The following is a 72,089-nucleotide window of genomic DNA, read 5'->3' on the forward strand; positions in this document are numbered from 1 at the left end:
TCTTAGATTTTCCTCCAACTAGAACTTAAAAATAAATTAGGTTTTGAGGGAGCTTTTGGAGAGAACTTTTATGGCTGTCTATGGGAGTGAATTTGGTGAAATAAAGTGAGAGAAAAAAAAAAGGATAATCAGCCCCTTTAATGGGCCTCTTTGGCCGACCCTCTTGGCAAAACATTGTGGCCTTTCCTTTTAAGCAAGTAGGTGATGCACCAACTTGTCACCTACTTGCTTAATAGGTGATAAATGTTTGGTTCTTATTATACTTTTACACATGTGTCTCACCCTCTTTTAATAATTAAGACATGTGTCATGCAGCTCAAGCAAATAGGACAGATAATCAAGTAGCTCAAGCAAGTAGGACGGGTAAGCAAGTGGCTCATTTATTTGTCCAATTATTGCATTTTCTTTTCAAGTCTCGTTCACCTTAACTATTATTTAATGCATATCTATACCTGGACCATTAGGCTTCATCACGACTTATTTCTCTCACGTTCAACCACCTTCATCGACCTCAACTTAGTCATACTCATGTTGAAAGGTACAGTATTACATCATCCCCCATTTGGATCATCCGTCCTTGAATGAGAGTTGTAGCCTAAAAATAGCCTTAATTCTGAGAATTTCTAAAATATTTGGTAGAGTTTTTTTTGTGTATAGGACTATCCAAACCTGCCAATCAGCTAGAAAATACAACAATATGCCTCATAGGGAGACACAATGCATCTTACTATATTAAACTAGATAACAATAACACCAGTCCATGCGGGGCCATTCAACACCAATATACATATTACAAAAGGGCAACTCACCTCATTCACTCATAGTCCACACCCTGGCGGTACTGTAACATATTAATTTCGATCGCTACCTGATCACATAATGAAAGATAAGTCTACTAGCATATAACATAATCAAAGAGAATATGTAAAATAGTAGTTTTCGAGAACCTTCGGTTGAAAAAAGTAACGATATTTAAATCTCATTTCTTCCTCAGCTTCCTACGTCATCTCTTCGACTTTCTGATTCCTCCAAAGTACCTTTACCGAGGCTACTTCCTTGGGTCTTAGCTTCCGAAGCTAACGATCAAGAATGGCAATAGGAACTTCTTTGTAAGATAAATCTTTTGTGATCTGAACATCCTCAATTGGCACAACTCGAGAGAGGTCTCCCATACACTTTCGCAACATCGACACGTGGAAGACCGAATGAACTAATTCGAACTCTAGAGATAACCCAAGTTTGTATGCCACTTTCCATATCCACCGAATGATTCATACGATCTAATGTATCTTGGGCTAAGCTTTCCCTTCTTGATGAAGCGAATGACGCCTTTCATAGGCGACACCTTTAGGAAAACCCAATCATCAATATAAAATTCCAAGTCCCTGCGCCGAACATCAGAATACGATTTCTGGCGACTCTGAGCTATCAACAATCGATCTTGTATTAACTTCATCTTCTCTACAGTTTGATGGACCAAATCGGACCCAAGTAACTCTATCTCCTCAACCTTGTACTATCCTATCGGGTTTGTCATGTCCCAAACTTCGGGAAGCGAGACCGGCACCCTCTCGCTTGACCGAGCATACCAACCTAAAATAACATAACCAGAATGTATAGAACATTTGGGGCCGACAAGGCCACAACATCCAACAATATAAAGATAGGAAAGACATAACAATAATCAGTTTACAAGCCTCTAAACACACACACACACACACACACACACACACACACACACACATATATATATATATATATATATATATATATATATATATATATATATATATATATATATATATAAAATAATTGCCACTAAAAGCCTTATTTGTTTTAGTGTGGAGCTTACCAATCGACCGCTAAACACGAGCAACCGCTTACTGGAGAGGCCTGTCAGACTCTCTACTTGGACATGCAGTATGAAATGCAGCGCCTCAGTAAAAAGGGGCGTCGATACAAAAAGAATATACTATGTATGTAAGGCATGAATAACATACGAAAGCATCGGTAAGTACAGAAAAGTTCGAGGAACAAGGAAACTTATCACCATGTCTGAGTATATATATATATATATATATATATATATATATATATATATATATATATATATATATATATATATATATATATATATATATAAGAGAGAGAGAGAGAGAGAGAGAGAGAGAGAATTTTATGTTGCTTTTAGTGCACAAAAGATTTTGTTACTTACTGCAAAAACCCCATTAAAGAAGAAGACAATCAGATGTGTATTTTCAGAAATTATGGATATTACTTCTAATACATTTATGTAATGACTCAACTGGTCATTTTTAACTTTTAGAACCCCGTTCCCTAAAATAAAACTTCTTGTAGGTGCTTGTAATAATTTATGACTTGCGGAGATTGTTGGTTCGGGATTTGAAAGTGTTTGAGGTGAAACCAGAACACTTGATTCCTTAAGATTGGCCTTAAAATGCTAAGTTTGACTTCGGTCAACATTTTGTGAAAATGACCCCGGAATAGAATTTTGATGATAACAACAGTTCCGTATGGTGATTTTGAACTTAGGAGCGTGTTCGGAATTTTATTTGGAAGTCCGTAGTTAAATTAGGCATGAAATGGCTAAAAACAAGAATTTAAGTTTGGAAGTTTGACCGATGAGTTGACTTTTTGATACCGGAGCCGGAATCCAGTTCCGAAAATTTTCATAGCTCCGTTATGTAATTTATGACTTGTGTGTAAAATTTGAGGTGAATCGGAGTTGATTTGATAGGTTCCGACATTGAATGTAGAAGTTAAAAACTCTTAGTTTCATTAAGCTTGAATTGGGGTATGATTCATGGTTTTAGCATTATTTGATGTGATTTAGAGGTTCGACAAAGTTCGTATAATGTTTTAGGACTTGTTGGTATATTTGGTTGAGGTCCCGAGGGCCTCGGGTGAGTTTTGGATGGTTAACGGATCAAAAATTTGAGTTAAAAAGCTGTTGCAATTTTTCCTCTTCTGTTGGACATTCTGGGCTGTGATCGAGCCCAGATATCGAGCCCAAGTATCGAGCCCAGATATCGAGCCCAGGTATCGGGCTCAGATATCGAGCCCACGATCGAGCCCTGAGTCGAAGCCAAGGACGAGACTCAGTATCGAAGCCTCGATCGAAGGCAAGGCTCGAGGGCATGATCGAAGGCAAGGCTCAAGGGCATGATCAAAGGTAAGGCTCGAGGGCATGATCGAAGGCAAGGCTCGAGGGCATGATCGAAGGTAAGGCTCGAGGACTAGGATCGAGACCCAAGCTCGATGCCCTGAGCGAAGGCCCAACCTCGATGCCCTGATCGAAGGCACAACCTCGATGCCCTGATCGAAGGCACATGTTCGATGCCCTGATCGAGGCCATGACCGAGGTCCAGGCTCGAGGCCATGACCGAAGCCCAGGCTCGAGGGCCACGATCGAGGCCCAATTTTGAAGGCTGCCTGGGCAGTTTATAAAAGAAGGCATTCGTCTCATTTGCTATTTTTGACGAACTTGAGCTTGAGTAGAGGCGACTTTTGACAGATTTTCAAGGGAAAAATATTGGGGTAAGTGATTCTAACTCGGATTTGGTCTACATATACACGTGTATCATTGTTTTTTACAATTTAATTAGTGTTTTGAGATTTGAGATTTGGAAAAGTTTAGAAATCTCATAGAAACGAAATTTTGAGATTTCGGTATCGATTCGGAGTCGGATTTGAGTGAAACTGGTATGGTTGGATTCGTAATTGAATGGGTTATCGGATTTTATAACTTTTGCCGGATTTCGAGATGTGGGCCCCGCGGGCGAAGTTTTAATTAATTTCGGGATTTTTATTACAAATGTAGTATTTCCTTATAGAATTTATTTCCTATAATTTTTAGTGATTGTATCGAATTATTTTGGCTAGATTCGAGCCAGACAGAGTTGGATAATCGTGGAAATGGCAAAATTATGGATTAAATTGGAGCAAGACGAGGTAAGTCTCTTGTCTAACCTTGTGAGGGGGAAATTACCTCATAGGTGATTAAAAATTAAATAATTGTTGCTAATTGTGGTGGGAGCTACGTACGCACGTGGTGACGAGAGTCCGTGCGTAGCTACTATTAATGCTAAAGTCCGGGTAGTTTAGGACTCAAAGCATGCCTTACTTGTGTAAATTGTATTCTTTGATTTATTTATATTAATTGATATCTATATGAATATATTGTGAATTGTTAGATAAAGATATTAAAGGATGAAAATCTCATAGGCTTGATTGTCTGTTTTAATCAATTAATTGTTAAAAGAAATTGTTCTCCTCCCAAATTCATCTTATAATAAATACACTCTCCTTCCGGAGGCACATCAAAAAATGTCCTCCTTTCTTGTGGAGCGGGCCGAATGCCTCGGCAGGATAGATGCATCTATGGATCGCGTCGCATGTCCCTCGGCAGTGTACACGACACTCTGGATCGGGCCGTACGTCCTCGACAGAAATGGTGCTTAATAATAATAATTACACGATACTTTAATAATTTATTTCAGCTTGTGAAGCTAATTAATAAATTGAAAAATCCTTGAAATTTAATGAATTATTATTCTTGCTTGTTAAGGAATTAATTGTTACTCTTGTAAATGAGATTTAATTGATAAATTAGAAATTATTTGAATCGAAGGAATTTAATTAATATATTGAGAATTGTTACATTTGAAGGAATTTGATTATTTTCGCTGATTAAATAAATTATTGTAAATTCTATAAATCATGCTGATTTAAAAATCCTAGATTTATTTCAGTTATTATTATTGACCCATAGTGAGTGTCAAAGTCGGCCATCTCGTCTCTACCACTTCGAGATTAGGTTTGATACTTACTGGGTACACGTTGTTTACGTACTCATACTACACTTGCTGTACTTTTTGTGCAGGATCTGAGACAGGTACTAGTGGAGGACCTATCATCACATACCCACGTCATCTCGAGGCATAGTGGTGAGCTGCCTTTCTGAGCCGTTCTGCAGCTACCAGTGTCTCTTTTTATATTTACATTCTGTCTATTTCATTTCAGACAGTATTTGAAGTTATGTATAATCTACTAGATGCTCGTTCACTTGTGACACCAGGTCTTGGTACACACATTGGTAGAGTTTGGGTTTATATTTTCTTGGTTTTAAATTTTATCAATGTATGCTTAATTTATTAGTTGGCCTTCCTAGCTGTAGTGTTGGGCGCCATCACGACCTACATGTAAAATTGGGTCGTGACAATATGGTATCAGAGCACTAGGTTCACGTAGGTATCACAAGTTATGAGCAGACCTAATAGAGTCTTACGGATCGGTACGGAGACGTCTGTACTTATCTTCGAGAGGCTATATGGTGTTAGGAAACTACCTTTCTTCATATTCCATCGTGCAATTGATGTAGTACTAAATATCCTTCTCTTATTCTCTCACAGATGGTGAGAACACGCTCTAATGAGATTCCAGATCAGGGAAGAGCTACTCCCTCAGTTGCTAGAGGCCGAGGGAGGGCTCCAGCCCGTGGTAGAGGGTGAGGACGTCCCAGGACTATTCCGGTTATGCCGCCAGTGGATCCAACAGAGAATCCCATTATTGAGGAGCAGGGTGAGGTGCCTGTGGCAGAGCCAGCTCCGGTGGACTTCACATCTGCACCGGGATTTCAGGATGTCATGGGTCATATGCTGCGATTCATGGACAATATAACTCAGGCCGTTTTATTTCCGGCAGACCCAGCCACATCTCAGGCGGGTGGGGGAGCACAGACCCCTACCGCGCAGGCTCATGGACAGGCAGCTGTTGTATATCAAACCCCGGGTGCACTACTCATGGGTGGAGTCCAGCTAGTGGCAGCAGCTACACCTGAGCCCAGGCCAGTTGTAGCCGCCGATCCTTAGAAACTATTAGACAGATGGACTAGACTACATCCTCCTGTCTTCGGGGGTGAGCGACATGAGGATCCACAGGATTTCATTGATCGTTGCAAGGATAGACTGTACAACATGAGGATATTGGAATCCCATGGGGTTGATTTCGCTACTTTTCAGCTAGAGGGTAGAGCCCGTAGATGGTGGCAGTCTTATGCTCTTGGCAGACCAGCAGATTCTCCTCCCATGACTTGGGACAGGTTCACCCATATCTTCTTGGACAGGTATATTCCACCCTCCCAAAGGGAAGAGTTGTGGTTTCAGTTTGAGCAGCTCCAGCAGGGTTAGATGACAGTGACTGATTATGAGGCAAGGTTTTCTGAATTATCTCGCCATGTACTAATGATACTCCCTACTGAGGCGGACAGAGTGCGAAGGTTTGTAGCCGGTTCACATACTGGTATTCAGGCCACTATGGCTCAAGAGGTTGAGATGGGTACTTCTTATGAGTGAGTTGTGAAGATAGCCCGGAGGATTGAGGGTGTACGCCAGCGGAGCCGAGAGCAGATTATGAGAGATAAGTGGTTCAGGTACTCTGGAGAGTTCAGAGGTGCTCCGTCCAGGGGCAGAGGTCAGTTCATGAGGGGACAGTCCAGCAGACCCCCATATCCAGCACCACCACCTCCTCGAGGTGCTCTAGTGCGACCTTATCTCAGTGCTATCCCAGAGAGTTCTTACCGCCCACCAGCTATTCAGGGTTCTCCCAGTGGGTATTCAGGTCCCCAGGGCCAGACACTTAGTCAGCAGCCCATTACACCGAAGAGTTATTACGAGTGCGGGGATCCCAGTCGCATGCGGAGGTTTTGTCCCAGGTTTCGAGGTAGACCAGTACAGCAGGGTCAGCAGCCTATGCTTACCGGACCAGTTGCTCCACCAGTAGTCCGACCACCCAGAGGTAGAGGACAGGTGGGTAGGGGCCGTCCTAGAGGTGGAGGTCAGCCAAGCGGAGGCCAGACAGTTGGCGCTCCAGCTCGGTTCTATGCTTTTCCGGCTAGACCAGATGCAGAGGCCTCAGATGCCATGATTATAGGTATTATTTCTGTTTGTGGCAAAGATGCCTCAGTATTATTTGATCCAGGATCTATGTATTCATATGTGTCATCTCTATTTGCTCCATTCTTGGGTGTTTCTCGTGAGTCCTTGAGTACTCCTTTTTATGTGTCCACTCTTGTGGGCGATTCTGTTGTTGTGAACCAGATCTACCGGTCCTGTATTATTACATTCTTTGGTTATGAAACTAGAGCAGATCTCCTATTGCTTGAGATGACCGATTTTGAAATTATTCTGGGTATGGACTGGTTATCTCCATATCATGATATTCTAGATTGTCATGCCAAGACTATTACCTTGGCTATTCCAGCATTGCCTAAGCTGGAGTGGAAGGGTTCGCCTGTTAGTTCATTTAATCGAGTTATTTCTTTTATAAAGGCTCAACATATGGTTGAGAAGGGTTGTTTGGCTTATCTAGCCTATGTTCGGGATACTACTGCAGAGACTCCGGCTATTGATTCAGTGCCTGTAGTTCGGGAGTTCCCCGATGTATTTCCGTCAGATCTTCCAGGTATGCCACCTGATCGTGATATTGATTTCTGTATTGACTTGGCTTCAGATACCCAGCCTATATCTATCCCACCGTATCGCATGGCTCCGAAAGAATTGAAAGAATTGAAAGAACAGCTTGAAGAGTTACTAGCCAAAGGGTTTGTCAGACCGAGTGTATCGCCTTGGGGTGCACCAGTATTATTTGTGAAAAAGAAGGATGGAACAATGCGGATGTGTATTGATTATCGCCAATTGAACAAAGTCACTATTAAGAACAAGTACCCGTTGCCGCGTATTGATGATCTATTTGACCAGTTGCAGGGTGCTAGGGTATTCTCTAAGATCAACTTGAGGTCGGGGTACCATCAGTTGAAGATTCGGGATTCGGGTGTTCCGAAGATTGCTTTCCATACTAGATATGGTCATTATGAGTTTCTGGTAATGTCTTTTGGTTTAACTAGTTAATCTCGGCATGACCTTCTTCCACTACCGATCTCATAAGTTGTACAACTGCCCCCGGGTTGAACTCGTCATCCTCGACCGATGACCCCAGGTTAGCGAGGGCATCGACCTCACTGTTTTGATCCCGAGGTATATGTTGCAAAGTCCATTCTTTGAATCGATGCAATGTTACCTGCAATTTATCTAGGTACCTTTGCATTCGTTCTTCTCTGACCTCGAACATCCCATTAACTTGGTTTACCACAAGGAGGGAGTCACACTTAGCTTCAATTACCTCTGCCCCCAAGCTTTTGGCTAGTTCGAGACCTTCAATCAAGGCCTTGTATTCGGCCTCCTTGTTAATCAATTTCACAGTCCTAATAGATTGTCTAACTACATTGCATGTCGGTGGTTTCAATACGATACCAAGTCCAGACCCTTTTGCGTTTGAGGCGCCGTCTGAGAGGGTCCAGATCCCCGATGAGGTCTGCCCCAGCAGCGATTATGGATCTGATGAACAGGGTATTCAGGCCATATATTGATTCATTTGTCATTGTCTTCATTGATGACATTTTGATCTACTCATGTAGTAAGGAGGAGCATGAGCAGCATATGAGAGTAGTGCTTCAAACATTGCGAGAACAAAAGTTATATGCTAAGTTCTCTAAATGTGAGTTTTGGCTAGAGTCTGTAGCATTTTTGGGACATATCGTATCGGGCGAAGGTATTAAAGTTGATCCCAAAAAGATTGAGGTAGTTCAGAATTGGCATCGTCCCACTTCGGCGACAGAGATCATGAGTTTTCTGGGTTTGGCAGGTTATTATCGTCGGTTCGTGAAAGGTTTTTCATCTATTGTAGCACCTTTGACCAAATTAACCTAGAAGGGTGCTCCTTTCCGATGGTCCGATGATTGTGAGGTGAGCTTTCAGAAGCTCAAGACATCATTGACTACAGCACCAGTGTTAGTGTTGCCTTCCGGTTCGGGGACGTATACAGTGTATTGCGATGCTTCGCGCGTTGGCTTGGGTTGTGTATTGATGTAGGAAGGGCAAGTTATTGTATATGCTTCACGTCAGCTGAAGCCCCACGAAAAGAATTATCCGGTACATGATTTGGAGTTAGCTGCGATTGTTCACGCTCTTAAGATTTGGAGGCATTATCTTTATGGGGTATCTTGTGAAGTTTACAATGATCATCGCAGTTTGCAGCATTTGTTCAAGCAGAAAGATCTAAATTTGAGACAGCGCAGATGACTGGAGTTACTAAAAGATTATGATATTACTATCCTGTATCATCCGGGCAAAGCAAATGTGGTTGCAGATGCCTTGAGCAGAAAGGCGAAGAGTATGGGTAGTTTGGCTTTCATTTCAGCAGAGGAAAGGCCATTAGCCTCAGATATTCAGTCCTTGGCTAAAAGACTTGTGAGCCTAGATATTTCAGAGCCCAGTCGAGTTCTTGCATGTATTGTGGCCCAATCTTCACTATTTGAGCAGATCAAGGCTCGCCAGTATGATGACCCACACCTGGTGGTTCTTCGTGAAACGGTACTACGAGGTGGTGCCAAGGAAGTCACTATTGGTGCAGATGGTGTTCTACGACTCCAGGATCGTTTGTGTGTTCCTAATATGGATGAACTGAGGAAAAAGATCCTGGATGAGGCACACAGTTCTCGATATTCTATTCATCCAGGTGCTACGAAGATGTATCATGACTTGAGGCAGCATTATTGGTGGCGACGAATAAAAAAGGACACAGTTGAGTATGTAGCTCGGTGTCTAAATTGCCAGCAAGTTAATTATGAGCACCAGAGGCCGGGTGGCCTACTTCAACAGATGACCATACTAGAGTGGAAATGGGAATGAATTACTATGGATTTTGTAGTTGGGTTGCCGCGGACCTTGAGGAAGTTTGATGCAGTTTAGGTGATTGTTGACAGGTTGACTAAGTCAGCACATTTTATTCCTGTTGTGACTACGTATACTTCAGAGAGGTTGGCCCAGATTTATATTCAGGCGATAGTTCGGTTGCACGGTGTACCAATTTCCATCATATCAGATAAAGGCCCTCAGTTTACTTCACATTTCTAGAGAGAAGTACAGAGTGAGTTGGGGACCCGTGTAGAGCTCAGCACAGCCTTTCATCCGCAGACCGATGGACAGTCAGAGAGGACAATTCAGATTTTGGAGGATATGCTCAGGGCATGTGTGATTGACTTTGGAGGTCAGTGGGATCGTTTCCTGCCTTTGGCCGAGTTTGCTTATAATAACAGTTACCAATCCAGCATCGAGATGGCTCCATTTGAGGCTTTATATGGTCGGCAATGTCGTTCACCTATCGGATGATTTGAGCCAGGTGAGGCTAAGTTATATGGTACTGATTTGGTAAGGGATGCCTTGGAAAAGGTAAAGTTGATTCAGGAGCGACTTCGTACAGCACAGTCCAGACAAAAGAGTTACGCGGATCAGAAAGCGCGTGATATATCATTTATGGTAGGTGAAAAAGTTCTCTTGAAGGTTTCGCCGATGAAGGGAATTATGAGATTCGGGAAGAAGGGCAAGTTGAGCCCAAGGTTTATAGGCCCATTTGAGATGTTGAAACGAGTTGGGGAGGTTTCTTATGAGCTTGCATTGCCTCCCAGCCTATCGGGAGTTCATCCGATTTTTCACGTATCTATGCTCCGAAAGTATCATGCCGACCTATCACATGTGTTAGACTTTAGCACAGTTCAGCTAGATAATAGCTTGGGTTATGAAGAGGAGCCAATTGCCATTGTTGATAAACAGGTTCGCTAGTTGAGGTCCAAGAGGATTTCTGCAGTAAAAATCCAGTGGAGGGGCCAACCAGTCGAGGAAGCGACTTGGGAGGCCGAGGAAGACATGCGGAGCACATATCCACACTTATTCAGCACTCCAGGTACAATTCTAAACCCATTCGAGGACGAACGTTTGTTTAAGAGGTGAAGAATGTAATGACCCAACCGGTCATTTTTAACTTTTAAAACCCCGTTCCCTAAAATAAAACTTCCTGTAGGTGCTTGTAATGATTTATGACTTGCGGGGATGGTTGGTGCGGGATTTGGAAGTGTTTGGGGTGAAACCAAAACACTTGGTTCCTTAAAATTGGCCTTAAAGTGCTAAGTTTGACTTCGGTCAACATTTTGTGAAAATGACCCCGGAATAGAATTTTGATGATTTTAACAGTTCCGTATGGTGATTTTGGACTTAGTAGCGTGTTCGAAATTTTATTTGGAAGTCCGTAGTTAAATTAGGCATGAAATGGCTAAAAACAAGAATTTAAGTTTGGAAGTTTGACCGATGAGTTGACTTTTTGATACCGAAGTCGGAATCCAGTTCCGAAAATTTTCATAGCTCCGTTATGTAATTTATGACTTGTGTGTACAATTTGAGGTCAATCGGAGTTGATTTGATAGGTTCTGACATTGAATGTAGAAGTTGAAAACTCTTAGTTTCATTAAGCTTGAAATAGGGTATAATTCATGGTTTTAGCGTTGTTTGATGTGATTTAGAGGTTCGACTAAGTTCGTATGATGTTTTAGGACTGTTGGTATATTTGGTTGAGGTCTCGAGGGCCTCGGGTGAGTTTCGGATGGTTAACGGATCAAAAATTTGAGTTAAAAAGCTGCTGCAATTTTTCCTCTTCTGTTGGACATTTTGGGCTGTGATCGAGCCCAGATATCGAGCCCAGGTATCGAGCCCAGGTATCGAGCCCAGATATCGAGCCCACGATCGAGCCCTGAGTCGAAGCCAGGGACGAGACTCAGTATCGAAGCCTCGATCGAAGGCAAGGCTCGAGGGCATGATCGAAGGCAAGGCTCGAGGGCATGATCAAAGCTAAGGCTCGAGGGCATGATCGAAGGCAAGGCTCGAGGGCATGATCGAAGGTAAGACTCGAGGACTAGGATCGAGACCCAAGCTCGATGCCCTGAGCGAAGGCCCAACCTCGATGCCCTGATCGAAGGCACAACCTCGATGCCCTGATCGAAGGCATATGTTCGATGCCCTGATCGAGGCCATGACCGAGGTCCAAGCTCGAGCCTGTGATCGAAGCCGCGGTCGAGGCCCAGTTCGAGAACCAGTTCCGAAGGCTGCTGGGCAGTTTTATAAAAAGAGGACATTCGTCCCATTTTCTATTTTTGGCGAACTTGAGCTTGAGTAGAGGCGACTTTTGACAGATTTTCAAGGGAAAAATATTAGGGTAAGTGATTCTAACTCGGATTTGGTCTACATATACAAGTGTATCATTATTTTTCACAATTTAATTAGTGTTTTGAGATTTGAGATTTGGAAAAGTTTAGAAATCTCATAGAAACAAAATTTTGAGATTTCGGTATCGATTCGGAGTCGGATTTGAGTGAAACTGATATGGTTGGATTCGTAATTGAATGGGTTGTCGAATTTCATAACTTTTGCCGGATTCCGAGATGTGGGCCCCGCGGGCGAATTTTTAATTAATTTCGAGATATTTATTAAAAATGTAGTATTTTCTTTTAGTGATTGTATCGAATTATTTTGGCTAGATTCGAGCCAGACAGAGTTGGATAATCGTGGAAAAGGCAAAATTGTGGATTAAATTGGATCAAGACGAGGTAAGTCTCTTGTCTAACCTTGTGAGGGAGAAATTACCTCATAGGTGATTATAAATCAAATAATTGTTGCTAATTGTGGGGGGGCTACGTACGCACGTGGTGACGAGAGTCCGTGCGTAGCTACTATTAATGCTAAAGTCCGGGTAGTTTAGGACACAGAGCATACCTTACTTGTGTAAATTGTATTCTTTGATTTATTTATATTAATTGATATCTATATGAATATATTGTGAATTGTTAGATAAAGATATTAAAGGATGGAAATCTCATAGGCTTGATTGTCTGTTTTAATCAATTAATTGTTAAAAAAAATTATTCTCCTCCCAAATTCATCTTATAATAAATACACTCTCCTTCCGGAGGCACATCAGAAAATGTCCTCTTTTCTTGTGGAGCGAGCCGAACGCCTCGGCAGGATAGATGCATCTATGGATCGCGCCGCATGTCCCTTGGCAGTGTGCACGACACTCTGGATCAGGTCGTACGTCCTCGGCAGAAATCGTGCTTAATAATAATAATTACACGATACTTTAATAATTTATTTCAGCTTGTGAAGCTAATTAATAAATTGGAAAATCCTTGAAATTTAATGAATTATTATTCTTGCTTGTTAAGGAATTAATTGTTACTCCGGTAAATGAGATTTAATTGATAAATTTGAAATTATTTGAATCGAAGGAATTTAATTAATATATTGAGAATTGTTATATTTGAAGGAATTTGATTATTTTCGTTGATTAAATAAATTATTGTAAATTCTGTAAATCATACTGATTTAAAAATCCTAGTTTTATTTCAGTTATTATTATTGACCCATAGTCAGTGTCAAAGTCGGCAATTTCGTCTCTACCACTTCGAGATTAATCTTGATACTTACTGGGTACACGTTGTTTACGTACTCATACTACACTTGCTGCACTTTTGTGCAGGATCTGAGACAGGTACTAGTGGAGGACCTATCATCACATACCCACGTCATCCCGAGGCATAGTGGTGAGCTGCCTTTCTGAGCCGTTCTGCAGCTACCAGTGTCTCTTCTTATATTTACATTCTGTCTATTTCATTTCAGACAGTATTTGGAGTTTTGTATAATCTACTAGATGCTCATTCACTTGTGACACCAGGTCTTGGCACACACATTGGTAGAGTTTGGGTTTATATTTTCTTGGTTTTAAATTTTATCAATGTATGCTTAATTTATTAGTTGGCTTGCCTAGCTGTAGTGTTGGGCACCATCACGACCTACATGTGAAATTGGGTCGTGACAACAACCAACTCAGCAAGTAACAAAATTAAATAAGGAACTGAGAAGCAGTGACGAGCTATAAAAATACAAATCATTTTAAAAGTTTTCAGTAAAGAGTGAACATGCTATCAAAACATCAACCAATAGAACAACATCAAAGGTAAACATATGAACCTAGATGATATCATGAGTAGGGTCATAAACAACGAGATGTTTCATTAAGCTTTTCTTTAGAAATATTATTATTAAGGAGAATTCACGCCGAAAGGGGTCAAAAGAGATAGACATTACATACCTTGATTAGCAGCCTTCCTATAATTAAATCACAACCAGAGCAACTCCTACAAGTTTACTCTACACAAAACAATAACCATACTAGTGTCAAACAACCTGAAAATATAATGAAAAATGACTATCTCACAGTCCCCATCATTATGTGGTATTTCTCCACGCCCTTTATCCTCCCAAACTTCATATAAATAGTAACACAAGATAAACCCAATAACAACACAAAGTAGCCAACAAAATAGTTCAAAACAGCCCTCTACAAGTTGAACAACTCGGACTCACGACTTCCGATCATCCTTCCGTGAATTCTTACTATTATGGAACAAATTTTTCTACCTTTCCAACACAATAAAGGGATGAAAGAGGGCATTATACTTACCTTATTTTGTGAAGAGCTCAGCTCTTAACTTGGGGTTCTTCAACTCTTAGGTTTTCCTCCAACTAGAATTTAAAAATAAGAGAAAATAACTTAGGAACTTTTTGGAGAGAGCTTTTATGGTTGTTTGGGAGTGAATTTGATAAAAAAAAAAAAAAAAAGTGAGATAAAAAATAGGATAATCAGCCCCTTTAAGGGGCTTATTTAGCTTACCCTCTTGGCCAAAAATAGTGGCCTTTCTTTTTAAGCAATAAGGTGATGCACCTACTTGTCACATACTTGCTTAATAGGTGATACATGTTGACTCTTATTTCATTTTTAAACACATATCTCGCCGTCGTTTAATAATTAAGACATGTGTCAAGTAGCTCAAACAAGTGGGACGGGTAAGCAAGTAGCTCAAGCAAGTAGGACGGGTAAGCAAGTAGCTCATTTTTTGTCCAATTATCCCATTTCTTTTTCAAGTCTCGTTCACCTTAACTTTTATTTAATTCATATCTATACCTGGACCTTTAAGCTTCATTATGGATTATTTCTCTCACGTTCAAGCACATTCACCGATCTCAACTTAGACATATACATGTTGAAAGGTACGGGATATTACATCATTCCCCTCCCCCTTTGAATCATGTGTCCTCGAATGAGAGTTGTAACTTAAAAAAAATAGCCTTAATTATGAGAATTTTCAAAAAGATTGGCAGAGTTTCCTTTGTGGATAGGACTATCCATCTACCAATCAGCCAAAAAATACAACACGCCTCACAGGGCTACATAATGCATCTCACTACATTGAACTAGATAACAATAACACCTGGCCACACAGGGCCATTCAATACCAATATACATATTAATTACACATGTTATTATTGTTGGAATGATATGAAGAAAAATATTGCGGAATTCATTGCTCAGTGTCATAATTGCCAGCAGGTCAAACCTTCAAAAGTTATTGTCTTCTTCAATAAAATATTTTCAAGCTCAACCAAACCAACAATAGTGTTATTCAATTTTCTTCAATCGAACAAATCCAACTCATTATGAATAAATAATATAAGTTTAATGAGATATTACCCGTTCAATTTTAACCACGAAATATTTGAATTGTTCGTATTAAGCAATAATAAGTTAAGTAATATACACAAGGATGGATAATCCATTAGTATCACTAAGCTCCCTCGGGATTTAAACTATATCCATTTTGTTGAAAAGTCATGTTTGGTCATATATATACACAACCAAACCTCTCTATAACAGCCTCATTTGTTCCTATATTTTTTGGCTTTTATAGCGAATGGCCGTTATACACATATAACTGCATTTGACGTTTAAATACTTTTTGGATGTTATAGATAAAACTTATCCAAAAATTAATTATTTTTCTTTTTTTAATGTTACATATAAAAGATAAGAAAATTCTTCAAATTTAAAATCTCACAAGATATGCATATTTCACTAGGTATATATTGAAGAAAGCTAATACATTATTAATAAATTCATACTAAACGTACACAGAGATTTAAACTCTAAGAGACACATTTTAAAGCTACTAGGAATATAAATTCTTTCAAGATTGATGAAAGAACTTTATAGTTGTAGCTGTTTCGTAGATTTCATTCTCTTACTACCAATATAATACTTGAATTGCCGAAGATTCGTGTCTAAATTTTCAGCAAAAAAGTATCTAATGAAAAATATATCATGTGCATATCTTCAAATCTTATGTCTTATGCGAGATAGAAACTTTGTTTAATGGAAAAGATTGTGTGCATATTTTTAGAATTTTTATTAGTAATCTTAAAGATTCTATATAGCTATTATAGAGGGATAATTTTATAAAGAGCGTTTTGCTATAAATATGGTTGTTGCTACTATAGGTAAAAAGTTGTTATAGAGAGATAAAATATAACTTAAAAAATCTGTTCTAAGGAAAACTTGACTTTTATAGTGAATGGGTGTTCTCTCTCTCTCTCTCTCTCTCTCTCTCTCTCTCTCTCTCTCTCTCTCTCTCTCTCTCTCTCTATATATATATATATATATATATATATATATATATATATATATATATATATTGATGTTTCTGCTTAATGGCAACTCATAATTAAGTTTGGGTAATGCTAAAAGTCAGCACATTCGCTAATGCGCTTGAGTAGTGCTAAAAGTCAGCTCATATATACGTATTATATTATATATATATATATATTTCTTTTTGGCAATAATCTGTAAATATTACCATAGCAACAAAAAGTTTGTACATACTAAAGGCATATAGTATACGTCAATTAGTAATACTAGACCCTAAAAGAAAAACACCAACAGTCTACTATACATTTGCACTAACTACAAAATCGATTAACTAATATTTGACAGTTTCTTGCCTTCCTTGAACCTGCTCGTGTGTTGATCCTTTCCTGCATTTCCTTCTTAATTTGACTACTACAGAATTCCGTGGTTAAACAAATTTGTCTAAAGATCCTCCAATTCCTGGCTTGCCAGGTGTAATAGATCATAGCTCCGAGAATAGCTGCTGCAACTTCTTTTCGAAACTGTCTCTAATGCCTTCTCCTTATCCATTGTAATATTTCAGATACATTATTTATAGGGATATGAATACCAGACTAAGTAACTAGATCAGTTATTAAGTTGGTAATCCATTGGCACTCTACAAATAGGTGTAGGTGTGTCTCCAGAACATCCTGCCCACATAAATAGCATGCAGTATCTCCTGAGACAGGGATATGCAACTTCATCAATCTCTCCTTAATCAGCAGTTTTTGTTGATTTGCTAACCATAACATAACACGTTGCCTTGATAGCATAAGCCCACTCCAAATCAGTTCTGCTTCTCGCAACCTTGTACTCAATTTAGCCATAGCAATGTAGCTACATGAAATAGAGTAAGCACCACTACTAGTCAGCTTATAAATGTTGCCCGTGTACCAATATGCCATTTTTTCCTTTAGCTCATTCAACTTCTTCCAATGCCAGCTACAATCCATCTGTGGATTGTGAGCCCATATATCCCTACACGTCTTCATATATATACCATGTACACATTTGACCCATAGAGCATCTTTTTTTTTTGTCACCAATAGCCATAATAGCTTACCTATAGAGACCACATTCCATGTTTGCAGCCTTTGATATAAAGTCCACCAAATTTCTTTGGTTGACAGACTTTTTCCCAAGCAGCCAAAGACATTTTTCTATGCTCTTTAGTGCTACCCCATAAGTAGTCTCTACACTTTCTATCAATTGCTTTAGACCCACTTTGAGGAAGTATAAAAACAGCTCCCCAAAAGTTATACACATAAAAGAATACAACATTTATGACCTGCAATCTGCCAGCATAGGAAAGTTGCTTTGAGTATCCAGTGTTGATCCTCATTATAGTATTCTCCACTAATTGATGACATTCTACTTTGCTCCACTTCTTTTAAGATAGGGGGAGTCCAAGATACCTCATAGGTAATGAGCCAAGGGAGAAACTAGCGGTATCCAAAATTTCATTCATCAAATCCTCTTCTATCCCACCTAAAAAAATATGTGATTTGTCCAAATTGGCCACTAAACCTGAGACAACACTAAAATGATTGATAGCTTCCATCATTCTGTGTATAGACTTTATGTTGCCTTTACAGAATAACATTAAGTCATCTGCAAAATAAGATGAGTTAGCTTTATGCTTTTACACATTGGATGATACTGAAAGTCAGGCAGATCATCTATTTTCCTCAGCACTCTTGACAGATATTCCATAACCAACACAAAGAGAAGAGGAGACATGGGGTCTCCTTGCCTGAGCCCTCTCTTTCCTTCAAAATACTTATAGCCTTCTCCATTAACCTTGACAGTGAAAGAAGTTGATGTTACACATACCATAATAAGCTTTATAAATGGTATAGGAAAACCATATCCTCGGAGTATCTCTTCTAAAATATCCCAGCTAACCATATCATAATCCTTCTTAAGATCAATTTTTATTAGATACCTAGGTGTAGTCTTCCTATTATAGTGTCTCGACAGATCATGGCATATTAGTATATTGTGTATGAGAGATCTCCCTTCAATGAATACAGCTTGGTTGTCAGCAACCAAAACAGAAAGTGCTTCCTTGAGTATCTTACTGATTACTTTTGAAATGCATTTGTAGATAACATTACAGCATGATATTGGTCTAAATTGACTAGCTAGCTGAGGATTTTCCACCTTAGGAATCAGGGCAATATTTGTTGAGTTGATCTGTGTTAGGAGTTGTCCATTGTCAAAAATTTCCAGAATTGCATTAGTCACCTCCTCTCCTATAATGGGCCATGATGCCTTGTAGAACCCACTTCCATATCCATCCGGCCCTGGATTCTTAGTTTCCTCAATGTTAAACACTGCTTCTTTGACTTCAACAGTTGTGTATGGCCTAACCAGTTGCAGTTGTTGTGATGTAGTCAATGTATGACCATTTTTTATAAAGATTTGAAAAGTAGAGATTCTGTTATTCCCTTTTATCCCTAGTAACTCCTGGTAATACTCTACAAAGAAATCTGCTATCTCTTGTTGATCTGTCACCACTTTACCAAGCTTGTCTGTCAACTGAAGAACTACTTGTTGCAATTTTCTGTGTTTGATCACAGAGAAAAAATATCTGTTGTTATCATTATCCAATTTGAGCCATATAACTTTACTTCTTTGTTGGAGGTAAACCTCAGCAAGATAAGAGGACCTCTTGAACCTTTAAAAGAGATCCTTCTCTACCTGTTGTATCCTTGTATCAAGAGGATTACTATGCAGTTCTGCCTGTATCTTTGCAAGAGCTAACCTGTCTTCATCTGCCCTTGCTACAATATCACTAAAATATCTTCTGCTGAAATTTTTAAATTTAGCTTTCAACATTTTCATCTTCTTGACAACTTGAAACATATTGTGTCCCTAGATTGATTCCATCCAGCCTTCCTTCACAACCTCCAAGAAATCTGGATGTGAAGTCCACACATTATAAAACTTGAAAGCAGGCTTGTTCTTCCTTTGTGTACTATATTGAGTCAATTTTAAAGGGCAATGATCACTAATATTTTCTAGTAGGAATTGTGCTCGAAAACTAGCCATGTTATTTAGCCATGCTGAATTGATGAAAGTCCAATCAATTCTTGACCTAATCCTGCAATCTACATGCCTATCATTCCAAGTGTATCGACTACCAGTTGTGGGGAATTCAAGTAGTCCACAATTTTCAACGCGCCTATGAAAATTAGAAATCTCAGCCATAGTAACAGGTGTACCACCTATCATATCCTCCAGATTCAAAATAGAGTTAAACTTTCCCACCACAATTCAAGGATGTGTCATTCCATTAGCTACTCCTTCCAGATAACTCCATAAACTCCTCCTCTCATCTTTAGTATTATGTGTATATACAAATGTCATTATGGAAGTAGTTTGTAAACTCACCTGGTTAATTTGACATGTGATTGCCTGTGCACACATGGTCAGTAAATCAACTTTGAAACACTCAAGTCTCCAAGTCACCTAAACTCTCCCATTATAGTGTTCAGCTAAGTTTGTGATATACCCCCATCCACCAAAAAATTTGCGGGCTAATTGATCCACCTTGTTTACTTTTATTTTAGTTTCCAATAATCCTATCAAACCAATATCCTCTTTATTACAAAGGAGTTTGATCTCCTTTTGTTTGTTAGGAGCATTGATGCCCCTAACATTCCAGCACATGAGATTATTCATGCTCAATGGGAGAGTTAGGCTCCCCCCCCCCCCACATTCATATCATTACTGTTTTTTTCCTGCACATTCAAGCCCCTAACATCCTCTTGCACCAGAGTTTGGAAAGTATTCTGATCTTCTTTGGCTCTCCCCTTACTCGTATTTTGTGGTTGCCTGTTTGTATGCTTAACAGTATGCTGAGGTGTGACCCATCCTTCCTTTTCCTGTGTCTTCTTACCCTGTTTCTCCTTTATTTTATTATTCCCCTGATGTATAGGCATAGTCTTTTCCCTTGGCACCTTCCCTGTACTTACTTCATTGGAAGTAACTTTTGTGTTGTTATCTTGTGCTTGCCCCTTAGGATGAGGTTGCTGCACTTTCTTTGCACTTTCTTAGCTCTGCATACTTGTTCATCATGGCCATACTTCTTGTAAGTTTTACATAGTATTAGCTTCCAATCATATTGCACCTTTTGTTCCATAAGTAGGCCTCTTTCATTTTTGAAATACACTTTTTCTGGTAAAGGTGTATCCATTTCAACCTCAATAAGTAGTCTAGCAAATCTCAATTCTACTTTCTTCTCAGTGTGGTTATCAACCATCAGTGGCTCGCCTATTAATCTTCCAATTTTACTCAAACATTTTGAGCTCCAATATTTGATCTCAAGCCCTGGCAATTTAACCCAAATTAGGACAGTGTATAACTCTTCACGTGTGAATTCCATATCCAGATTCCAAGCCTTCACAATGAAAGGTTTGTTATCGAAATGGTAGATTCCTCCCTGTATAACCTCATTTTTACCAATTTCAGAGCCAAACCTTACTAGAACTATGCCATTTTTAACATAGAAACATTATTAATTCCATGCTTCCCCCACAGGCGTCGAACATACCCATTCAAATTTGCGAAAGGAGGATGAGGCCCCAGCACATATCAAACTACAGCAGATTTCCAGTACTCCAGTTCAGAACTTATGTCCTCTATGTCAATTTCACAAACAGGTACTGCCTCATGAATTTTAGGAGCTACATATTCAAGTTTAAAACCAGCGTTCGTTACCTTAGCAATATCGAAGTTGTCCCAGATGGATCCTTTTGAATTTAGCTCTGGTGAAGCCTCAACCACATCTGCCCACGACAATTTTCTTTGACTGGACCCTAATTGGACCACATCCGTCCACTTCTGTTGGGATTTCAAAGTTCCTTCTCCAGTTTCTGGTATCGGCGATCTAATTTGACTTGGAGTGGTTACTGTTCCATCAAATTCCTCATTGATAGTTGCTCCTGTTACTGTTTCATCTGTTGCACTGACTTCAATCGAGGGTGTTGGATCCATTCTTCCCTTCATTCGATCATCCTTCCTCCGTTGTTGGTTTGTGATGGATTCCTGAGCCATAATTGCCTTCTGAGAGGGGTTCCTTGCTCTCTTCCCCATGGATGGCACACGTTTAGGCTAACATGCGCTGAGAGAGAAAAAAGCTCCTACCCCTAATAAATTATATAATATTATATTATATTATATTATATTAGTATGATTTTATTTTTCTTTAGGGCATCTCAAATCTTTACCCCCATTTTGGTCCCCAAAATGGGGATTTTTCCGTTTTGGGGACAACTTACTCCAACCATTCCCCCATTTTTTCTCCCAAAAGAGAATATTCTTTTTTATATTCTTCTCTCTCTTCTATATTATATTATTATCTTTCATTTCAATTTTTTTTAATTTCCATTAAACAAATTCCATCTTTTATTTACATTAATTTGTAATTTCCATTAAAATAATTCCATAAAATTTTGAATAATATACTTTGTAAGCAATTATTATAGATTAACTAATAATTCAAATAAAAGTGAAGTCATTGCGATACAAGATTAATTATATACATATTACATAACGATAAAATTTATACGAAATACTACATAAATATTCAATTTCAACCTCTAGTATTCTCCCATAAATAATCTATTAATGCATTACGAAGTACAAAATGGGCATCTTTGTCCTTAATTCTTCTATGTCGAGCTAAAAATTCTTGAAATCGTTGGTTTTCATCTACTGTTATTTCTACTGTTGGAGGTGGACCTTCCAAATCATCTTGAATTAGTGCATTAAGATCACGCTCATTCTCGATTATCATGTTGTGCAGTATAATACATGTAGTCATTATATCATGTAGCACTTCTTTTTGCCAAAAATGTGACGGTCCTACAACAATTGCAAAACTCCGAATGTACGTTCAACATCTTTTCGATATGATTCTTGTTTCATCGCAAAATATTTCTTCTTTGCCGAACGTGGCTCACGAATAATTTGCACAAGGGTTGACCATTTTGGATATATACCGTCAGCTAAATAATAACCCATATTATATTTTTGTCCTTGAATAACATAATATTCGGGAGGAACAGTACATGCAGCAAGATCGGAAAACAAATATGATGACTCTAAAATATTAATGTCATTATTGGTGTCGGGCATACCAAAATATGCATGCCATATCCAAAGGTCATAATCAGCCACAACTTCAAGAATAATTGTTGGGGATCCACTACGACCTGCATATTATCCAGCCCATGCCGTTGGACAATTTTTCCATTTCCAATGTATGCAGTCTAGACTGCCTAGCATTCCCGGAAAGCCACGCTGTTCACCGATGTGCAGAAGTCTTGCAATATCGTTAGGTATTGGTAATCTCAAATACTGCTCGCCAAAAACCTCTACAATAGCTCGGCAAAATCTCTTCAGGCTCTCTATTGCAGTCGGTTCTCTAATTTTTACATATTCATCAGTGGCATCCGTTGGCAAACTATATGCCAGTATTCTAAATACGGCTATAATTTTTGTAGAGTAGATAATTCAAATCTACCCATAGCATCGGTGCGTTGTACAAAGTACATATCATGAGCTTGAACTTCATCAACTATTCGGAGGAACAAATTACGGGACATCCGATATCTACGACGAAACTGGCGATCATTATAGCATGGATTTTCTTAAAAATAATCCAGAAATAAATTATTATCAGCACCTTCACGATCTCGAGTGAGTACCACATGACCAGAAATAGAGCCAACTCTGATAGCATTATTATTTTGATCGTGCAAATACTGCAACACATAATTGTTCATCTGAAATGCTTGCATGCACAATTGCATGTGAGCTTCAAGGCCATGTGACTGTAATTCTTTTGAAAACGATGACGATGATGAAGAGAAATTTGAATCATTATTATTAGATGAACCTCACATATAGAAATTCATTTTTAGATGACAAATAATAATTTTTAGTTACTTTTGAAATGATTTGGAAATCTAATGTTATTTTTTCAAAATAATGTTCCTTTTTATAGAGCTTTTTATTTAGTAAAGATGTCTATTGAATAACGTGTAGAGATATTTATTTAGTAAAGATAAGAGAGATAAGAATGAAATCCAATGGACGATTGAGATTAATACGAAATCTACTCGACGACTTAGATCAAAATAAATCTTATCCTATTTGGGTCTACAAAATTATTGTGTCTGGTGATATGTCTATTGAATAACGTGTAGAGATATTTATTTAATAAAGATAAGAATGAAATCCAACGGACGGTTGAGATTAATACGAAATCTACTCGACGGCTTAGATCAAAATAAATCTTATCCTATTGGGGTCTCTTGAATTATTGTGTCTGGTGAGTTGTCTATTGAATAACGTGTAGAGATATTTATTTAGTAAAGATAAGATAGAGATAAGGATGAAATCCAACGGACGGTTGAGATTAGGACGAAATCTACTCAACGACTTAGATCAAAATAAATCTTATCATATTGGTGTCTATTAATTTGTAGTGTCGGGTGAGTTGTCTATTGAATAACGTGTAGAGATATTTATTTAGTAAAGATAAAATAGAGATAAGGATGAAATCCAACGGACGGTTGAGATTAGGACGAAATCCACTCGACGACTTAGATCAAAATAAATCTTATTCTATTGGGGTCTGTTAATTTATAGTGTCTGGTGAGTTGTCTATTGAATAACGTGTAGATATATTTATTTAGTAAATATAAGATAGAGATAAGGATGAAATCCAATGGACGGTTGAGATTAGGACGAAATCTACTTGACGGCTTAGATCAAAATAAATCTTATCCTATTGGGGTCTATTAATTTGTAGTGTCTACATTTATCTCTCTATATATATTTATGGTGTTAGCATATCGTTTCATAACCATAAGTGCCTTTTATTTTTTTTAACCATATAATTTACTTTTTCTCTAATCACTTGAAAATAAAATGTCCATTCGATCTGTAGGATACTCTGTAGATGAAGATCTTCTATTATGCCAAATGTATTTAGATATTTCTCAAGATCCAATAACGGGAGTCTATCAATCTAGAGATCAATTTTGGTCTCGAGTTGTAGATGCATACAATGATGCAAAGATATTTAATTGGGAGATTCGCAACAAAAAATCACTATAACATCGATTTGCAAATATTGAGAAGGCAGTAAGAAAATTAAATGGATGTGTACGTCAAGTAGAAATGTTGCGTCCTAGTGGTGCTTCAGAGCAAGACATTGTGAGTATTTATTTTGTAGTTACTTATACTTTATTTGTGTATATTTACTTATTGTTTTTCTTATCTTTTTTTTAAACATTGCAGCTTACACAAGCAAAAGCTTTATTTATGCAAGATCCAAACTTCAAAAAATGATTTAAATTTGATCATGTGTGGGCTCTAATGAAGGATTTTGAGAAGTTTAACGATGGCAATGTTGAAAGAAAAAAAACAAGAAAGCAAAACGATGCTAATATATCATCGGACTCTAAGGTTCGTGCCCCTGATTCACCCTGTGTATCATCTCCTAACTTATCATTTTCAGTAAATTTAAATGAGGATGTTGCAAGTGATTCTACACCATCACAACGACCAAGTGGGGTGAAGAAAGCAAAAATGAAGAGAAAAATCGACGATGGTTATATGAAGATAGTCGAATCACAAAATAATCGAATTTGTTGTGGCGGTGAATAGTGCAACTGAGAGACAAAAAGAAACAAATGACATTGAAAGAGAAAAAATAATACTAAAAGAATTGAAATATGATCGTAAAATTATGTCCATGGATGTGGATTCTGTTTTGGATCCAGTTCGTCGTGAATATTTCCGGCAAGAACAACAATAAATAATGTATAAAAGAAGTCAACAACCACAACAGTCACAACCACAACAATTATCTGCCCCATTCGCTCAATACTATAATAATTTTGGTGTACCTGAAAATGACATGTCTCGGTACTAAATTATTATGTTATTTAACGTAGTTTCAATTTTAATGTATTTTAATTTAATGTATTTTTAATTTTAATGTATTTTTAATTTTAATGTATTTTAATTTAATGTATTTTCAATTTTAATGTATTTCAATTTTAGCAACATCAAATATTTTATCTTTGCACCTTTCATTTTTTGTGATGGTTATATTTTTTTCATACAATTATAACTCATAATAAAATTAACTACCAATATAAAAAAAAAAAATAGATGCACGATAATTAATTTTTCAAAATTATACGTCAAAGTTAAGATGAAAAATTAATTAGGTAAATATATTATATAAACATAATTAAGTATATATAAAAAGATAAATTAAAAGATTAAATAATAAAAATAATAATATTTTAATGAAAAATAGTAAATGGGGAGATGAATAGTGTGTCCCAAATTTGGGGAGACACTATTCACTCTCCATTTTGGGGACAAAAATGGGGGAGGGTTGGAGTGAAATTTTTGGGGACAAGGTTGGAGTTGCTCTTAGAAGTATAGAATGACTCTATCTTCGCAAGGTAAGCGTAAGGGCTGCGTACCAGTATGTTGTTGTTTAAAAGTATAGAAGGACGTTTCTGCCGTGAAAATTATTGGTAATTTTCGTTTTTAAGAAAGAGTTTATGTGAATGACGATGTTGTTCTTTCTAACGATGACCTTGACCCTTGGATCTTAGATGTTGATGACACTTGTCTCTCCAATCTTTTTTATTACCAAGGGAAGCAATTCGGGTAAGTGAATTTCCGATCCTTTTTGTTCTAGACGGATTTAAGATCTTGTTCTTTGGGTCTTTGATTTTGGTGCGTGATACCATTTGGGAACATGTTCTAGTCATGTTAGCACGCTTTACTTTAAAATATCTTTTAGTCATGTAAGGTATGTAGAACTAACTTATATGATGATCACTGAGAATCCGTACCCAACTTAAATTTCCGAATGTGGCGTAGCTATTACTGTTATCTGTTCTTTGATTTTCATGGATTTTAATTTGTAGCATCAATGTAATGTAGGGTTGATCCATACGATCCAAAGGGATTTCACGAATGGGCATCAAAAGGAGTTTGCCCAGCAATTCCTGCTGTACTAAGATTGTACAACAAATTGATTGAATGTGGATTTAGAGTATTCCTTGTCACTGGTAGAAGTGAATCCACACTTGGACAAGCCACCCTTTACAATCTCCACAACCAAGGATTTCTTGGCTATGAACGTCTAACTTTAAGGTATTGTCTACTCTACTATTGTTGGTCATGCTGAATTTCAATGATTTAGGTTGACTATTTAAGAGAAACGTTCTTATGATTTTCTGATGAAATTGCAGGGAAGATGAGTACGAAGGAATGAGTTCAATTGTTTATAAGTCAGAGATAAGGAAAAAGTTGGTAGGAGAGGGGTACAGGATATGGGGCAACGTAGGAGATCAATGGAGTGATCTTCAAGGAGAGTATATAGGCAATCGAACATTTAAACTTCCCAATCCCATGTACTTTATCCCTTTAGAAAAATTGAAATGTAATTATTGTGTGAAAGCATGGTCTCTTGACATAAATAATAATAATGGACATTTCATTTATGCTATAGCGAGGCTATTGTAACCAGTCACAAGTATTAGTAACACTTTCGTTTACATTTGGAATCATACTTGTAACAACAATGGTAAGATAATTATATTTGGTTGAAATTTATCATTATTGTTATTACTGGATTCGTGTCCAAGATAGTATTTTTATTTTAAGCATCCTAACTTCTTTCTCTTTAGGTGTAAGACATTCATTCATCTACAAACATGGATGTATTTATTATTAATAGCTTCTTCTCCTTTTTTAAAACCTGATAGATGTGTGTGTGTGTGTGTGTGTGTGTGTGTGTATATATATATATATATATATATATATATATATATATATATATATATATATATATATATATATATGGATTAAAAAACAACAAGTTATTGATGGTTCTACTGGATTATAAGGTATACCTTTTAGCGAAATATTTCCAACTTGTCATCTCCCATGTAAAGGTTAAAACATCCAAGTACAAATAATATATTGTCCTATTGAAGCACATTCAAGCTTTGATAATCAAGTCATATATACTAAGTAATTCTTTTAGGGGAAATGCATGACAATGGACTCTTTCAAACTAACGTTTAGAACTGCTCCATTATCTCCATAAGAGATGGATCTAACACATAAGCAGTGCATGCACGTGTATTTATTTCTTCGAACTCAAATTTTAATATAAGTTCATTTACTACCTTTAATTAGATTTTAGATCCGCCTCTAAAGGCCACCTGCATTACAACAACAGTATCAAGCCAAAGTTTGGATTCCCCATACGTATAAATTATTCATCTATATGTAAATCACCATTCGCATTTGCACTGAACCTCATTCCAAATATTGCATTTTTTCATTTGTATTACGAAATCTAAGAGGAAAAGGAAAGAAATTTGAAAATGAATGACACTGATGTATCAAAGCAAATACAGCAAATGGTCAGATTCATACGGCAGGAAGCCGAAGAGAAGGCCAATGAGATATCTGTCTCCGCTGAGGAGGTTTACTTTTCATAATTTTCCTCTCATTCTAATTTTTCCTTATATTAATATTATTGTAGAGACTTGTACGTTCATGTAAGAAATATATGAAGTTTAGAGACTTATTGTATGTTTGTGTAAAAATATATGTGAAATTTAGAGAACCTTTAGTTTCAAAAAGACTAATTCTTTAGGAAATGGACCTGAATAGAGCATTTATTTATTGATAAAAGAGGATTTTGGCAGTTGATTGATTGATATAATCATTTTTATTCCTTTTACTTCAAGTCTTCTCACTGGTGTAAAATACTACTCCTGTTACACTTGTAAGGTAAATTGGTAGTGATATGCAATTAGTCATCTTTCACGTTTAATTAGATTAGGTAATAGCAAATCATCTGAAGTATAAATCTGATTCGAAATAATAATATTATATTGGTAATTGAGATTATGTGAAGAGGTTTTCACACAAAATGAGATCCTGAGTGAGTTTTAAAATTGTTTAATTAGTTTGTTGTTTAACATATGGCTATCCTTTTGCGTGTGCATGGTAGGAATTCCAAATAGAGAAATTACAATTAGTTGAAGCTGAGAAGAAAAAGGTGAGACAAGAGTATGAACGGAAAACCAAGCAGGTGGAAGTCCGTAAGAAAATGTGAGTTCATATATAATATAGTTATTGTTCAAGTAACATAATTTAGTACGTATAAAAAATGAAACTCTTAATTTTATTGTAATTGGTATATATAGTGAGTATTCAATGCAACTAAATGCATCACGTATCAAAGTTCTCCAAGCACAAGATGATGTGGTGAGTGGAATGAAGGAATCTGCAAGTAAAGCACTTGTAAAGATTAATTCTGGTGACAAGAATAATTACAAAAAGCTTCTCAAGGGATTGATTGTTCAGGTAATATATAATTAGTTGCGTTTTCTTTCATATATATATATATATGGTATCTGCAACCAACGTAACCTTAATATGATATTCGTTTGCAGAGTCTGGTGCGACTGAAGGAGCCATCAGTGTTGTTGAGGTGCAGGGAGATGGATGTTTCAGTAGTTAAATCAGTTGTAGAGGATGCAAAAAGAGAGTATACGGAGAAAGCCAAAGTGCGTACCCCTAATGTCACCATTGACAATGTGCATCTACCTCCACCTCCAACTGATTCAGATCCTCATCGCCCCTCTTGGTACTTCCTCTTATGCCTTGGGATCAGATTAAGAAAACCTTGTTTTGATATGTATTGGGTAAAACCTTTAAGTTATCTTTTATTTTGCTAATGAAAGCTCTGGAGGAGTAGTTCTGGCTTCTGAAGATGGGAAGATTGTATGCGACAACACTCTGGATGCGCGACTGGATGTTGTTTTCAGGCAGAAACTCCCCGAGGTAATTTGTTAATCTTCCAACCCATTGTTTTAGTTTTTTACTTTCTTCCATATACCCCATTCCTCTAACCACTTTCTTCTTCAGACTTCTTTCAATCTACCAAATCACAAACAGCTGAATACCTTCAGCTTCATACTCATTCAAGTCTATAGTTTGCTCTTTATGCAGATACGTAAACAACTTTTCTCTAAGATGGATGCTCGTACAACATACTAGCATACACTACTCCAGTCTCCAGTGGATGAACTTAATTCATTCACATTCCCAACTTTATTAAACAGTTGTCACATTCCTATGTGCTAGTTCAGTAATCAGTATATTGTTTTCAAGAAGATTGTCATTGAATAAAGATATTTTACTTTCAAAATCATTATTCTTCTTGTGTTTAGAAACAAGTTCAACAATGTGAAGCATGATATCTAAGAGATTGGCTAGGACAGCAAGAAATTAAACGAGCACTCACCAATAATTAGCCACTTTTGCAAAACTCTTGAGTCATGCATTAATTTACATTGTGGCATACAAGCTTTTCTAGGAAAGAGAATACTTCCTACTCCTACCAGTTTTACCTTCTGATGTCCTGGATTTGCGACCCGACTTGTGATGTTTTTCTCCAGAAGGACTGCTAAATATACCAATTCTTCCTATACCTCTTGAAAGGGAAGTTAAGAATGTTTTTCCATGTCCTGTTTTATCCATCATACCTTGTTTCATGAACACTTGTTCCTTCTCCAGGTCACTGAGCCTTACCCTCATTCTTGATATCTCCAGCTTTAGTTCTCGGTTCTCTCTCCTTAAAGAAGCATAAGTATCTCTAGGCGACATAGCTGCACTTGTAAGACCACTACTGATCTTTTGTGATACAAAAGTATCTCCACAACTTCCGGATAGAGCATTCTTAAGGCGGAGCTGCTCAAAGTAGAGAACTCGGACAGTCATTTGAACTGGGAGTCTGTCATTCCGTGCTGCATGATTGCATGCTTCTTGAGAGAGCTTCTGGCAATCTATGAACTTGCACAGCTTCTTCGCTTCATGCTCACTTAGCGTTGGATGGGCCTAGTGAAGTTCACAAAGAGATAAATGGCAGAATCAACTAAAACTATGTTTATAAGGGGTTGAGATGTGATTTTACTTAAAGCATTAAACAGCTTGCAGGGTTAAAACACAACATATTCTTTTTGTGCACTTTATATGCGCAAAGAAGAATATTCAGACCACCAATATAAAGAACATGTTATCATTAGCAGGGATTGCTAGAATAATATACAGGTCTATAACTAAAAACTTGAAAATTCACCTTCAAATAAACATCAATAGCTCTGTAAAGTCCGTCATCAATTACACGAGCATACTCAGGCAACACTGATATCATAGCAGTGAATTTGTCAAGACTCAAATATGGATCAGGAGCTATTTCAGCAAGATATGTGTCTATCAGCCGTCCAACTTTCAATAGAGCGCCATGGCTTGGAGAATCAATACCTTGTGATTCATATCCACAATCTTCATTTTCTTCCTGGTCAATCCTTTGGAGGAAATGTATCAATATCCGCTTGACAGTGTCAACATCAAACAAAGAATCACCTGTAGTCTGGACAGATGGTATAAGCAAATCATCAAGTAAGACCATTTCCAGCCTGAAGGCAATCCTCCTCTCAATTTCAAGCCTGCAGGCTAGCGTGGCATCCACCATGATACCTATCCTCAACACCCCAAAAAGAAAATTCAGCGGAACAGATGAACTCTTTTCTGGAGGCAATAGACTAACAAGAGTTTCTATTATTGTTCTCTGCCCCTTTTCTCCCTTACAAGGATACGATCTGGCTGGATTCCAAATTTGCGGTTTCCCAATACCCTTTAGAGAGACCTGGGCGTAATGCATCAAGGACGCAATAATGCTGTCGATGTGTACCCCAACATGTCCCATTGCCATGATAACTCTGCGATAAAAATCAATACTCAGAGCAGATAGATCTTCGACCCACCATTCAAGACACCTGTCCTTAAGTTCCAAAGATCCAGTATCACAATCTAAACGAGATAGACCGGATACAAGTTGCTCCTGACAAGCATTCCTGGCAATGGCATCAATGCATCTATCTGGAATACCAACCTCCTCTGCAGTAGGAAGCAGGGCTTCACAGGAAGAAAGTACTTGCACGGATTTTTCAAGACTTGGAGAGACAACTTCATCAAGGAAAGTTTCTGTTCTTGCAATGAGATTCTCTTCACGATAATCTTCTGTCATTTCCAAGTATTCTGCCACACAGCGCAAACGTGCTACGTTTGTGGTTGTGATCTCAAAGTTCATGCCATAACAAAACTTTGCAGCCAGTTCAAATGTTTCAGGTCCTCCTGGTACGTGAGTCAAATCCAATTCTGGGAGATTTGGATCGTTGGCATCCGCCACCATCTTCTGGATCTTTCCACTCAAAGATACCAGGGGAAACTATTGTAAACATCACATAATTATCAACTTCAAGAATGATGTATGCAATTAACTAATAATGTCGAATAAGGAAGAGATAAGTTAATTATTAAATAGTTCATGATGAAACGCCCAGACAAGGCTAAGATTCACATGTTATAATCATAAAATTGATTTCTGGAAAGCATTTGTCGCAATGCTACTCCTAAAAGAATGACCATTTCAATCATTTGCTAAAGTGTCCTTAATATGACAGACTTCACTGTCATTACCACTGGGTGCTTGAATTAAAAGTTTCAATGTATAAGATGCGTCATCTCATCTAGTAGTGCCCTTGACGAGGCATGATAAAGTTGGTCTAAAGACAACAACAAGTTACAAGGGGCTTGCTTCTAGATACAGAATTATTTTTAGCTGCATTACATGCCAGCTGGAGTTCTTTTCAAACTTCAATTTGTTCCAAAATTGTGATCTTAAAGTTAGCTTACATTACGTATACCATCACTACAACAATTGTATTGTAGCTTTTTTTGATAGTCAAATACACCATTAATGGAAACTTTGGTTTTCCAATCTTAATAATCCATCAAACTACAGGAACATTGTCAACCAACTCTGATAATCCTCTGAATTTCAAATTTTACCACCATCACAATCTCAATCTATCTAGTTAGCAACCAAGAGGAAACAAACAAGTGTCTTTAAACAAAGCCCCACCCTCTCCTACTATGCATGATCTTGAACACATATTATATCCTGATGATTTATATATATTGCTAACCTTATTTGAAGTTCAAACCTTCATAAATTATCCAAAGGCACAAAGTTTCTGAAAGAAAGACTGGAGAAAGTGAAGACAGGAAAGTACCTTATGCAGTAGGAAAGACTCTCCATTTGCAGCAATTGTAATATCCCCAGCAACTTCAGAGAATATAGTGCTGATCAATATCATCACGAATAAGTTTATTTATTACGCAATGATTTTGACATGACAAAGTATTGATTTGCCATAATAAATTTACCATGTCATAAATTTGTGGTATTTTATTAATTATTCATGAAATAACAGATGAATTAGGAAGTCTTGGGTAAAGTGATGCATTTCCTCCTAATGACAGATCAAGTTTATCGGTGAAAATGAAGAAGATGATAAGATAGGACACAAATATTCAAGTTCACAGTAGTAGCACTTTGAAATTATGTGAAATAGCATACTAAAGAGACAATGACATACTCAAAGAAAGCATATAAATGTCAGAAGAAAGAGTTACTTCCATAAGCAAGGCCTTCCTGTAACTATTCACAGGAGGGAATTTGGAAAGGATAATGTTAAGTAATCCCTATAAGTAATATTCCGTGGAAAAAAAACAAAAGAGAGATTTTCGTAAGGTGCAATGAATACTGAAAATATAATAATTGGAGTGAGGAAACAATATAATCATAGCATGAATCATCAAGCAGGGCAGCCAAGATGGGCTACTGGAGGAGGTGGGGTAGCTCAAATCAAGCTCAAAGACTAAATTCATTGAAAATGGACATTCAGAATATGATGATCAAAAACCATGGCCAACTCATAATTTGCAGTAAATAGGTCTTTTAAACTATTTATCCAAACAAATTACTCTGTTAAACTATTTATTACTGTAGCCGAATAATTCTTGAAATTCTAAAGGGATGATCAACAGTCATGTGTACCACATAGAGACATGAAGATGGAGATTACCGAGTGGTAAATGAGTTGTAAGGAGACACCATTCTTGTATGAGTTGTAAGAAACTTGAGCTTCACTTTAGACTTTAGAGCAGCAGCACCATCTGCAGCACTCTTGCAGTCAAATCCCAAGACAAGCAACAATAAGCGTTGAAAGAAGACCAAAAAGGGGAAATGTGAGTGATAAATAATACAAAGAGAAAAAGCTAAAGAATTAATACAGAAATGGGCACATTTGGCAGAAGGGTGCATGGCCATGTGAAGTGTTTTACTGCAACACAAAATACCTTTTCCCCTTTTGCTTTTTATTCCTTTGTCTCTACCTTACCAATGTTTATATCATCATTATATTATCGAAACTCTAATCTACTTAGTCTAATACTAGTAGACTAGTATCAAATTTTGATGAATTCTTTACACATTAGTAGCTAGAGTGAAGCAGATATAGATAATTCATATAATCATCCAACTATTTTAGGATTAAAACGTAGTTAATTGATTGAGTAGTAAAATATTTGGAAGGTGTGTGCATGCTTTGCTTAATTCTAATATTAAAATCAAGGAAAGGCTTGATCTGATACATACTTAGAGGAATTCGCTGTCCTCGCTTTTCTGATAATAATAAAAAGACATGGATTCGAAATTTCCAACTTACAGAAATTGCAGTACTAGGCGTTACTTTATGGCTAACTTTCAAACACGCGCATACCTTACTATATTCTGAGTTGGCATTGCTCCAATTCTTATTTATCTCTTTGTTTAAAGAAAAGCGTTACTTTAGTTGTAGGTGGTCTTTTTGCTTTTGATTTATGTTTTAACAATCGATATTTGTGTCCAGCTTCCATGTATCAAGATTATTGTTCCTTTTCTTGTATCGGTCAAAGGTATATGCCAGTACACAAAGAATTTATGAGAATACATCATTTACTATTCACATAAGTATTCACCAAGTTAAAATAGAGAGAGTTCGCCAATAAGTATTCACATCAATAACATGATTTTTGATTTCTTTTTATCTATTCAAGTCTTAATGGATTGAGTTATTTAGTATCTTTGCGTGAAAATAACATGTACATATACCCTTTAGAATTAATAGAGGCACCACAACTATTAAAAAAATAATATAACTTTGTCAAAGAGGATGTATACGTTCAACTTACATTATCATTTTCGAAAAAGTTATGCAAACGGAAAAGAAAACAAGAAGAAAAAGGACAGAGAGAACTGTATTTAGTGGAGTAAAAAGAAAGCCGAAAAGTAAAAGAAGGCAAATAAGAGGATTTTTGGAGCGTTTGAAGGAGATTTTGGATATTGATCTGCGGCTCGAAAAGCTATAAAGCAATCGTAAATAATTTAGCACCAGTATACAGTTATACTTAGAGAATTTGCAATTTCATTTTCTTCGTCCTTCCAAACAGGCTTTAGGTATTTTTCTTTTACGCATAACTAATATTAGAATCCTTCGCGGACACTAGAAAAGAATATTAATCATATTAAATGGTAATTTGACTTGTTTGAACACATTAAATCAAACTATACGATACTGCTGTTGTTTAACATAAAATTTGCCTAATAGGCTAAATCAGTTAAATTTATAAAGTAAGATCACAAGCAATCGATTCAATTCAATTTCAGTGAAAAATGAATTAGCAATTGAAATAATGATAAACTTTAATAAAAAAAAATGACTGTAAAAAGAAAGGAAAGAAAGCTCTTATTAATAATCTTCTCGAATATAAGTCCTGAAACGTCGATCAAAGCTAGATAACGCCAAAGTCAATTCCCAGTAAAATTTATAAACTCTCCAATTCTTCAACTTACCAATTTTTGATAAATAGTGCTAAAATCTTCTAGGAATCTCCGAATCCAAATCTGAACACACGCTAAAGTGCAAAATCGCCATACGAACCTATTGAAACCATCAAATCCCGATTCCGAGATCGTTTAATCAAAATTCAAACATTGGTCAACTATTCCAACTTAACGCTTCTAAATTGAGAATTATTCTTCCAAATCAACTTCGAACTTCTCGAAAATCACACTCAACCATACACGCAAGTCATAATGCATCAAGTGAAGCTACTCAAAATCTCAAACCTCCTAACAGAGTGCTAAATTTAAAATCGAATGTTGGGGTCGTTACATCTTCCACATCATGTCATTGTTAAATCTATGCCTCATACCTTGTTGCTTATTATTACTTTATCTATGCATTCTACTTTGTTGTTACTGATATCTAAATGCTTTCTACCTTGTATGTTGATGTTAGCTACATTCTTTCTACCTTACTTGGTATTGTTATACATATGCTTGGTGAGGAAGAGTGGCATTACAAGAGGGTGTTTCTTATTTGGTGAGGATGAGATAAATGCACAAAGTGTTTGCCGTGCTATTTAATTTGATATCTTGAACACATTCCTCTTATTATGCGGACTTGAGGATTTGACTATGTTATTTTCATAGATATCGTTTCATCCTCTTGGTTTGAGTTGTTAAGAAAGGTTTTGTTGTGATATTCGAGAAACATGATCGTTGTTTCTTTTAGTTAATTATTTTACTATTTCTTCTATTTATTATTGTTATCTATCTTATTATTTCTCTTATTATTGTATTTCTTATTAATTATTCGGGTTATCTTAGTGAGTATCTTTGACTTAAAAACATCATCACTACTTTATTGAGGTTAGTCAAGATACTTACTGAGTACATGAGGTCAGTTGTACTCATACTATACTTCTCCATCTTGTTTGCAGATTTTAGAGCCATGTGATTGCTGTCACGCCCCAAAACCGAGGAGCGCGACCGGCGCTCAACCGAGTGAACCCGGCCGAGCAAGCCCATTAGATTTTCTTCTACCCAACTCATTCATGAATAAAGAGAACATATATTTTTATTAATTGCAAAATAAAGCGGTCATGCCTGAAATTATCAATTTCTTGCCATAAGTTTCATCATTTTTAAAGTCATAAATGGACAAATAATACAACCACAATATAACATATTTGCTCTTTCCCAGCACCAATACACAACCCACACTATATCTACGGAGCCTTTATAGATGAAGAAGAGTAAAATAATCATGCCGGCAACAAGGCCCCGGATATACCTCAAACCGAATACATAAAGTGCAAAAGATGCATGACCCCGGGATGAAGTGGGGCTCACCAAGTCAGCTGGGTAGAAGGTGTACTTCTATCACTGATCAATATCTCCTGTTGTGGAACCACCTGCATCCATTTAATGATGCAGCGCCCCCGACAAAAGGGACGTTAGTACTGTCGAATAGCATTAGCATGTATAACTAAACACCCTCTCAATAGAATAACAAATAATACAAACAAAATTATCATAATGTTAATGGAAGCTTTAATCAACATCAAACCTCAATTTAGGATCAAGACATTGTTTCAATTAATTTCCATATCTCATATTGGGAGATTTTTAGTATCGATATTCTATTATTCCCAATACCATTATTCACAATACCATTATTCACAATACCAATGTTCACAATACCAATATTCACAATACCGATGGTCACAATACCAGTGTTCACAATATCGATGTTCACAATACCAATGCCACCGTACTTTAAGCACGGAGTCCGATCACGACCCGATCGGCTAGGCTATCTCATTAGAGAATCAACCACAATTACTATCCATACCAATACCACTGTAAGTTTAGCACGGAGTCCGATCACGACCCGATCGGCTAGGCTATCTCATTAGAGAATCAACCACAATTACTATCAATATCATTACCACCGTAAATTTAGTACGGAGTCCGATCATAACCCGACCGGCTAGGCTGTCTTATTAGGGATATCGACCACAATCACAATTTCAATTACAGCTTCCAGCACAATCACCACCATGTATGCGGCATGGTGTCCGATCACAGCCCGACCGACTAAGCTGTCTTATTTGAGACATCAACTTTTTTATATCAATCATTGCATTTAATATTACTTTCACATATTTTCATTTCATTGGCTCTAATGGCCATAACTATAAGATCATTCTTGGCACGTTGGCCATATTTAGTATTTCATGCTCACCTTATCAATTTCAAATATCATTATCATCATCAACAACAAATACAATTCAATTCAAGGTGTGTAGTATACATGTGAGCAATTTAGAGTCTAGGGCACATAGAGATATTTCACAAAATTTGGCATAATAGACTTCATTTGAACTTGACTCAAAGTCTAAATATTATTAATGCACAACCCATATTTTAACACATCCTTAATTGGTAACATAACATGAATAAAGCATTTGGGATGCTTGTTGAACATATATCTTTCAACCCAATCTTACTCGAAATAGACAGTTTCATAATGAATCACTCGGGACTTACATAATTTATATGAATATCATGGGATTCAATTCTAAGAGAAAGGTTTAGCCAACATACCTCAACTGAGCTTCCTTAAAATCTAAAATATTCCGAAATTCTTAACAACTTCAATCTATTGTAGAAATATAACAAATTGAATCAAAATTAGGAAGATGATCATGGTCCTAGCTCATTTGAGTATTTTATCAAACACTAAGTGTGTATTAAGGTTCCAAGTTCCTTTTATGGAGAATTCCATCATCCCACAACCCAATCATTACCATTTTTAGCTCAATAATCGTCCTACACCCTTTTATAACACATGCATGTAAATAAACAACCCTCCTACCCAGAAATTATCTTGCTAGTTGTCCATTTCTACATAAAATTCAAAAGTGAGTGTTAGGGTGTAGAATCTTACCTCTTGGATGAAGACCTAGTGAGTTTCCCTTATTAATCTTCCAAACCTTGGGCAAGAATTGAAGAACACCTTCTCACTCTAGGGGCACTTTCTCTCACTCTAAAATATCAGATTATAGCTCAAAAATGACCCAAAGAGTGTATTTAACGAAATAGGGTCGGGTTTTAAAAATCCAAAAAATGGAGCTCCGAAACGGTTCTGCGGTCGCATATTCGACCGCATAATAGATATGCGGACCGCATATCGGTCGCATAATTACTGACAAAAATGATCAAAAATCGGTTTGTGTCTGCGGTCACTATGTGGTCCGCATAACTGTTATGCGGTCGCATAATGCACCGCATAACTGTTATGCGGTCACATAGTCGACCGCATAGCTGCTTCCAGAATGGCCCAATAACTGCCTCACTCTGCGGCCATTATGCGGTCTGCAGAGTGATTCTGCGGTCGCATAATGGACAGCAGAAATGCGCTTTTCCGCCAAAAAATTTTCTTTACATTCCGCGACATTGTTCCTCTACAATCCTCAAACACGTAAGCCTAGTCCGGCATCATGAAACATTATTTTCTTTGCAAATTTTACCGTGCTTTACACTTAAGTACTTCAAAATTTTTCGAATTATTACATTCTCCCCCGCTTAGAATCATTCATCCTCGAATGAGGGTAAAAATCTGTCATTAGCATCTTATGTAACTTAGTTTGTTTTATACCACAAACTAGCAGCCCCAAATTTGACTAACTCCCTAAATTTCCAAAAATTTCGCCAGAGTTTCCTTTGTAATTAGGCCTATCCACCTGTTAGAGAGCCCCAGAAACACATCCTAACAATATATACATATTCCAATGACATAACATAATACAAAATAACACCAATTGTGGCCTCATAAGCAATATATTTCCAGAAAAGAACACCCTTAATGCCAATTGTTCAAATGATACAAAATTCATAAAAAGTAAGTCTTATAATTTTCCTAGATCACAACTTTATAAATACACGGTCATTCAAACAAATAAGGATACTTTTTCTTCATTTCTTCCTCGGCCTCCCAAGTAGCCTCTTCAACCTGTTGGCTTCGCCATAACACTTTCACGGAGGCAATTTCTTTATTTCTTAATTTTCGGACTTGCCGATCAATAACAGAAAGCGGAATCTCTTCGTAAGTCAATTTCTCATTTACCTCAATAGTCTCAACCGGAACAATGAGTGTCGGATCTCCAACTACTTTCTTCAACATAGACACATGAAACACCGGGTGTACTAATGACATCTTAGGTGGTAGCTCAACCTTGTATGCCACCTCACCGATCCTCTGAATGATTTTGTACGGTCCGACATACCTCAGACTTAATTTCCCTTTCTTACCAAATCGCATTACCCCTTTCATGGGGGAAACTTTCAAGAATACCCAATCATCTTCTTTGAACTCCAAATCCCTACGACGAACATCTGAATAGGATTTTTGGTGACTCTGAGCAGTCTTCAATCGCTCCTTAATGATTCTAACTTTTTTCATAGCCTGATGTATGAGGTCTGGCCTTATCAACTCTGCTTCCCCAATTTTGAACCACCCAATGAGAGATCTACATCTCCTACCATATAAAGCCTCGAACGGTGCCATTTGAATACTAGCATGATAGCCATTGTTGTATGCAAATTCTATGAGTGGTAAATGATCATCCCAGCTGCCTTTGAAGTCTAGAACATAAGCACGCAATATATCCTCAAGCGTCTGAATAGTCCGCTCTGCCTGCCCGTCAGTCTGCGGGTGAAAGGTTGTACTATGATTCACCTGAGTACCTAAACCTTCCTGAAATTTCTTCCAAAAGTTAGCAGTGAACTCCCCGATCAGAAATGATGGAAATTGAGGTGCCATGCAACCTGACTATTTCTTTGATATACAACTGAGCATACTGCTCCACTGTCTCGGTAGACTTAACCGGCAAAAAGTGTGCTAATTTCGTGAGTCGATCCACAATCACCCAAATCGAGTCAAACTTACGTGGGGTGCGTGGTAATCCAACCACAAAATCTATATTAATCATTTCCCACTTCCACATTGAAATTTCTATGTTCTGTGCCAACCCATCGGGCCTTTGGTGTTCGGCCTTCACTTGCTGATAATTCGGACATCTTGCCACAAAGTCTGCCACATTCCTCTTAATATTATTCCACCAATAGACTTCCTTAAGATCATGATACATTTTTGTAGAACCTAGGTGCACGGAATATCTAGAAGTGTGAGCTTCAGTCAAAATTTTTTCACGGAGACCATCCACATTTGGAACACATACTCGCCCTTGGTACCTTAGTGTACCATCATCCATGCCAAGAGAAAAGGCCATGGTCTTATGTTTATGAATTCCCTCTTTCAATTGCACCAACAATGGATCGTTGTATTACTTCTCTTTCACTTCCACAACAAGCGATGATTCAGCTCTATTCTGCACAATTACCCCTCCTTCACTAGAGTCAACAAAACGAACTCCCAAACTAGCCAATCGGTGAACTTCTTTTGCCAATGGCCTTTAATATTCCTACAAGTGAGCCAAACTACCCATGGATTTCCGGCTAAGAGCATTTGCCACAACATTGGCCTTTTCTGGATGATATAGAATATCAATGTCGTAGTCCTTGAGTAACTCAAGCCATCTTCTCTACCTCAGATTCAGCTCCTTTTGTTTGAAAATATATTGATGACTCTTGTGGTCCATGTATACATCCACATGGACCCCATACAAATAATGACGCCAAATTTTCAATGCAAAAACCACCGTCGCAAGTTCCAAGTCATGTGTTGGATAACTCTTTTCATGATTATTGAGTTGCCTAGAGGCATAAATCATCATCTTGGCACATTGCATTATTAGCGGAACATCTATATCAGATTTCTCTTTCATATGACCTCCTAAGAATTGAGTTCTACAAAAAAATTCCTTGATACGGTTACAATCTTATTAGTACCTGCAACTTGCTTTTTTTTCAAATTTCTCAACAAAAGACATAACTAGGTCAGTTTTCTTATGGAACCATCTGTTTCAAATGAATAACATCTACTAGCTTGCGTGCACACCCTGATAACATCAACCTGCATGGCATTGCCTCAATATGTGAAGTAACATTGTGCTCACACCTTTCTTAGCCATCCTCTTTCCTCATTGTAAGTCGTATAGGATTTTAAGAAACCACTCTACTTCCCTGGTAAACATTCTCACGATTCCTCTTTACTGCTAAACACTTCCCAAAACACATATCGATACCCTTCATATATATTTAGTCCGAATAGGGCCTTTTCTGAAACTTGTGATCCTCCTAAATTCTTCAACGACGACTTCTTATTTTCCTTATAAGTGTAGATCTTAGTCCACATGATTCCATCCTCGATGAGTAACTCACCTTATTCCCCGTATTGTAGTCACCAATAGTGATTCCTGGTATTGCAGCCTAAGAGCTATCATGTTAAACATGTTTGCTTCGTAACAAGTGTTCATCCTCTCTCAATTTGTTTCGAACATTTCTCCTTTTTTTCTTCCTTTGGTCTAGACAATATCCTGGTACCATATTTCCTTTGTGACTGGAGCATTCGTTCCCATCCCATTTTGCCCTTAATTCCTAGTTGATAGCCTTATTGTGACACACACTTGTCTGCCTTCCATGAGCTCATAGTATCATTGTGCCTGGTTTGTTGAGTTTATCACACCACCACTTCATCACCAGTAGTTTCACTTTCCAATGTAATATGTAGATATGAACTCCCTCTAAATCTTTTAAATGATATTCAATGTCACTCAAGTTGGCTGCATTGCAGTTGATCCTTTATTGTAGAAATATAACAAATTGAATCAAAATTAGGAAGATGATCATGGTCCTAGCTCATTTGAGCATTTTATCAAACACTAAGTGTGCATTAAGGTTCCAAGGTCCTTTTATGGAGAATTCCATCATCCCACAACCCAATCTTTACCATTTTTAGCTCAACAATATTCCTACACCCTTTTATAACACATGCATGTAAATAAACAACCCTCCTGCCCAGAAATTATCTTGCTAGTTGTCCATTTCTACATAAAATTCGAAAGTGAGGGTTAGGGTGTGGAATCTTACCTCTAGGATGAAGACCCAGTGAGTTTCCCTTCTTAATCTTCCAAAACTTGGGCAAGAATTGAAGAACAATTATTGAAGAACACCTTCTCACTCTACGGCACTCTCTCTCTCACTCTAAAATATTAGATTATGGCTAAAAAATGACCCAAAGAGTGTATTTAACGAAATAGGGTCGGGTTTTAAAAACCCAAAAAATGGAGCTCCGAAACGGTTCTGCGGTCGCATATGCGACCGCATATCGGTCGCATAATTGCTGACAAAAATGATCAAAAATCTATCTGTGTCTGCGGTCACTATGCGGTCCACATAACTGTTATGCGGTCGCATAGTCGACCACATAACTGCTTCCAGAATGGCCCAATAACTGCCTCACTCTGTGGCCATTATGCGGTCCGCAGAGTGATTCTGCGGTCGCATAATGGACCACAAAAATGCGCTTTTCTGCCAAAAATTTTCCTTTACATTTCGGTGCATTGTTCAACCCAAAAAGTCCGAGCCGTGGCGAGCAAGCTCGCCATGAAGAATTTCTACAATCCTCAAACACGTAAGCCTAGTCCGGCACCATGAAATATTATTTTCTTTGCAAATTTTATCGGGCTTTACACTTAAGTACTTTAAAATTTTTTAGGGTGTTACAACTGCGATGTCTGAGGATGAGCTCTGAAATATTTTTTGTTCCAGCCATTAGATGTCACCTTGTTCATGGCAGTTTAGAATTGTAATTTTTGTATTTTCAAATAGATAATGTATATCTTGTGGCCAACGTTGTAAATTGCAAATCTTAGTTGCTCATAGCTTGTATCACCAGTTCTTGAGTTTAGATGTATTAATTTACATATTTTAACTTCTTTAATTGTTAATTATTCTAGTTGGATAATAATATTGTTGGTTGGCTTACCTAGCGGGTTTAGGTTAGGTTCCATCATGACTAGGTAAGATTTGGATCGTGACAAGTTGATATCAGTTCTCTAGGTTTATAGATTTTATGAGGGATGAGAAAGTTTCTAGTATAATCTTGCGGATCGGTATGATGATGTCCATACATATCTTCGAGAGGCTACAGAGCATCTAGGAAAATGTCACCTTCTTTTTTTCCTTATCGTGCAGCCTCGATTCAGCTTGAAGTCTAATCTCTGATTTCTCCCTATTCGTTCGTATGCATTATTTAGAGCTTGTTATTTGTTTAGCACCAACAACTTATGTGAATGTCGTGAAAGAGCGGCGAGGTAGCTATGTGATAGGTATTATGCGTCTAAGGACTGCGCTTGGAGAGCTTTTCTATAAGGAGAAGGGATTGCTTGTGATATTGTGGGATGATGGCACTTGACTATCTTTTCAGAGTGTAGTGTACGAATATATTGATGGACCTTCAGTAGTTCACTAGTGGGATGGAATAAATTCTTACACCTGGTTGACGAGTGTAGGCTCGAGAGGAGTAGTCAATCACGTATAAGTTTCAATAATGGGAGATTGCAGTTAGATGTCGCATTGAGGTTTAACAGGTGGGTTATCATCTGCGATGAGGTTCGAGGTTGTATGATTTTCCTTAAGAGGCTATTGGGTGTTCTCGGATTATGTGAATATGGCTTCAGTCCAAGTGGCAGAGCTCACCGTCGATGATTTCGTCATGTGAGCATGTGTTGTTATAGATTCTAGGATGAGGTGCATTTGTGGGCTTGTTGTGACTTGAGTAGAGTGGCATTGGTTTTGACTCGAAAAAAGATTTATCAGAAATATGATGTGCTATGCATGAATGATGCATGGGATTGTTGAATGATTCAGGTTCGATGATCGCTGTAGTTATAGTGTGAAATGGGAGATATTAACTCGATTGTCCATGAGGAAAGTTAATTCTTTTGAATGGGATGATGTGTAATAAGGCATAGATTGTTCGTTATGTTCGGTTACATGTTGTGTCACTAGCGTAGAGTGGTTGACTTTCAAAATATGGTTCCAGTGGGTTTGAGCTTCAGGATGTGATGCATAAGGATTGACCGGACACTTTGCTTGCTTTGGGAATTATGACCGGCAAGGAATTATGACAAGTACTTGGAGCACTTCAATGTCAGCATTGATGTAATCTAGAGTAATTTGAAGAAGAGGGGTCATCAGCGGTAGCTTCGGTTAGCATGGTAATAGAATTTATCGGTTTCTTTAGATAATCATGTATTTCAGACGCTTTTGTAGTTAGATTTTTGGGTTGCAGCCTATGTGACTTGGTTGATTTAGACGGATTCAATTTTAATGGCTGGATGGCTTTGTTATGTGCAAATGGGTTTCGAAGAGCTTGCGAGGGTTTTAACCCCAACTTTGAGGTTGATGTCTTCTATGAGCATGTAGAGTTGTTGCAAGTTGTGAGGGTCTCATGAGTTGAGTTAAGAGGTATGTTTCTGGTCAATGTAGTGCTTATGAGGAGGATCATCATACTTGTGATTCAGAGTTGATAGTGGAATTCTCATATTTTCATATGATATCTTGATACGTGTAGTGAGCTCTGTGGGATTTGGGGTCAAATGAACAAGGTTGTAGTTCAATTTCAAAAAGAAGGTCTTGAGTTTTAGACAACCTGGGATATTTTTAGATGTTTAAGAGAATGCTCGTTCTATCTTGTATCTCCTGAGAAGGGTGTGTATTGTAAAAGATGCATTGTATATTGATTTTCGGATTCTTTGACTAAGTATTACAGCACATGGTTGGTAACCATTGGTGTTCAGATTTTTACTATCTGACGAGGAAGGTTAATGGGAGTAATTCTTACGAGGTGAGTATGTATATGCAGTGTGGCAGTCGTTTAAGTGAAAGAGTTAGAGATCAGGTATGGTATAACGACCAGGCCGGCCCCGTTACCCTATTTGATGCTTCCCCTATGCTTCTGTTTTGTTTTGTGACTTGTGGGGATGGATGGTTTGGTTTTGGGGAAGTTTTGGAGCGAATTGGAACACTTAGTTCCATTGTTGGAAGCTTAAGTTATAAGAGTTGAATGAGGTTTGACTTTTGTGTAAAAGGTGTTTTGATGGTTCCGATAGGTTCGTATGGTGATTTTAGACTTAGGCATATGTCCGGATTTAGATTTGGAGGTTCATAGATTGATTTGGCTCTAATTGTTAAAAGTTGGAAATTTGAAGGTTTGGAAAGTTGATAGGTTTGACTGGAGAGTTGACTTTGATGCTATCGGGGTCATATTGTTGTTCCAGAAGTTTGAATAGGTTTGTTATGTTATTTGGGACTTGTGTGCAAAATTTTGTTACATTCCAAGTTGATTGGATAGGAATCAGACGTTTAGTTGGAAGTTTAGAAGCTTATGAACATAAGAGAAGTTCAATTGATGGTTTGATTGTCGTTTGTAGATGTGGTGATCTAACATGTGTTTGGAGGCTTTTGACAAGTCCGGATAGTATGTATGGACTCGTTGGTATGATTGGACGGGGTCCCGGGTGGCTCAGGTGAGTTTTGGACCACACAGAGCTTGGTTGGATTGCAGATTTTTTGCCGGTGTCTGGTGTGCTTTGCGATCGTGGAGTAGGTATCACGGTCGCGAAGAGTCTTTTTAGGAAGCTCAGTTTTGTTTCCTTTGCGTTAGTGAATAGGTCATCGCGTTCGTGAAGTGTTGGAGCCATTGGGCTTCAGGATCGCGGGAGAAGGGCTCGCGTTCGCGTTCGCGTGAGAGCCCGGATGGGATCCAGCTGGAGCTAAGCCTTCAGATTCGCGATGGGTTGATCTTGCTCGTGTAGGCCTGTGGATCTTGAGCATCTTGTTCCTGGGGTAGGAGCCGCATTTGCGAACGGTTAACTGGACGCTGAGGATTTTTGTGCTTTGCAAATGCTAAGCAGTGGCTGCGTTCACGAAGGGTATCACTGGGCAGACTTTTATGAGTTCTAATTCCAGGACTTAGACCCATTATATTATATTTTGTGCCCTAGACTTGGAGATGGGCGATTTTTGAAGGGGAGTTTTACCTTAGGCAAGAAGGTAAGTGATTTCTACTTGATTTTAACATTATATCTTGTTTCCCCATGGATTATTACATGTAGATTATGGGGTTTGAAGGAGGAATTTGGGGATTTTGACTATGGTTTTGAAGAGTGAAAAATGGTGATTTGAACCTCGATTCAGAGTCGAATTTATGTGAAACTTGTATATTTGGACCCGTATTCGAATGAGTAGTTGGGATTTATGACTTTTGGCGGGTTCCGGGAGGCAAGCTTGGGTTGACTTTTTTCTAGTTGATAAACATTAGAGCTTTATTACTTGGAATTTATTTCTATAGCCGTATTTGGTGTTATTGAGTTGTTTTTGGCTAGATTTGACCCGTTCGAAGGCCGATTCGAGAGGCAAGGGCTTTTCGGAGTATTGATTCCGTGCTTTGAGGTAATTGTCTTCCCTAGCCTTGGCTGGAGGGTATTTTTCCCGTGGACTACGATGCTTTCTATGTGTTGGGGGTGACGCACGTACGTAGTGACAAGAATATATGCATACACCATGGTTATTCATGATCCGGGTAGACTTTAGTCTATTATGTGCCTTGTTTTGGCATCATGCCTTCGTGTTACCATATTTTCCCTACTTGTATGACTACTTGAGTTATTATTCATGTAAGAAATTATGTCTAGGCTATGTGCTTATCTGTTTGAGACATGATAGGGTTATGTTTGCTATGTTGTGATATTTTCCTTGATTGTAGTCATATTTTCCGTCAAGTTATTATATCCGCGTGTGATATCATAATTTCTGTATAAGTTTTACATGTCATCTCATATGTTGTTGGTATCCTTATTTGTGTGGCACAAATTTAGTGGATTTGTGCCACGTTGGTATAATTTGTGTGGTATATTGATTTCTGGTACTGTGAGATGATAGCATATCGAGATTTGAGCGGATTAATGATTGAACTGGGCCCATAGAGCCGTGTTAATATTGATATTGAGGTGATACATACGCCAGGCCCCCTATTGGGCTGAGTGGTATTGATATTGAGGTGATGCGTGCATCAGGCCATTTGGGCTGAGTTTTGATCATTGACTTTTGATCCGATCAGCGCTTGGGCTAAGATCCGTGATGTGCCGTAGAAATTTGGCACTTTTGATACTAATTTCATAAACTTTAGCTCATCTTATAAAGCATTGTAAGTCATTTCTTAGGTAGTTTTGGTGTTTTGCAAGAAATCGGACTTGAAGAGCCCAGAACATGAAAAAGATGACAAAAACCATGAACAAGGAAGATATGCGGCAGATATGTGACCGTAGAAGTGATGTGCAAACCGCATACCTATCGCAGATGTATACAACCTAGCTTAGTTTCAAGAGTCAAATATGCGGTTCAATATGCGATCGCATAACTGATGTGCGGACCGCAGAATTGACGCACAAATGCAAAAGGAATTCTTGTGAAGGCGAATCTGCGATCGATTATGCGACCGCAAAATCATTATGTGGACCGTGTAACTGATATGCGATGAAAATTTGGAAGTGCTGAAGATCAGATCTGTGGTGTTGCAACGATTGTGCGGACCGCAGATCACATCCGCGGTCCATTCTGCGATCGCGAACTAACCTGAAGGGCTAATTTTGTCACATTTTATCCTTGACTTTTAAGCTATTATAAAAAGAATAACTAGGAATTTTGTGGGATATTTTGTCTGAAAAAGGTCCCACATTGAGAGCATTGAATACATCACTTGTTTTGGAGCTTTTGGAGATATTCCAAGACTTTGTCTTCATTGTAAGCTTTTATGACTTTCTTTAATGCTTTGTTCTTATATATTAGTATGAGTAGCTAACTTTAAATACTAAGTTTGTGGACCCTAAGTGGGTGTAATGTTAATGGATATTTTCTATTGAATATATATATATATATATATAAAATGGGTGGTTGATTTCTATTCATTTCTTATGCTTAATTTATGGTTGATGGTTGCAAACATTAACTAATACCACTTTACTTTATCTTTTACTTGGAAAAGTGGGTTAGGGTTTGGTAGAATTGAATAACAAGAACTCAAGACTTTAAACCTTGTTTAATAGAATCGCTTAGGAAAAAGTGGGTTCTACTTGGCATAAATTGGTTGCTCTTAATTGTAACTCTTTTATATTTGGGAAAATCATAAAGAGGAAATACTACCTAAATATTGGGAAATATTGGGTAGTCATTTAGGAGCCATTTTCATATCAAAGGACCTCCCATTAGAAATATATCACATTAACACCGATAGCATTACATTCCATGGAAAGGGACACAACCTTGGTTTCTTAATCTATTTAGTCAATTCTCTTAACAACATAGCTTCTCTTAACAAATCACAATTACCAAACTCTTTCCAAACTAACAGAGTAGAATTATAGCTTTAGTCAAGTGACACACTATTCAAGTAACCTTTTCACACTTATTCCCTGTGGGATTCGACCCCAACATAGTTGAGTTATTATATTTGACATCGACCTCCTTACACTATTTATATAGGTGTAAGTTGAGCGTATCAAATTTTGGCGCCGTCACCGGGGAATATGGTTTTGAAATTACTAACTAGTGTATGCTTTACTTTACATCCTTTTCTATTCCATCAGACTTTGCTTGTTATGTTTGGTGTCACTAGGCAAGAAAGGGCGAGCCGGAGAATGTGTTTGTGGATATGAATGAGTATATTGAGGATACAAATGCCATTGTTTCTCCTAGAGTTGACGTGGCTACCTTCAAAGTAGAACATAGTCTAATCCTAATGCTAAAGGCGGAGGGGTTCTTTTAAAATTCTATCGGCGGCGATCCGGCACAACACCCCAGAAACCTTTTAGATGTGTGTGCAATGTATAAGCAGAATCATGTTTCAGATGATGCCCTAAGGTTGAGGGTGTTCAAATACTCTTTAGCCGGAGAGGCAAGACAATGGATTCAAAATTTACCTCCTAACTCCATTCACACTAGAGCCGAACTTGTGCTAGTTTTCCTTGCAAAATGGTTCCCACTAAGCAAGAAATCCGAGCTTCGGGACAAAATTTTCTTCTCCAAGCAATTACCGGGGGAACAAATACATGAAGCATGAGCTAGATTCATGTTGTATTTGGTGAGATCACCAAATCATGGGTTTTCGAAAAATATTTTGTTGGAGAAGTTTTACATAGGTTTGGATCCTATGAATTAATCCGTAGCCAAATATGTGGATGATGGATCGTTCATGGACAAAACATTTGCAAGAGTCACTCAAATCCTCGACAATATGGTCGAACACAACCAAGCTTGGCATTCAGAAGACACTGCGGGTGGAATCTCATATGGTCCCCCTTCTTTGACCAACATGGTTAAGGAAAATGAAGAAAGAGATCAATTGATTTCCAGGCTTGCTACCAATGCAAATGTGTAGACAAAAAAGTTCACAGAAAGCCAAACAAAGAAAGTGAATGTTGTGGAAGAAGTACAAGCAATATCCAATGCTAACTATCAACATCAAGAAAGCCAACAACAAGACTATCCTCCCATGCAATAAGAAGAAGCAAACTATGTTAACAATTTACAAGGAGGATATCAAAGACAAAACTACCAAGGATCGGGACAACAACACCAATGGAAGGGCAAGGTAACCAACAATGGCGAAATGACCAAGGTAGTTCTAATCAAGAAAATTGGAGCAACAACAATACTTTTGCAAATCGGAGTTCAAACCCCTATGTTCCACCAAAAGGGCAATATTATAACTCTTAACATTGGAGAGAGAGTTCTTCAAGCGATTCAAAATTGGAGAACATGCTTGAAAGAGTATTGCAAAATCAAGAGAGGTTCGACACTTCAATGAAAAATATGACCGAGCTTGTGGGTTCTCACACCGCATCTATCAAAAGTTGGAAATGAAAATGAGGGATTTCTCAAGGGAACAAAACCCAAAATAAAATAGCACACTCCCAAGTGATACAATTGCGAACACAAAGTGTAGTGGGGGTGGCCCAACCTCTCATTGTATGGCCATTACAACTCGAAATGGGGAACTACTTCAAAGTGAGAGTTAACTGATGGTCGAAGTGGAAAATGTTGAACAAGAAGATGAGGCGCAAGTTGAGGTGCCAAATATTGTTGAAGTTGAGAGAACTCCGAAGAAGGTGAAGGCTCAAGATGTGAGCCATGAAAAGGTTGATAAAAAAGTAATAGAGGCATCAAAACCTCTAGCACTGATTCCTAGACCTCCCCTTCCATTTCCTCAAGGACTAGCCAAGAAGGTTGATAATAGCAAATTCGAGAAGTTTAATAACATCTTAAGCAATTATCGGTGAACATTCTGTTTGTGGAAGAATTTCAAGAGATTCCCGGTTTTGCTAAGTACTTGAAGGATTTGATCACCCACTGGATTAGCTCCATCATTTCAGCAACCGCTATCCAAAAGAGAGAGGATCTGAAGGCTTTCACCATTCCTGCACTATTTCATTGCGTGACTTTGCACGAGCTCTTTGTGATAATAGGGTTTGCATCAACTTAATGCCTCTTGCTATCTACAAGAAAGCGAGATTGGAAATGCCTAGGCCTACGAGTATGAGGTTGCAAATGGTCGACCGTTCAATAAAGTGATTGGTGGGGATAGTGGATGATGTGCTTGCAACCGGGAGAGCTCACCCCATGTAGCTGAGCTTTTACCTCAATATACTTGGAATTAGGGGATGATCCACCCACAAAATTGAATATCTACGAGTCTAGTTTCTAACACATTAAACCGTTCATCGATACAATGTCGGAGTAGAGAGATATTCGCGGTTTTGCAAGACTGCATAGACTGGTAGGTGACAAGTTGGTATGTCACCTACTTGTTTAAATGAAGGGACCAAATAAATTCCAAAAAAAGGGCGGCCAAGGGACGTTTTAAGGGATTAATGAAACCATTTCTTTCACTCATATTTCAGACTAAGAACATTTGATTGAAACCCTGCAACTCCTCCCCCAAAAATCTCACACAAAGCCTAGGTGATTTCGGGTGATAGGAAGTGATTCTAGTGCCGAAAAACCCGGACAACTCGCTAATTTCCCTTTCTCTTTTTTTGTAGCTGCATTGGGGGACTAATTTTGGATGAAGAGGGACTAGGTTTCGTGGTTTCTACTTATTCCAAGGTAAGTTTATGCTTCTCTTTCGCTTATCTAAGCTTCTACGAGTTGTAGCTCGATCGTAAAGACTAGAACTTATGAGTTTCGAAAGAGTAGTATGCTGTTTGTTGTGGCAACATTGTTGGATGGTTGTGAACTTAATTTTAAGTTGAATTCATAGCTGTTTTATATTATAAGAGGCTTAATTATGTATTGTTGGTTGTGTTTCTCTATTTGAAAGAAAAGACAAATCAGAAACGTGTTTTAGTAATCTGAAAAATAGGTTTTGAGTTACTGAACTTGTGGGACTGTTATGGGGTCTTTTTAAAGTTGTATTGTGGCTGAAAGTTAGGAGGGATAATTGAATATGTGGTGGTTAATGTTGTTTATAAATTCTGGAAGGAAGAAGGGGTTTAAAACTATAGTTGTTTAGTCACAAACCGAGCTTGCCGTTCGTCAGGATTGTTAAATTGTTTTGAAAGGCTTATTTTGAGTATTTGTTGATGTTGGTTGGGTTATTGTTGGCTGTTTTAACTTACGGGAAGCCATATAAACAGGGGAGGTGTTGTCCGTTTTATAGTAGAATAAAGTGTGTTGTTCAAATGCGATAAGTTATGGCATTCGTTTGTGACGACAATATTGTTCATTGCTTGTAGACAAAGGCGCTGCAGGTTAAGTTAGCTTGAGGATTGGACTGGATATTATGAGGTATGTAAGGTCTTCCTTTCTTTTCTTTGGCATGATTCTATAAGTTATGTTTCCCTTATAAGGGATTCAAGGGGGCGAGTCTTTGTATACATACAATTTCGATGATTAAGGTCCGTTCACGAGTATAGTCATATGAAAGTTGAAATGGATTATGTTGGTCGTAGTTTCATGTATTCTTAACGAGTAAATAGAGCCTTCCGAAAGGTCCTTATCTTTTATATGTAACAAGACGTCTAGATGTTAATTAAACATTATGTACAAATGGTTTGACGAATCAACAACAATATAGTATCCGTATAATGAGAGATAGTTATATACGAATAATTCAAAAAGGTAGCATAATGTATAGTTTGCAGAATGATAAGAATGTTTCGACCTAAAGAATGGCGCGACTTCCAATACTTACACGTTTGTGTTCACAAAACTGACAAAGACCCACGAAGGTAGTTATGTGGCTCTAAGTAAGGTTGATTATATATGAGGGTGATGTTAAGAGATGATATACGTTACCTAAGGAGTCGTACACTACAGAATATTATAAGTTTAGCAATACGAATATAAGTTGATAGAGCGTAAATCCTGCAACTCTTGTTACATATTGATGAATGGATATATATATATATATATATATATATATATGTATAACGAGTAGCCTCACAAGCTAAGAATATTATATAGCTATAAGTAGAAAGAATCTTGTAATCTCCAGAAATGAGTCATGATGTGAAATAAGGATAAAAGTGTGATTCTGAAATAGTGACGACGTTCTTTATGACTAAATAATATAGAATACGAAGGATGACGTAAAACGTGGCCAAGGAATAAGAATTGGTTATTGTAATGAGTTACTCACAAACTTGTATATTTAAGAATACAAATTTATCTATTGATGATTGAATGATGTCTGCATGAGTGATATAAAATGAATATGTATACGACATTATCCCTACAGACAGTCTATGAACGCGTAGGTGTACAATGAAGCCCTATGGATGGTCTATGAATGCATATGTGCATAATGAAGGTTGGTTTTGGACGGTCTCAGTTGCACGCATAGCCAGACCTCAGTATTATGAGCCGTACGGACGGTCTACTATGTTACGCGTACGAGCCACTGGTTATTCATGTTTATGAGTGAGCCTTACGGACGGTCTCTTATGAAACATGTAAGTGCCACTATTATGTTTTTGTGTAGCCCTAGAGATGGTTGATTTGTCTAAGGTAAGTATTTAGATATAAGGTATGATGGCTAGAAGAATGTTATAGATGAAATTACATAATATGATGGTTTCCAGTGCATATAGCATATGGGAACAAGTTCAGGTATATCATGACATGAATTAGATGTATATTTGACATTAGATGTTCTCGGCCGACAGAGCCTTCCCTTTTCAGTCTACATCCTTTGTAAGGTAAGTTGGATAATTTAATACTTAGATATGTTACAAATCAGAATAAGGTAAGTATGATTCCTGACTCTCATTGACCCTGCAGATTTCTTTCAGTATATCATAAATACATGTCAATTCAGTTTCAATTAAGTTATTCATATGTTATCTGCCTTACATACTTAGTACATTTCTTTGTTCTAATGTCCCATCATCGGGGCACTGCTTCATGCCTGCAGGTTCAAGTATCCAATTTAACGGACTCTTATCATAGACGGAGTTGATATCCAGCTGAGGATTGGCAAAGCTCCATGTCATCTGCAGTACAGCCGAGTCAAGAGGTTATCAGACTGACCTATGTATATATATACTTATGGGTAGGTCAGTGTCCTGTCCTGACCATATTTTGATGTCATATACCCTTAGAGGATTTGTAGACACAAGTTTAGTATGTACAGCATGTCAAAGGCCTTGACGGTCTGAGTGTATTCATGTTTTGAGTAGGCTCGCTGATTCAACATTTGCCCACTTACAGTTTGTCAAGACCCAGAATTTCCACCTTCGGGGCTGTGATGGCGCATAACATTTCACTTGCTAGGCAAGCCAACATTAGAGGATCTTTAAGATAATTTTTAATCAATCCAATTAAGTAAAACCAATTAAGCCAAAGACAAACTAAAACAGAATACAAATGACATAAAACCAATAATATCTAAGTACAACTCGGATCTGGAGTCACAAGTTCACGAGCTTCTAGAATCTCTACAAAAGAGGGTTTGAAATAAATACAACTGTCTCGAATGAAAAGAACAGTAAATAGGGGAAATGGAAGAGGACTTAAAGGTTTGCGGACGCTAGCAGATCTACCTCGAGTCTCCGAATGCCAATCCGAGCTGATACGCCTCACGGACAGCTGGGACCAATACTAAAATCTGCACAAGAAGTGCAGAGTGTAGCATGAGTACAACTGACTCAATGTAATCCGTAAGTGTCGAGCCTAACCTCGACGAGGTAGTGACGAGGCTATGAGGACACCCACATAAATAAACCTGTACAGGCGGAAATATACGTACAAAATAACAGCAAATAAAGAATTAAAAAGTACAATTGGGAGGGGACATGCGAAAGGGGTACAAGACACGGTAACTACAACAGGGACTAATAACGAGAATCAGTCAATAAACCTTCAAAATGAACAATCATAATGAATAAAACTGCACGGTAATACCCTTCATGCTTTTACTCTTAGTCTCACTATGAAACAGTAATAATGGCATGGCATCACCCTTCGTGCTTTTACTCTCAATCTCACCATACAATGATAAATACGGCACGACATCATTCTTCGTGCTTTTAATCTCAATTTCATCATGAAACAATAGATACGACACGGCATCACCCTTCGTGCATTAACTCTCATATATGGCACGATATCACCCTTCGTGCATTAACTCTCAAATATGGCACAACATCACCCTTCGTACATTAACTCTCAAATACGGCACTACATAACCCTTCGTGCATTAACACTCTCCCTTACTATGTAACAATGAACATATAACAGCAGGGAGATAGAATAAGCAAGATCAAGTCTTATGTCAACAATGGTTCCACAACACCAATCTCTTCTTCAGAAACAATATTCAATTATCACATATAGCCCATAAATGCGGAAAGAATGATCAATTTAATAATTAACTAGTCTAAGCAGGGATACCATGATCAAAGAAAGAAATAAATGACAAGAAACAAGTCCCACCCGCATGCTTTAACCCAACAACAACGCATAAGTACTCATCAACTCACATATACATTGAACCCAACATTTAAACAAGTAGCACATAGCAAACAAGTCCTAATCCCTCAAGTCAAGGTTAACCACGAGACTTACCTCGCTCCCAAAGATTAACTCAAAGCTCAACCATGACTTTGCCTTTCAAACAAGCCTCCGAACCAACCAAATCTAGCAAATTATCATCCAAACAATTCAAAATAAGCCTTAGGAACTACCCACGAATGAAAAAGATTCAATTTAGTTCATTATTGAAGAAGTCAACAAAAGTCAACTACCAGGCCCGCTTGGTCCAAACCCGAAATTCGGATCAAAACCCGATTACACATTCACCACCATGAAAATCCCTAATTCTTCCCAAACCCCCAATTTCCACCATGAAAATCCTAGATTTTAGGTTGAAATCTTATGAAAAGTAATGGAATAATTGAAAGAAAGTAGGTTAGAATTACTTACCAACAAATTGGGGAAGAAAAGCTTTTGGGAGAATAGCCTCTAGGGTTTTCTAGCTTTGAAAATTTGAAGAATGAACAAAATCCAATTTTTTGGGACTGTTTTAATCACTGGCGTTAGGTGTGCATCGCGTTCGCGTGAAACCTGACGCGTTTGCGAAGAGCAAAGCCTAAATGGCTTACGCGATCGCGAGTTGATCTACGCATTTGCGTAGGCTTAGCCCCCATCCTCCGCGTCCGCGATCCTTGTATCACGTTCTCATAGAGCAACAGTCAACTCCCAGCCCCCACCTCTATTTCACTACGCATTCGAGATTGACTGGCCGCGTTCACAAAGAGCAGGCCCTCCAATGCTCCATGTTTGTGACCAAGGTTTCGTGTTCGCGTAGAACAAAATCTTCCCCAACCCATTTTACCCTTCACGATCGCGGGAGTATATTCGCGATCATGAAGAAGGAAATACTAGAAACCAGCAGAAGTGAAAAACCAGCAAACTTTCTAAGCTTAAAAGGTTCGTTGGCTATCCGAAACTCACCCGAGCCCTCGGGGATCCAAACCAAATATGCACACAAGTTTAAAAACCTGATACAAACTCGCTCACGTGATCAAAACACCAAAATAACACCTAGAATTACGAATCAGACATAAAATCAAATGAAGTTTTCAATGAAATTTTAGAATTCTATTTTAACAATCGGACGTCCGAATAATTCAAACCAACTCCGTTTCTCACCAAATTTGACAAACAAGTCATAAATATAGTAATGGACCTATACCGAGTTCCGGGACCAAAATACAGAACCGGTATCAACAAAGTCAAACACTGATAAATTCTTTAAAGTCATTAAGCCTCTAAACTTCAAAATTTTGACGAAAAGCGATAACTCGAGTTAGGGACCTCCGAATTTGATTACGAGCATACGTCCATGTCCCAAATCACGATACAGACCAAACCCACAGGGACTGTCAAAATACGGATCCAGGTTTGTTTGCCAAATATGTTGACCGAAGTCAACTCAAATGGATTTTTAAGGCAAAATTTCATATTTTATTAAATTTTAACCTAAAAGCCTTTCGAAAAAATACCAGACCGAGCACGCAAATCAAGGAAGGCTTAAGGAAGCTATTGGAGGATTCGAAACATAGAATTAAGGTCTAAAACTCTAGGTGACCTATCAGGTCATCACACAGTTACACAGTACGAGTTGTGGTTATGATGGCCCATGATAGTTACAGAAAGAATCAGTTTAGCCAAGTCGGGCTATGTATGTTCTAGTTTTTACCAAATGATCATGAGTTATAGAGTGGTTCGCTCGGGTCAGTACGACACCGGGTGCCAGCCACGCCTCTCTAGGTTTGGGCGTGACAAAGTGATATCAGAGCAGTTCCTATCTTAGGGAGTCTACAAAGCCGTGTCTGGTAGAATCTTACTTATGGATGTGTTGCGTGCCATACTTATAATTGAGAGGCTACAGGGCATTTAGGAAATGTTACCCTTCTTTCATTTTCAGATCGTGCCATAGAGTTGAGTCATAAGAATTCAGCATGAAGCTCCTACCGGATTGTGTATGCACCAAAGGTACATGTATTATAGTAAAGCTTCAAGGTGTGGATATAAATTTCACCTATGTGGAAGGGAAGTTATGAAAGCGACATAAGATACGATTTGAGATTTGAAGGTAAGTAAGGTAAAGGTGAAGAAGCTACGAGATACTCAAGTTTAGAAGGTTGTGAATAGTCCAGACTTCAGTTAGAGGGGTAGAAGCGTCGTGGTTCCGTATCCAGTAATGATAGTTGTGTCGTTAGTAGCATATCTTCCAGCATATAGTTTCTAGGTACCGAGAGGTCTAGTTACAAGAGTAAAGAAGAGGTAGAAGCGACATGATGTCTCGCTTGATGTTCTAGAATAACATAAGAAAATCAATGGTGATAGCAAGTTAAAGTAAGGGTGCGAGCAGTATAAATAGATATGTGTAGGTCGCAAGCTAAAGTATAGTAGAGCGACATGGTGAGTAAGAAGGTGACAAAAATAGGTAAGGCCTCTGGATTAAGCCCATCAAAATACGAGAGCTGATAGTTTTCGTAAGTTATAGAAAGATCAGTATAGCTTGAATGGACTCAGAGGAGTTTAAGGCTAGGAGCATTTAGAAGAGATGGAATGCTTCCCTGGTAGTAGAATATGAGTGTGAGTGTGATAAATGATAAGAGGATGATGTTTAGGAATATAGCTTTCGATTGAAGTAATGATTCAATGAGAAGGGATTTTATGAATTGCACAGGATTAGAATACCTCCTAAAATGAATCGCGTTGAGAATCTATGAAATATAGTTATTGAAGTATAGTATCATCCCTAAGGTGGATTAAGCAAATAACTTCAGATGTTAGCCGACGAGTGAGCCCTAGTGAAAATGTATTACGTAAGAAGTTTCAAGTATCACTAGTAGATTATAGATCACCATTAAGGTGAATTAAAAATAGTTGGATAAAAGTTCCAAAGTATAAGATGAGATTAGGTTGCCATTCTTAAGATCATCAGTAATGAGGATAAGAAGTGAGAGAGTAACATGGAGTTGGGTAGCAGACCTTGGTAATAATAAATTGAAGTAAGTGTTATGGTATAGTATGATCTACCTAGATGCAGTAAAGACATAAAGATAGATAACTGAGGCTATAAAACAGAATATAGAAATAGTCGTAAGTTCGACAAAGTACCGAGTGAAGAACTTCAGTACACCTATAGATGCCTAGAGGGATAGCTTGTCATAGTTATGTATAAGTTCACAAAGTGAGGCCTAGAGATTGGCTAAAATCTGGAGTAAAAAGGAGAGAAGAGTCGCATAGGCTCACATACAAGGACATAGTCATACATGCTGGATGACATAAGGTAGCAATAATTACGAGATTGGAAGTATTCCAACCACAGGTCGTGGTGTGAGAAAGAGGCCTAAAGTGGGGGAATGCCCTGGCCTTTGGATTAATTCACAGAATAGTTGCCTAGATGGCAAGGACAATATTAATTTATTCATAAGAGCCGTAGATTATGAGACTGATAACCACATCAGTCAACATTCGAGGACGAATGCTCCAAAGGAGGGAATGATGTTACACCCTGTGTTTTTGTAAGTAAGGATACGTATGTCACGCCCCAAAATCGTGAAGCGCGACCCGCGCTAAACTAAGTAAACCCAGTCGAGCAAGCCTAATTTATTTTAACCTCTCATTATTACTCATGCATGATTTACCATAACATAATAAGATCTTGACTTTCATATTAAATACACTTGGCTCAATGGCCCATGTTTTCTTTCTCGTGGTGGTTACACAGCTCTATAAATAGTTGTAAATACTGTGAACATAAATACATGAAAAAACTCAAATCATTAATTACATGACCCACAGTGTACGCGGAGCTTCTATGACAATGGATACATATATACATAAAACGAACTAGACCCAAACACCCACTAGAACTGTAGCGGGCTCACCATAAGTTGAGTAGTAAAGAAGATCCCTATCAAAGATCCATATCATCCTGCATCCATTAAAATATGCAGCGCCCCCGGCAAAAGGGACGTGAGTACACGTGGAATAATACTCGTATGTAAGGTAGTCAAAACAACATATGAAAATACGATAACTCAAATAAGAGGCAATTAAAGTACATCAAGAAACTACGAAACATGTAATAAAATCACATTTCAAGTCTTATTATACTTGCATCATTCTAACCTTCTTTTAGGATCAACTGCGCCATATGAACTATACGTGGAATACATAATATAATGTAATTGTAACAACATGTACAAACAATGCTAACGGAAGTGGCACCTTCCTCCCTTAATTTACACATATACATTTTGTAGACCGTCCTTAGTGTTCACATATCATATTATACACCTATGCGTCTCATAGACCGGTCACAATGTTCACTTACACAATACGAATACACCTATTCAAGGTCTTGGAAATACAACATGAATATGATGAATCGTGGTAACAATAAATGGGCTTACCTAGCCGTTAACGTCACGTAAATTTATTAAGAGCTTCCATTCAAATTTATCGATATTAAGTCGGTGATCCTTTAGAACCACCCTCACACAAAGCGACCATGCCGCCGTACCCCAACATATGCGGGTGGAGGTGTATCACGATACCTTAAACTCTACACAAAATGACCCTGCCGCCTCACCCCAATATATGCGGGTGGAGGCGTATCACCATACCAAAATCCCAACACAAAACGGCCCTTCTGCCTCACCCCAATATATGCGGATGGAGGTGTATCACAATTCCACAATACCAACACAAAGCGGTCATGCCACCTCACCCCAATATATGTGGGTGGAGGTGTATTCCATAATACCACAATCCCTATACAAAGCAGTCCTACCGCCTCACCCCAATATATGCAGGTGGAGGTGTATCACAATACCACAATCCCTACACAAAGCGGTCATGCCACCTCACCCAAATATATGCGGGTGGAGGTGTATTCCACAATACCATAATCCCTACACAAAGAGGTCCTACCGCCTCACCCCAATATACACAGGTGGAGGTGTATCACAATACCACAACCCCTACACAAAGCGGCCATGCCGTCTCACCCCAATATATGTGGGTGGAGGTGTATTCCACAATACCACAATTCCTACACAAAGCGGTCCTACTGCCTCACCCCAATATATGCGGGTGTAGGTGTATTCCACAATACCACAATCCCTACACAAAGCGGTCCTACCGCCTCACCCCAATATATGCGAGTGGAGGTGTATTCCACAATACCAATACCATATATAAACTCAAAGCAACAAAGTTTGTCATTACATTTAACGTCGTAATTACTCATATCATTGGAATACTTCATGTTCATGCTCATCATGGAGAAAAACAACTCATTACATTAGTGCATGCATGGTAAATCAATAAGTCGATTTCAATGGCACATGGGCCCAATTCCTTTTCTGAATGTTCATCGTCATTTAACAAAGGACATCTCCCTTCCATCTCATTATTCACTCCCTTGACCTCTTGAGGTCATTATCTAGGTTCACGACTCTTGGAGACTTAACAATCAAAGTCATTTACATATATTATTTCATAAGCATAAAACTATAGTTGAAACCATTGGGACATACAACACTTCAAAATTCTCATTTAGGCAACGATCACATTTCATGTTCATACTATCACTTACTTGTACTTGTCATGGGTGATCATAGAACATTAAGAGAATTTAGAACATTTAGGAACATCATAGCCTTTACTCGTAAAAACGTAGGGGCTTATAACACATTGGAAACAAAAGTACAAATACGTACATCTCATAACCTTTCACACCCTATATCACGTATTCCGTACTTTCAACCACTTACAACATTATTATTTCATTGGCTCTCTTGGCCATAGATATGATTCTTCTTTTATGGCACATTGGCCATATTTCATATTCCACACTTTCATATCTTTCATTTCATGGATCATCTTAAATATCAACATATACAATATCCCGGAAATCACAACTTTAGGTTCATTAGTAATAAAGACTTTAAACACAATAGATTTCTTCTTGAATTACTTTTTCCCGAAAAAGACAATACACAATTTTCACTCACGAATATGTAAGAATGCAAAACACATTGAAAATACTCACTAAATATAGCATTAGCTAAAACAACCACATATGGGCATCACTTGAGTTCATAAGCTTTTAGGCAATTCTATTTACAAAGTCAATTTTTGAATAGTTGAATCAAAGCTCATTCCATAATCTTTCTCACAGCATCTCATTTCATGGTTACCATTGGCCACAAGTATAACTTTCAATCTTGTCACGTTGGCCACACTTCATATCCCCAATTTACTTATTTCACTTCCAACCATCTTTATAGGTTATCAACCATAAGACATTTCCAATCAATACTTTAGGTACACATATGAGCAGTTAAGAGTCTTAAGCATATTGAGTTTTCTCACACAATTTGACATCATAACCTTCCTTTGAAACACCACTCAAAGACATAGCATTTTAATACACATATCATTTTTGAACACATTCCCAAAATATAACATAATGTGATAGGAACATTCAGAACATGTTTTGAATACATAATTCTTGACACTTTGCTTATTTGGGACATTCAAATTTATTGGGAACAACCCAAAACATAGAATAAGGAACTTGAGACATCCATACTTCAAACTTACGGTAACATCATTGAATTCAATTCAAAGAAGGAAGTTTATCCAACATACTTCGCTTTGAACTTTCCTTAAATTACTACAGCATTCAGAAAATTCTAGCAATCCCAATCTATTTTGATACATAAAAAAATTAAACCATAATTAGAAAGATATTCATGGTCTCAACTCATTTGAGCATTTTATCAAACACTAGGTGTGCAAATTTGGCTACAAGGTTCTTCTACAAGATTTCCTTCACTCCTCAACCCAATCTTTACTTATTTTAGCCCAACAATCTTCCCACAAATCTTATTGGTACATACATGTGTAAATAATACTCTCATACCCAAGAATCATACTCCTAATCAACCATCTTCTACCCAAATTCGAAATTGAAAACTAAGGTATAGAACCTTACCTCTTAGATGAAGAACTTGTGAGACTTCCTTGTTGGATTTCAAAGTTTGGACAAGATCTTGATGAACAAAATACTTCATCTAATTCCTCTCTCTAGAACATTCTCACTTATCTCTAAAAAACCTCAGATAATTACCCAAAATTAAACCCCAAAGCCTATTTATCAAAATGGGGTTGGGTTATGAAAATCAAAAAATTAACCCTCCGAAAGCAGGTCTGCGGCCGCATAATCGATCGCAGAATGGGTATGCGGGTCGCAAAATGGTCACAAAAATCGGTGCCTAGAACTGGGCTGTTCTGGTCCATTCTGCGACCAGTTTGCAGTCGCAGAAGCACTTTCGCGATCGCAGAATTGTCGTAGAATCTCATTTTCCAGCCTTTTGTAATTTGGTCATAACTTCTTGTAGGAGTGTCCAAATGACGAACAGTTTGAAGTGTTGGAAACTAAGACTCAAAGGGCTTCAATTCGATAGGTAGAGCATCTCCTAACCAGTTATGTTTGGTAGCATCATTCGTTTGAAGTAGGATCTTGTACGAACTCACTTGAAACTTTATCCCATCATAAAATTTTCAACTTGACTTAGCCTTGGGGCTTTTCTTAGACCATAAACCATTCTTAATGAACATCATACATATATTATCATGATCAATTGATATCATTCATATAATAGTCCTTGTCTACACACAAAATAATATAATTAGCGCACATCAACTTTCTTAATAGCGCTTAAGTACTTCAAAATTTTTCGGGGTGTTATATTCAACCCCACTTAAGAACATTCGTCCTCGAATGTTTTAAAAGTCACCTCTAATAATAGAGTTACCATCCTTTTACCTCAAACTAGTATGCATAGGAACTTATGACTACATGGGTCTTATACTTCCTATCCAAAATCTCAACTTACTTAAGGCCCTTAAAAATTTGGTTACCTTTACAAATTCTTAAAAATTTTTGGTAGAATTTCCCCTGTAACTAGGCCTATCCACCTGTCAGAGAATCCCAAAAATAAATCCTAAACAACATATAGATAACATCACTTTGCACCATATATATGAAATCAACAACTATGACTCTCGAGGCCAACTTTATGATCTTTCTTACCTTTGGTCGTATCATTGGCTTTTCCTTCCTCCATTACGAGGACAATTGGGTACCTCACCCATTATGACTGTCATGTGCGTCATCCCTTTAATCCTTAGGCCTTTCTCATTTCGTAGCATGATGTGCAATATTCCTTGGTACTAACAAGGGAACTCCGAGACTAACTCAGAACCATTATGCACGATCGAGGATAGAAGAAGAGAAACATTTCCTACATGTTGTTGTAGCCTCCCTATTATAAGTGTGGCCGACAACACATCGATAAGAGGGACTCTATTGACACAGCTCCATGACACCTTAGGACTCCTAAACCATGCTCTGATAACAAGTTTGTCATGCCCCGAAATCGTGGAGCGCGACCGGCACTCAACCGAGTAAACCTAGTCGAGCAAGCCTAATTTACATTAACCTCTCATCATTACTCATGCATGATTTACCATAAAATAATAAGATCTTGACTTTCATATTAAATACACTTGGCTCAATGGCCCATATTTACTTTCTCGTGGTGGTTACACAGATCTATAAATAGCTGTAAATACTGTGAACATAAATACATGACAAAACTCAAATCATTAATTACATGACCCACAGTGTACATGTAGCTTCTATGATAATGGATACCTATATACATAAAACGAACAAGACCCAAACACCCACTAGAACTGTAGCGGGCTCACCATAAGCTGAGTAGTGAAGAAAATCCCTATCAAAGATCCATATCATCCTGTAGAAGTATACCTGCATCCATTAAAAGATGCAGCGCCCTCGACAAAAGGGACACGAGTATATGTGGAATGGTACTCGTATGTAAGGCAGTCAAAATAACATATGAAAATACGGTAGCTCAAATTAGAGGCAAATAAAGTATATCAAGAAACTATGAAACATCCCGTATAATCAAATTTCAAGTCTTATTATACTTGCATCATTCTAACCTTCTTTTAGGATCAACTGCGCCATATGAACTATATGTGGAATACATATTATAATGTAATTGTGACAATATGTACAAACAATGCCAACGGAAGTGGCACCTTCCTCCCTTAATTTACACATATACATTTCGTAGACCGTCCTTAGTGTTCACATATCATATTATATACCTATGCGTCTCATAGACCGTTCATAGCATTCACTTACACAATACAAATACACCTATTCAAGGGCTTGGAAATACAACATGAGTATGATGAATCATGGTAACAAAAAATGGGCTTAGATAGCCATTATCGTCAAGAAACTTTATTAAGAGCTTCCATTCAAATTTATCGATATTAAGTCGGGGATCCTTTATAACCACCCTCACACAAAGCGGCCATGCTGCCTCACCCCAACATATGTGGGTGGAGATGTATCACGATACCTCAAACTCTACACAAAGCGATCCTGCTTTCTCACCCCAATATATGCGGGTGGAGGTGTATCACCATACCACAATCCCAACATAAAGCGGCCCTGCCACCTCACCCCAATATATGCGGATAGAGGTGTATCATAATACCACAATCCTAACACAAAGTTGTCATGCCGCCTCACCCCAATATATGTGGGTGGAGGTGTATTCCACAATACCACAATCCCTACACAAAGCGGTCCTACCGCCTCACCTCAATATACGCAGGTGGAGGTGTATCACAATACAATAAGCTCTGCACAAAGCGGTCATGCCACCTCACTCCAATATATGCGGGTGGATGTGTATTTCACAAAACCACAATCCCTACACAAAGAGCTCCTACCGCCTCACCCCAATATACGCAGGTGGAGGTGTATCAAAATACTACAATCCCTACACAAAGCGGTCATGCCGCCTCACCCTAATATATGCGGGTGAAGGTGTATTCCACAATACCACAATCCCTACACAAAGCGGTCCTACTGCCTCACCCCAATATATGCGAGTGGAGGTGTATTTCACAATATCACAATCCCTACAGAAAGCTGTCATGTTGCCTCACCCTATTATATGCGGCTGGAGGTCACAATACCACAATCCCTACACAAAGCGGTCCTACCGCCTCACCCCAATATATACGGGTGGAGGTGTATTCCACAATACCAATACCATATATAAACTCAAAGAAACATAGTTTGTCATTAAATTTAACGTCGTAATTACTCATATCATTGGAATACTTCATGTTCATGCTCATCATGGAGAAACACAACTCATTACATTAGCGCATGCATGGTAAATCAATAAGCCGATTTCAATCTCACATGGGCCCAATTCCTTTTCTTAAGGTTCATCGTCATTTAACAAAGGACATCTCCCTTGCATCTCATTATTCACTCCCTTAACCTCTTGAGGTCATTATCTAGGTTCATGACTCTTGGGTACTTAACAATAAAAGTCATTTACATATATTATTTCAGAAGCATACAACTATAGTTGAAACCATTGGGATATACAACACTTCGAAATTCTCATTTAGGCAACGATCACATTTCATGTTCATACTATCACTTATTTGTACTTGCCATGGGTGATCATAGAACATTAAGAGCATTTAGAACATTTAGGAACATCATAGCCTTTACTCGCAAGAACGTAGGGGCTTATAACATATTGGAAACAAAAGTACAAATACGTACATCTCATAACCTTTCACATCCTATATCACGTAATCCGTACTTTCAACCACTTAAAACATTATTATTTAATTGGCTCTCTTGTCCATACATATGATTCTTTTTTCATGGCACAATGGCCGTATTTCATATTCCACACTTTTATATCTTTTCTTTCATGGATCATCATCTTAAATATCAACATATACAATATCCCAGAAATTCACAACTTTAGGTTTATTAGTAATGAAGACTTTAAACACAATGGATTTCTTCTTGAATTACTTTTTCCTAAAAAGGACAATACACAGTTTCCACTCACGAATATGTAAGAATGCAAAGCACATTGAAAATACTCACTAAATATAGCATTAGCTAAAACAGCCATATATGGGCATCACTTGAGTTCATAAGCTTTTAGGCAATTCTATTTTCAAAGTCAATTTTTGAATAGTTGAATCAAAGCTCATTTCATAATCTTTCTCACATCATCTCATTTCATGGGCACCATTGGCCACAAGTATAACATTCATTCTTGGCACGTTGGCCATACTTTATATCCCCAATTCACTTATTTCACTTCCAACCATCTTTATAGGTTATCAACAATAAGACATTTCCAATCAATGCTTTAGGTACACATATGAACAATTAAGAGTCTTAAGCATATTGAGTTTTCTCACACAATTTGACATCATAACCTTCCTTTGAAACACCACTCAAAGACATAACATTTTAATACACATATCATTCTTGAACACATTCCCAAAAAATAACATAATGTGATAGGAACATTCGGAATACATTTTGAATACATAATTCTCGACACTTTGATTAGTTGGGCCATTCAAATTTATTGAGAACAACCCGGAACATAGAATAAGGAACTTGATACATCCATACTTGAAAATTACGGGAACATCATTGAATTCAATTCTAAGAAGGAAGTTTATCCAACATACCTCGCTTTGAGCTTTCCTTAAATTACTACAACATTCTGAAAATTCTAGCAATCACAATTTATTTTGATACATAACAAAATTGAACCATAATTAGAAAGATATTCATGGTCACAGTTCATTTGAGCATTTTATCAAACACTAGGTGTGCAAATTTGGCTACAAGTTTCTTCTACAAGATTTCCTTCACTCCTCAACCCAATCTTTACTTATTTTAGCCCAACAATCTTCCCACAAATCTTATTGGTACATACATGTATAAATAATACTCTCATACCCAAGAATCATACTCCTAATCAACCATCTTCTACCCAAATTCGAAATTGAAAACTAAGGTATAGAACCTTATCTCTTTGATGAAGAACTTGTGAGACTTCCTTGTTGGATTTCAAAGTTTGGACAAGATCTTGATGAATAAAATAATTCATCTAATTTCTCTCTCTAGAACATTCTCACTTATCTCTAAAAAACCTCAGATAATTGCCCTAAAATAAACCCCAAAGCTTATTTATCAAAATGGAGTCGGGTTATGAAAATAGAAAAATTAACCCTCCGAAATCAGGTCTGTCATGCCCCAAAACCAAGGAGCGCGACCGGCACTCAACCGAGTGAACCCGACCAAGCAAGCCTGTTAGATTCCTTCTACCCAAACTCATTCATGAATAAAGAGAATATATGTTTTCTTTAATTAAACAATAAAGTGGTCATGTCTGCAATTACCAATTTATTACCATAAGTTTCACCATTTTTAATGTTTCAAATGGACAAGTAATACAACCACAACATAGCATAGTTTGTCTTTTTCAGCACCAATACACAACCCATACTATGTCTACGGAGCCTCTATAGATAAAAGTGAGTACAATGATAATGCCAGCAACAAGGCCCCGACTATACCTCAAACAGAATACACAAAGTACAAAAGATTCATGACCTCAGAATGAAGTGGGGCTCACCCAGTCAGCTGGGAAGAAGGTGCACTACTATCACTGACCAATATCTCCTGCTGTGGAACCACCTGCATCCATTGAAAGAAGCAGTGCCCCCGACAAAAGGGACGTTAGTACTGTCGAATAACACCAGTATGTATAACTAAACACCATCTCAATAGAATGACAAATAATACAATTAAGATTATCATAATATCAATGAAAGCCTTAATTAACATCAAACCTCAATTTAGGATCAAGATAGTGTTCAAATTAATTTCCATATCTCACATTGGGAGATTTTTAGTATCGATATACCATTGTCCACAATACATTTTTTCACAATACCGGTACCACCGTACTCTTAGCACGGAGTCCGATCACGGCCCGATCGGCTAGGCCATCTCATTAGAGACATCAACCACAATTTCTCTCAATATCAATACCACCATCTTTAATACGGAGTCCGATCACGACCCGATCGGCTAGGCTATCCATTAGGGACATCAATCACAATTAGCATTTCAATTACAATTTCCAGCACAATCACCACCATGTGTGCGGCATGGTGTCCGATCACGACCCGACCGACTAGGCTATCTTATTTGAGACATCATCCTTTTTATATCAATCATCGCATTTCGTATTACTTTCACATCTTTTTATTTCATTGGCACTAATGGCCATAATTATAAGATCATTCTTGGCACGTTGGCCATATTGAGTATTTCATGCTCACCTTATCAATCTCAAATATCATTATGATCATCAACAACAATTACAATTCAAATCAAAGTGTGTAGTACACATGTGAGCAATTTAGAGTCTAAGGCACATAGAGATATTTCACAAAACTTGGCATAATAGCCTTCATTTAAACTTGACTTAAAGTCGAAACATTATTAATGCACAACCCATATTTTAACACATCCTCAGTTGGTAACATAACATGAATAAAGCATTTGGGATGCTTGCTGAACATATTTGTTTCAACCCAATCTTACTCGGATTAGCCAGTTTCATAATGAATCACTCGGGACTTACATAATTTACATGAATATCATGGGATTCAATTCTAAGAGGAAGAGTTTAGCCAACATACCTCACTTGAGCTTTCTTACACTCTAAAATATTCCGGAATTCTTAGCAACTTCAATCTATTTTAGAAATATTACAAATTGAATTAAAATTAGGAAGATGATCATGGTTCTAGCTCACTTGAGCATTTTATCAAACACTAGGTGTGCATAAGGTTTCAATGTCCTTTTTATGAAGGACTTCATCATCCCACAACCTAATCTTTACCATTTTTAGCTCAACAATTTTCCTACACCCTTTGATAACACATGCATGTAAAATAAACAACTCTCATGCCCAGAAATTTATCATGCTAGTTACCCATTTTCAGAATATTTCGAAATTAGGGTTTAGGGTGTAGAATCTTACCTCTAGGATGAAGACCTAGCGAGCTTCCCTTCTTAATCTTCCAAAACTTGGGCAAGAATTGAAGGACAAATATTGGAGAACACCTTCTCACTCTAGGGCACTTTCTCTCACTCTAAAATATCAGATTATGTCTCAAAAATGGCCCAAAGAGTGTATTTAACAAAATAGGGTCGGGTTTTAAAAACTCAAAAATAGAGCTCCGGAACAAGGTATGCGATCCGCATATCGGTCGCATATTTGGTTACAAAATAGCCAAAAGAACTGCCTTTGTATGAGGTCACTATGAAGTCCGCATAACTGTTATGCGGTCGGATAATTCACCGCATAACAGTTATGCGGTCGCATAGTCGATTGCATAGTTGCTTCCAACTGACCCAATCAACTGCCTCACTCTGCGGCCATTATGCGATCCGCAGAGTGGTTCTGCGGCCGTATAATGGACCGCAGAAATGCACTTTTCCGCCAAAAATTTTCCTTTACTTTCTGGTGCATTGTTCAACCCAAAACGTCCGAGCCTATTCCGGCACCATGAAACATTATTTCCTTTGCAAACTTTACCGGACTTTACACTTAAGTACTTCAAAATTTTTTGGGGTGTTACATTCTCCCCCTCTTAGGATCATTCGTCCTCGAATGAGGGTAAAAATCCATCATTAGCATCTTATGCAACTCAGTTTGTTTCATACCACATTCGAGTTCCCCCAAATTTGACTAAATCCCAAAATCTCCAAAACGTTTGCCAGAGTTTCCCTTGTAACTAGGCCTATCCAACTGGTCACATAATGGACCGCAGAATGGGTATGCGGGTCGTAAAATAGTCGCAAAAATTGGTGCCCAGAACTGGGCTGGTCTGGTCCATTCGGCGACCAGTTTGTGGTCGGAGAAGCACTTTCGCGATCGCAGAATTACTTAAAAGGTGATATTGTGAACAGTGATATATGGGTACTAAAGATCTCCCAACAAAAAATAATATTATTATCATATTTTGATTATCACTTCACAGTGTTATCTTTATATTTTGGGAATTATTATGTTTTAACTTGGCACTTGAAAATCATTGATTGTTGATTGTTGTTTCCATGGTTTTCTATTTCTTACATTGGCATTCTATTTGGAAAGATGACAGTTAGCTGTACATACTAGTACTATTCTGTATGTACTAACGCCCCTTTTGCCATGGGTGCTGCATCTTTCATCAGCAGGCAACTTTGGTCCTCGTTAGCAGTCGCTCTCTATTCAACAGGTTTTGGTGAGCCCTACTTTATTTCGGGCCTGATGTCAATCGAGTTTACGTTGAGTTTTGAGGTATAGCCGGGGCCTTATTGCTAGCACTTCCATAAGACTCTTGTGTTGTACTTAGAGGTTCCGTAGACAGGTTGTGGGTGGTAGTCGAATGTTGGGAATTGAACTAGAAATGTTGGTGTTTGGAAAACATATTTTTCATTATATCATTAAACTTGTAATATTTTGGAAATCGTAAAAGAATTTGTTTTGAGTAATGGGAAAATAATGGGGAACATTACACTTTCCTCATGTATATCTATTGATATTGAATTTATATTATTCATGGGTAAGATTGGATAGAAGGCATCAAGCAGGCCTTCTCAGCCGGGTTATCTCGGTTGAGTGCTGGTTGGGCTCCCCGATGTCAGGGCGTGACAAACTTGGTATCAAAGCCTAATGTTTTAAAGTGTCCTAGGATGTCTCCGCGCCGTGTCTAGTAGAGTCCTTCTTATCGGTGTGTTGTCGACCACATCTATAATGAGGAGGCTACTTGGATATTTAGGAATTTTACACTTCTTTGATACTCTATACCGTGCGATAGAGCTTAAGATCGGAAGTTAATTTCCTCATCATATCTTATTTGCCATATGAGTAACCCACGTTATCGAGGCAGCGAGGAGGTATTGAAAGAAACAGTTGCTAGGGGAAGTGTCCTTGTTCCTATTAATGTTACCGCGCCACCAAAATATTTGGTGAGAGCACCTAAGAAGTGAAAGAGGATTATTGGCATCAATAAGCCGGAATTGATATGAAAGAAGAGCCACTCGGGTTTATGTTGGATGATTCTTGAAATATGTTATGGTTGTGGAAAGAGTGGGTACAAGAAGAACAAAAGCCCTTAGGTTGGTTACACCCATCCCGGTCTGCCCGAGATGAACATTTTGCGTCGTGTTGTGAGTACGCTTAAGAGTGTGTTAGGGGTGGCAGGCTTGGGAAATTCCAATGGCCCACATATCAAACAGGTACAAAGATTGTTACTCCCGCCATGAAGGCTTGGAGGAAGGATGGGGGAATGATTTTGGTGCATACAAATAGGGTAAACATCAGGTCAGTGGGGCGAGTCAGTTTAGTGGACCTCATCCTCGTTGCGTGAAGTATAAGAGATATCATTCGGGGTTATGTCACTATGGTACCAATGTATGTTATGGATGTGGAGTCGAGGGGCATCAATTAGGGTATTTCCATATCAATCTAAAATCACAAAGTGAGTCACTCCTTGCTACCTTATTGTGAACACCTCATTATTTTCCTTGTTATATCTGTACATCCATATTGAAGGGCCCTACACAAATATGGTCTTAACCAAAACGTTGAATAACAAATTCTCTTATTTACATGAAGCCACTCATTATTCATGAAGCCACTCTATTATGAAGCCACTCATTATTCATAAAGCCACTCATTATTCATGAAGCCAC

The 72,089-nt window shown here is 37.9% G+C and overlaps 3 protein-coding genes and 1 pseudogene across 5 annotated transcripts; 2 read left to right on the forward strand and 2 right to left on the reverse strand.

Annotated features, from left to right (window-relative positions):
• Positions 1–22,063: 22,063 nt before the first annotated feature.
• Positions 22,064–23,390, reverse strand: LOC142166415 (uncharacterized; annotated as a pseudogene).
• A 2,278-nt stretch (positions 23,391–25,668) lies between these two features.
• LOC107797038 (acid phosphatase 1-like) lies at positions 25,669–27,092 on the forward strand. The gene is made up of 4 exons (XM_075228931.1): positions 25,669–25,961; positions 26,118–26,172; positions 26,452–26,664; positions 26,763–27,092. The coding sequence occupies exons 1-4, from the start codon at positions 25,943–25,945 to the stop codon at positions 27,034–27,036; spliced, it is 561 nt and encodes a 186-aa protein (XP_075085032.1). The 5' UTR covers positions 25,669–25,942; the 3' UTR covers positions 27,037–27,092.
• A 620-nt stretch (positions 27,093–27,712) lies between these two features.
• On the forward strand, positions 27,713–30,128 carry LOC107797040 (V-type proton ATPase subunit E2-like). 2 transcript variants are annotated; one of them, XM_016619882.2, is made up of 6 exons: positions 27,713–28,007; positions 28,541–28,641; positions 28,737–28,896; positions 28,986–29,179; positions 29,277–29,376; positions 29,529–30,128. In XM_016619882.2, exons 1-6 carry the CDS (start codon positions 27,906–27,908, stop codon positions 29,550–29,552), a joined length of 681 nt encoding a protein of 226 aa, XP_016475368.1. In that variant the 5' UTR covers positions 27,713–27,905; the 3' UTR covers positions 29,553–30,128. The 2 variants fall into 2 exon arrangements, with proteins under 2 accessions (XP_016475368.1, XP_016475366.1); XM_016619880.2 differs by having other exon boundaries at positions 27,714–28,007; positions 29,545–30,128.
• LOC107797039 (BTB/POZ domain-containing protein At3g08570) lies at positions 29,854–34,018 on the reverse strand. Of its 2 annotated transcripts, none has more exons than XM_016619877.2 (4): positions 33,528–34,018; positions 32,673–32,742; positions 30,674–31,798; positions 29,854–30,432 (listed from the first exon to the last, which is right to left on the reverse strand). In XM_016619877.2, the coding sequence occupies exons 1-4, from the start codon at positions 33,770–33,772 to the stop codon at positions 29,908–29,910; spliced, it is 1,965 nt and encodes a 654-aa protein (XP_016475363.1). In that variant the 5' UTR covers positions 33,773–34,018; the 3' UTR covers positions 29,854–29,907. The 2 variants fall into 2 exon arrangements, with proteins under 2 accessions (XP_016475363.1, XP_016475362.1); XM_016619876.2 differs by having other exon boundaries at positions 30,674–31,825; positions 33,528–34,009.
• Between the last annotated feature and the right edge of the window lie 38,071 nt (positions 34,019–72,089).

This window comes from Nicotiana tabacum, chromosome 2, assembly GCF_000715075.1.
Source record: "Nicotiana tabacum cultivar K326 chromosome 2, ASM71507v2, whole genome shotgun sequence".
Taxonomy (NCBI): Eukaryota; Viridiplantae; Streptophyta; class Magnoliopsida; order Solanales; family Solanaceae; genus Nicotiana; species Nicotiana tabacum.

What these genes read in the sequence shown, in the direction of transcription:
- LOC107797038 (XM_075228931.1), top strand. An exon ending in TACCAAGGGAAGCAATTCGG is followed by an intron (nt 26,173 to 26,451) that starts GTAAGTGAATTT and finishes AATGTAATGTAG; the next exon opens with GGTTGATCCATACGATCCAA. An exon ending in TATGAACGTCTAACTTTAAG is followed by an intron (nt 26,665 to 26,762) that starts GTATTGTCTACT and finishes ATGAAATTGCAG; the next exon opens with GGAAGATGAGTACGAAGGAA.
- LOC107797040 (XM_016619880.2), top strand. Translation starts at nt 27,906, where the DNA reads ATGAATGACACTGATGTATCAAAGCAAATACAGCAAATGGTCAGATTC. An exon ending in TCAAGGGATTGATTGTTCAG is followed by an intron (nt 28,897 to 28,985) that starts GTAATATATAAT and finishes ATTCGTTTGCAG; the next exon opens with AGTCTGGTGCGACTGAAGGA. An exon ending in GATCCTCATCGCCCCTCTTG is followed by an intron (nt 29,180 to 29,276) that starts GTACTTCCTCTT and finishes TGCTAATGAAAG; the next exon opens with CTCTGGAGGAGTAGTTCTGG.
- LOC107797039 (XM_016619876.2), bottom strand. Translation starts at nt 33,772, where the DNA reads ATGGCCATGCACCCTTCTGCCAAATGTGCCCATTTCTGTATTAATTCT. An exon ending in AGTCTTTCCTACTGCATAAG is followed by an intron (nt 31,826 to 32,672) that starts GTACTTTCCTGT and finishes TGTTTACAATAG; the next exon opens with TTTCCCCTGGTATCTTTGAG. An exon ending in CTATTGATGTTTATTTGAAG is followed by an intron (nt 30,433 to 30,673) that starts GTGAATTTTCAA and finishes GAACTTCACTAG; the next exon opens with GCCCATCCAACGCTAAGTGA.